The sequence below is a fragment of the Mangifera indica genome, chromosome 6, assembly GCF_011075055.1.
Source record: "Mangifera indica cultivar Alphonso chromosome 6, CATAS_Mindica_2.1, whole genome shotgun sequence".
Classification (NCBI taxonomy): domain Eukaryota; kingdom Viridiplantae; phylum Streptophyta; class Magnoliopsida; order Sapindales; family Anacardiaceae; genus Mangifera; species Mangifera indica.
In genome coordinates, this window is record NC_058142.1 from 11380119 (window position 1) to 11452207 (window position 72089).

Sequence of the window (72089 nt, forward strand, 5' to 3'; positions counted from 1 at the left end):
GTGTTTTCATTTTTACTCTAGAATACTAAGAGGTTATAGCAGTCTTGATGGTCTCTAATGTTTAGCCTTAACTTGCGGACATATTAGACACTTAACAATAAAGTTTGCTATATCTTTCTTTATATCTGACCACTAAAAAAATTTTCTCAGATCTTGGTACCTTTTTTCACTCTTAGGGTAGGTAGTGTAAAAGGAATTATACACTTTAGTAAGAATCATATCCCTCAAACTTTGATCTTGAGGAACACATACATAGTCTTTGAATCTTAAAATGCCCTTTATAACATTAAAATCTAGCTTAGTACCTTAAAAAATTCTCTACCTTAATTGGACATACCAATTATTTGATACTTAGGCCATACAGATCTCATCTAGAAGGGTTGATTAAATCTACAAGCCTTTTTACTACCCTATAATTACTTCTATTTACTCTCTCACTAACTCTTCTTATAACTCTCGATGAGTGGTAATATGAGATAAAATTGTTTTTCTACTCAAAGCATTTGCACTATATTGGCTTTGCCTATGTGGTATTTGATCTCATACTTGCAATCTTTCACCAACTCCAACTATTGTCTTTGTCTCATATTAAGCTCCCTCTAGGTAAAGAATTACTTGAGGCTCTTGTGATCTATGTATATATTAGTTTTGACTCCATATAACTAATGTTGTCATATATTAAAAGCAAACACAACAGTTGTCAACTCAAGGCCATACGTGAGGTACCTAATCTTATAATCTTTTAATTGATAAGAGGCATATGCTATCAACACCACTCTCTAAATATATATCCCTAACTATAATATGACTAAAGAGACGTGTAAAATTAGATTGCTTAATTTAAAATTTCATCATTCAATGCATGATCATGAATTAAACTTAAATACATCATTTATTAAAAATTCATAAATGTATGAAGGGTTTGAAAACTCAATCTAAAGCCATTATGCATAATTAAATCTCAAAAATAACATAATTGTAATGTTCAGAATACATGAATGGATAAAAAATCTCAAAATGACAATTATGCCTTCACCCTTGTGTAGTTGCTCACTGAATTGTTGGCTCCCCCACCTGTCATACTACTCACCGTTACCTACAAAACAACAAAAGGAATATGTGAGTGAAAACATTCAGTAAGTTGGTAATCTCTTGACACCTAGAGTACTTATGATATTGATAAACTAGGTGTTTTATTTGTAAATCTAAATATAGTCATAACTTCCCATTCTTATGCTCTGAATAGGTCATTTACAAAGATTACTAAAACCTAAGCTGAAGTCAACATATCTAATACTCTAGTGAAAGCATAAGACACCTTACATAGAACTATCTATTGTGTCTTGTGCATATGTTATACAATTTATTAGGCTAGCTATCTAAGACACTTTGGTCACACAAGAAAAAATCTTGTAGCAATCTCTTCTCTTACCATATAAGCTAATCAGAACTATTGTCTAAACCATCCCGTTAACCACGTAAGGAAATGTCTGAAAACGACAATCCTTACCATGCATACTTAGATAAGTTGTGTGGCTATAAGCCTTGACACTAAGTGTATGATGCATCTTATAGGAATCCAATCTTACTACTTTCATGAACACACATACAGTTGGTGATTATCTAGATATGAACCATTTTTCTTAACTTTTAGATTCTTGACCCTGATTTAACTTGTCAAGGTCTCTTATCGTCTTCTGCATAGTCAAACAATCTTTCTAATTCTATCTAGCTTTTTTTTTTTTAACTAAAGTCTCTTATTTTTTATTGTTTCTTTAGTTTCCCTTTTATTGAGCTTGAATTAAAGGTAAAATAGTCTTTTAACTAGATATGCAAATGTTTACCCAAAGTGCACCTTATGTGCCTCTTTTTACATACGATGTTCACTTTTAGAAAGTCACTTAAAGACATGTGTCCCATACCACACAATTATGTATGGCTTATTTCATAACAAGTGCACAAAAACTTCAAAATTTCTTATTTTGAACTTATGACATGCAGACGTGTATGAAGCCATACATAGTTGTGTGTCATAATCTGAATATCATAAAACTCACTGGTTCTATACTTTTCCAGTTATCTTCGATAGTCTGATCACCTATAACTGTTTCTAATATACCTTTAAACAATTATACATCAATCTTTCTAACTCTAACTACATATATAACTATAACAATGTAAATCTTATTATCTTCATCTCCAAGCATGGTAAAATCTCAACTAATGTCTCTACAAAGTTTATAAAATGAATATAAACAAGTTCATACAGTGATTCACACAAAATAATCATCATAACCTCAATATCTCATCAAGAAAAATATGCATTTGATCATTGTAATGAAATTAATCATAGAAAACATCTTTAAACAATCAAGGAAGAGGACCAACTTACTTGTCTCCTAACAAACAAACAAGTCTTCATATGGCTACAGTGATTTTAGATGATTAGCGACTTCTTTCAGTGATCAAAACATTTCTCTCTCTTTGCTTTCTCTTTTTAAGGTGTGGCTGGGTGAGAATAATGAGAGAAATTAGGTTAAATGTGCTTTTATTTTTTGTTTTTTGAACACTATACACGACCTGTATAGGCTATACATGAGCGTGTGTCGTATCGTACAACTAAGGCAACACCCGATCTTACCTAATTCTTATCTTATTTGATAAATCCAAATTTATTGATGATATATGGTTGTGTGTATCCCTATACATGGGCATGTATCCCTTTGAAAAAAAATTAATTAGCTCAATTTAAAATAAGAGAAAAGACAAAAGTACCCTTAGGCTTACCTATGATTGTTACATCAATGTTTCTCAATACCTTTAACATGCTAAGGCACTTGTAGATGAACTGGTCATTGCATGGAAAACATTATCTCCATCACAAGTCTCAATCTTCATGAGTTTCTTGTCTCTTTTCATGAATTACATGGGCAACTTCTTGCTCATGAAATTTTACTCAAAAGCACACATAAACCTCTTCTTACAAATTTAGCGATCAAGTAATCTTTAACAAACAACAATCAACCTTCATCAAATAACCTGAACTCTTCCTCAAGTCAATTTCAAAATCCAGGAAATAATGGCAATAATTTTGTCTCTATCTCTTATCTCTTATCTCTTATCTCTTTCTTCTCTCTATTTCTATCGCTTATCTCTCAATCTCTCATATTTTTGGTATCTTTATCCTTATCTATATATATCTTTATCTTCATTTGTAAGCTAGTATAAATAGCACTATACTTTTTGTATCATTCCTTCAATACATAATACATTTTTTCACAAATCATTTTATAGTTCAACACGATCATAACAATTATGATCTAATTTAGCATCATGTAAACACATACAACATTCAATATGCCTCATGACATCATAAAAAATAACTCAAAAATTATGGTTCCAAATTACAAGCCATAAACTCATAAAAAACATGCTTGATTAACCAAGAGAAACACTAACCTACTTGTCCACTGACATTCAAGCAAGAATCTTCACGTGGCTAGGATTTTTGGTGATTAGTAGCTCCCTTTCAACGTCCAAAACTCCTCTCTCTCCGCCTTCTTTTCTGATGTGCAACTAAGGTATGTAAAAATAATCCAAATTAGGTAGTTTCTAATTCTCAAATTCAAATTTTGTTAATGATGCATGGTCATGTATACCAATATACACAAACGTGCACCCTATCAAAAACTCATTATTAAACTCAAATAAATGTAAGACAAAAGACCAAAATACCCTTGGGCTTACCTGTGGATATAACTGTGTTTTAGTAATTGAGTTTTTAATTTCTTGCTAGGTGTAAGGATCCAATACTATACTTGTTTGTAGATTGATGTGTGGTATTGAAAAATACATACACAATTAGTTCATGCCTTTGCTAAACCTAGAATTTTATTTAGAGATAAATAAATTCTTTGTGGGTAAATTAACTATCATACAAATTAATGAGTTTTAATTAATATCATACCATGAAAATAGGTAAATTTTTAATCTTAATACACTTAATTAATCTTGAGAGAAGATTTAAGTAAAATAGGATAATCAACAATTAACAATTCATTTTATCGTTGACCTTAATCGGATTCATTTGTAATTTTTGAGTAATTGATAGTGAAATTGTAAACCCTAGACTTCTTTATATTAGTATTTTGCTTTAAATTTGTTAGGTGTTTATTTCTTTTCATCAAATTTGACTAGTTAGTTTGCATTTTAATTCATTTTACCTTATTTGGCTTTTTATTTTTCTAGCTAATTTTAATTACAAAATAAACTGGTACTCGACAACCAATCCTTGTGTGGCTGACATCTTTCTATAATACTTGATTAACTCATATACTTGCGAGCCATAGGTGACACTAACTGTCTAGTTTAGATGATGATGATCGTGTAAGCATCAAAGATAGTGGGGAGCACTTCTCAATAACGAAGGCAAACTTTGAGCATACAAATGATTGTTTTTGCATCCCTGTTGAATTGCAAGACTTAAAGGACTATTTACCTATCTACCAAAAACATCTTTTTCAGGATGTGTTGCTCTCTTAGAGGAGATTATGCAACGTATGTGTAACACCCATAGGCACATTTCGAGGGCATTATGATCTTTTTACTTAAGTTTAGTAAAGTTGTCTAACGGTTTTTATAAGAAATAATTTATTCAAATGGATATTATCCCACACCTTTTTTAAGGTTGCAATTTCAATTATTTATGCTCTGAACACATGAAAAATTCCACTTGAAGAGTTTGGGTTGGTTATAGCACCAGGGTCTTAAGTTCACTAATGCCTAGTGGTGGGTCTCAGTTGGGAGCTAAGTGGGTCAATGTGTTGATGATGGATTCACTGCTCTTCTTGTGGTTAGTCTTTCTATGTGGTGTCTAACTAGGCTTTTTTATTGTAGTGTATAACAAATTAACAAGCTTTCTTGTTGTTTGAGCAACATAGGGGGCATCAATTTAAGGTCTAGGAGTGGTACCTTGCTTGAGATATGATGTGCTAGCCTTGAATATGAATTGGTCTTGTGAGATAGGTTGTGGATCACTCTTTGAATTGCTTGAAAGTAAGTTGTCTAACACTTTCCAATGCAATTTTTTGTGAGCCATTGTTAAAATTATGAAAAAGTAAGATGCGTCTATGCCCTCCTATGAGAATATTTAAGGAGATGAATTGAAACAAGTTGAAGAAAAAGATGTGACATCAGAGTTTTAATGTGGTTTGACATCTTAAACTTCAAGCTAAAGAGTAACTAGTTGTCTATGATATCTGATTGTGCTTCGAAAATTAACTTCATAATGCTCAATTCGACCGCATAACAATACCATTGTTTGTTAGATGGAGAGTAACGTTATCGACTCACATTTTATATCTTTGAATCCCATTTATTATTAAATTTTCAATGACAATTTTATCGTTTAGTAAAATTAAATAAAAGATAAAGGAGTTATATGTATTTGAACATTTTCAATCGAGATGGCATTTATCTTTTACAGGTTGCTAGACCATTTTTCTCCGTTACAATTCTCCAAAATTTCAAAGTTAGTTTAATGTGTGTAAATTTCTTAATTATTATTCTTAAAATCTTATCTTAGAAATATAAACATATTTCAAAAATATTTAATCTTTGAACATCACATCTAAAATATTTTGTCTCACTTGGAAATAGGATGTTGAAAGATATCACTGTAAAATATCGATGTTGAACTTCAATGATTGTACCAAAATCATCAATAGTTGAAAGTTGAATCCCTTTTCCCTGCTAATTTCTAGACTAGTAATTTTAGCTGTCATTAGTTTCTTGAATGGAAGAAATAGAAGAAATGGGTCTGCCGTCTGTGAGTACATAGTATTTATTGGCTTTCCCTTCTTCTTTGCAAATTGCAATAGAAAATGGGAAAGTGAAATTTTTTAAACTAGATCCCCTTCCAATAGAATTCACAGAAATTGTATCACAAAACGATATATAAAAGGATCTTACATGAAATTACAATTATTTCTCTTAACCCAGCTTGGCAAGTACATCATTAAGAGTAGATACAGTCTCCGCATAATACTTCTCTGCTTCTGGGGTGCTCTTAATCTTTGCTGCATGGTCCAGCTGATACACAAACAATATATTATCAGTTGTGTGTATATATAATGTCTAAAGCAAAATCACGAATGAATAAATGAATACTGAATTTTCTAACATTGCTAATGGTTTGGAAGAGCTTTCCAGTAAGATCCTTCAGGGGTTTCTTCTCTTCTTTAGGCTTAGCAGAAATCACAGTGTTGAGGTCATAGCGTAGATACTCAGCCTTTAGACGGAGATCATTCTGGACATAAGGCCATGCCTTCTTATCTATCAGTCCCTTCACATTAAGAATGTCCTTGGCTGATTCCTTTGCCCTCTGTGCAGCTTCACGTGGAGGAAGTGGTTGCAGGAAAAACCTGTCCTTCAATGGCAGCAAAAGGTCTCTTGGCTCGTCAGAGTTTAGAGTTCCAGCTACACACAAATCAAATAATTATCATTCATCAATATAAATAAATAAAAAACAATTGGGATTTTGGCAAAACTTACGCAATCCGCCGGAAGGTGGAGGAGGAGGGCCAACCTTGATGGGAATAGCATCAGCAAGTACAGCTCGAACAAAGGAGCCGGAAGCTAAACCACCAGCAATCAATCCAATCATAGCCCGGCGGCTTGTTTCGGCTTCGTTTGATCCTTGCTGCTGGGCTCTAACACTGAAACCAGGGCGACCCATTGCAACTTTGGTGGTGCTGCTCAGATTCAAGCGGCTTGAACCACTCAGCTGGAGACTACCTTCAAGGGCAGCTTGAGAGGAGCCACGTAAGCTAGCCATTGAGGCCATTGCTTGTGCCATTTCCTATCAGAATGTTGAAGTTTTTCAATTGGTAAAGTTTTGTGAGGGTATTATATTTTTGGGGGTATCCAGGTGTTGGGGGTTGAGGTGGATGATGTTGTTTATACTTTGCTCCATGTAATTTGTGATGTAGATTGGCTTTGGGCGGCACCCTTATCTGCCAATTTCTACTTGGATAAGTTCAGTATGGCCTAAGCCAATTGGTTCTTGACATGTGTGAATTTTTTGACAAGTTGGATTGGGTACCAGGATGAGCTTCTGAGTTTTTAACACGTGGACTCCAAAAGGAATTGTTATCTTTTCGTGACAAATGCAAATCTTCTGTGCTATTTGTTATTTTGGTTTGGCCAAAACGCCTAACCCAACCTTAACTATAGTGAAGTCTCAAAGTGATTTCTTTTAATTTTTAAAAATTTAAATATTTATTTATAAGATAATTTTTAATTAATGTTAAAGATAAAATTGTTATTTTAATAATATTATTAAAAAATAAAAAATTCATTATATTTTCTCCTTTAAATTTTAAAAATTAACAACTTTATTTTTATATAAAGTTTTCAAACTTTAAAAAATAGTATTTTCCCCTTAAATCTCTAAGTTTCTTTTTTCCCTTTCTAGTGACCATCCAACAACGTCCTTCTTTTTCCTCCGTTCGGCTGGTCATTCCTCACCATCGAAATGTTTGGTCGATGCACAGTGATGCAACGAAGAGTTTATAAATCTCTTCATCTTACCATGCGACAAAGAGATCTATGTCTCTTCATCACATTGTAGTGCATCAACCAACCATTCTAACAGTGAGGAACAACCAGCAAAATGGAGGAAAAAAGAAGGAAGTTGTCAGATGGTTGCCAGAGATAGAGGAAAGAAACCTAGGGATTTGAGGGGGGAATGTTACTTTTCAAAGTTAGAAAACTTTAGACAGTGATAAAGTTATTAGTTTTTAAAACTTAGGAGGGAAAACATAATAAATTTTATGTTTTTTAATAATATTATTAAAATAACAATTTTACTTTTGATACTGACTAAAAATTTTAACAAAAATTATTTCATGGGTGGGTGTTTGAGTTTTTGAAAGTAGAAGGGGGTCATTTTGGGATTTCATTATACATTGGGTGGGAATAAGTCTTTTGGCCTTTTCGTTTTGAAGGTTTGATAGTGAATTATGAATATGTTGTTATTCGATTACTTAGATAATAAATTATTATAGGCCAAACGACTATGTCCCATCCAAAGTTTGATGCAAACTCAACTTCCCACCTATTAATTATCGAAGTAAAACTATCATTTAACAATTTTATTTAAACTCATAATTTAGAATTACCTTCAAATTTTGAAATTTTTATTTTTGCCCCCTACCCCATTATTTCCTGTTTAAAAACTAAACTTCCTCACCCCCCCCCCCCCCCAAAAGTCTAAGGTTGCAAAACTCTCATATTTTTTCATATACAATTGCCCTCCTTGAGTTTTAGAAAATGTCATTTTTACCCCTATTCTCCCTAGGGTTTCCAGATCCTTCTCTATGGTGACTAATCATCATTACCAGCCATCGGCTCTCTCTCTCTCACCTTCCCAATTGCTCTCCTTTCACCCTCAGACCATCTTCGTTAGAGACAAACGCAAAATCATTTCATTTATAACAAAGATGAATTGTCTTCCTTCATGGTTTCAAAATCACTTTGTCATCTGTCATTCATCATCTTCCCTTGTGCATCATCGTCTTCCTTCATGTGTCGTCCTTCACCTTCCTTCATGCATCGTCTGTCATTGTTAGCAACCATTCATTGTCAACTTCTTGATTTGAAACCCACGAGTGGGTTTCAAATCGAACAACGATGGAGCATCGAAAAGGGAGAAAGATTGTTGGGTAGAAGAGATTGATGATGATGGTGACAAAGAAACTCATCGGAAAATCAAGGAAAAAAAAAATAAAACCTTATGGGGGAAATTGTCACTTTTCAAACCTTGAGTGGAGGGCAATTTGTTAGATTTTAAAATCTAGGGGGGAAATGTGATAAATTGTTAGTTTTTTAATATTTTGATAAATGATAATTTTATCCATAATAGTAACAGTAAAATTTAACAGACATGTGGCTATTTGGATTTTATATAGTTAATAGGTGAAAAGTTGGGTTTACATCAAATCTTAGATGGGAAATAGTCATTTGGTCATTATTATATAATTGAGTGATTTTAAATTAAAAATAAAATAATAATTTAATATATAGTATTGCTCATACTAATATTTATTGTATAACATTAGGTTATTATTATGTTATATTACACATATTTAACCTTAAAACACTTTTTTACCCTTAGCCGGTATAAATAAAATTTTATTACCCAAAATCAAGTATAAATAATACATTTTCACTCAAAATTAAATTTTGTTAATAAAATAATAGTATTATAAAATGAAATTACTAGTTTATCTCTATTATTTTATTTTTCAAAATTATTATATGATATTAAATTAAAAAAATTAAAAATAAAATTTTGCATATCTAAATTATATCCAATTAACATTTATCCCTCTTATTTCTCTTTCATTTCATCCTCACCTCTTCTTCCTTTTTTCTTACAAATATGGGTGTCTTTCTAATATAATCATATATTAAGGGCTAAATTATAATTTTTAAGATTATGGGGGGTCTTGTTTGAAAATTTTCAAGGGTTCATTGGAAAATTAGAAAAAAATGTGGGGTCTTTTGAAAATTTTTGAATTATTATTTACCTCCAATAGTTTTAAAAATAACATTCACCCTCAAAGAATTAAATATAATACAATAAATTATGAGTGTAAATATAATATTACAGTTATTAAGGTCACATAGTAGTTTCAAAATGTTGACTTGAGGAGTCATTATGCTCTTATTTTGATGATAACAAACTAATATGTCCCTAAACATATTGACTAATGATTTTACTTGAGTGTGAGCTTAGATTGCAAAGATTTATCTAATGCACTTGAAGGAGTTTCAAGATGGAAATGAAAGAAAAGAGTCAATTGAAGAATTATTGAAGATTTGAAGAAAAACTCAAGTGTTAGGTAGATATATTTGTAATTTAGAGCATTCGTTTTGATTCGAATATTTATTTGCATGGGATAGCTCACTTGAAAACTCATTTTCATATCTTTCACATTTTGGGTTAAAATGTCGTTTTTCAAACTTATTGGTTTAAGCCAATTCTTTCACCAAAGTTTATTAATTCTTTTAAAATGATGAAGTTTTGTGAACTACATTTTCATATCTTAAAGTTGGTTTTGAAAGAATTTTCAAAAATGGGTTAAATTATCACTTTTCAAAGTTTTAGGGGTCAAATTGTAGTTTTTGAAAATCCAGGGGGTAAAATTAATAAAATTCGGTCGACCGAATTTGACCGACCGAATCAGCTTCCGAATTGTCCAGAAGCCATGTATTTTGGCTTCAGAAATTCGGTCAACCGAATTGAATTCGGTCGACCGAATTTTGATTTGAATTTTTCCAACGGCTAGTGCCATGTAAGCTCCACGGAAGTGCCACGTCACATCCGGTTGACCGAATTCCATCCGGTCGACCGAATTGTGCGTTTTCTGAAAAATTAAAACGGCTATCTTTGTGCACAATGGTAACTTTCCTTATTTTCCCCTATATAAACCCAATCAATTTCGTTCGAAAAGAACTTTTGCCACCAAAAACTTTCATATATTTGAGAGTAAATTAGTTTTGAGTTATTTACTTGCAAATTCTTCTCTCTAATCAAAACCCTTGTTCATACACTTTGTAATTTCATTTACTTTGGGTTGTACTAAGCTTTAACTTTCATATATACTATTGAGAGAGGTCATATTTCAATTTCATATTAAAGTTCGTGCTATAAAAGAGTGAGGTTCACTCTTGGAGAGATTAGAAAATTTCTTTTGAGAGAAATTGGGTATCAATATTTGTGAAGGTTAATAGCACCTTGGAAGCTATTTTGATTGTGAAGAAAAGCTTGGTTGAGGTTTTGGTCAACCAAGGATTAGTGGAATACTCCAAGGGAGAAAGCTTGGAGGAGTGGACGTAGGCCGGGTTTAGCCGAACCACTATACATCGCGTGTTTGATTTTCTCTTCCCTTAAACTTATACTTTATGTTATGCTATCTTGATTGTGTTGGTTATTTGAAATATTTTTAGTTATTCTCATACATTGGATTAAAAATAGGTAACATTATTTGATTTGAATAAATTGTTTTAATTCTCAAATTTGGTAAAGATAGTTTTAAAATTGCCTAATTCAACCCCCCTCTTAGGCCATTCGATCCTACACAAAATATATGAATTTTGAAAAACTATTTTTAAATTGATTAATGAGTTTTTGAACTTTTTTTAAAAATTAAATTAACATGTTTAAAACATTTGAATATGATAGAAAACTCTTGTTTTTTTTTAGTCAAAACTAATAGATGGTAAATTTACTATTTTGCACTTATATTATTAGTTTTTTTAAACAAAGTTTGATTTTAGGTAAGAATGTGTTATATATACCAAATAAAGGTGAAAAAGTGTTTTAGGTCAAACCTTGGGTGAAAAATGTTATTTACTCTAGCCAATACAATAATTCGAATATACAATAATTTGTTTATTGATTTTTAGACAAATTTTAGAATAAAAGCATTGATAAGATTAAACCCAAAAAAAAAAAAAACCTTAGTGATTGACTTTTGAAGTTTTAATATTGATGTGATAAATTTAAATTACTATAGTTTATAATGACATAAATACCTTTTTACCTAGCCTATCTCAACTTCACCAATTTCCTCAAAACCTAAAAGCTTTATCATTTTCTTTCTCTTATATTTAAACTATCAATCAAGTAATTGTAAAACCCTATTATTTTCTTATGCTTCCAATCAATTTCCAACCATCAAAGTGAAATTCTAAGGCAAATTTCCACCAAAACACAATCTAGTCGCAACAACCAAGCTCAACAACATTTTGTCACCAAAATTTATTATCAAAATCCCTCCCTTAATTTAATTTCGTAATCAAAGTTTTCAACATCCTTAACTCTCCTTCCCTTCTCTCATCTCAACAATTATAGTTTCATTTCTCAATTCAAATATATCCAACAAATAGAGATTGGGATGAGTTCTCACGATTGAATTGTTTTCCAAGAAAAACCATTGAATTAATTCTAGAGTTTTGGGTGCAAAAATTGTGATTATGTGAACGTTACATGTCAAAACACATAACTAGCAAGGTTCACGCCTTGGTTGTGAAGAATCTGAATGGAGAGGGAAGAGGGGAAGGGGTGGAGGGGGATGGGGGTAGCGGAGTTTGTGTTGTTCATGGTGAAAACAAAGAAAGTCGTTTTACCGAAGAAAACAAAATAAAAAATAGTAAAATAATATAATTATAATAAACTTTTAGAATTAGATAAATCAAAATATCTATATGTCTTTTTTCATGAAGTCCATGAAAAAAATTGAAAAGAAGGTGTCAACATCTTGTTTTAAAGTTGAGTGGAAAATTTCATTATAGCAAAGTAGGTTGGGAATAGCGAGTTCTGCGAATTAATAATCATGAAATCAAATTATTGCTCCAATTTATTTGTATTTTGTAATTAAATTAAAAGAAAAAAAACTGCTCATGCATAATTTGGGCTAGGCAAGTTTTCTGGGCTCAAACCCGATCCAATGAGGCCCAAAACAGCTGGAGCGTCTCAAGCTTTGACAGAGGCCGCCAGATCTGATTTCAAATAAATTCAAAATTCTCTCACTCGCGCTTCTCGTCTCAAACCAAACACCATACTCGATCTTTCACTTCCAAACCCTAGCATTCCAAACATTTTCGAAAAACAAGTTACGCAGATTTGAATGTTTTTATTTTTTATTTCATTATCTACCGTAGATTCATTTAATCAACGGCGTTGATCGAATTACCATTTTCAACAGCCCTCAAAAGCTTTAGATTCTGAGTTTTTGATCGATTTGTTCAGTTATGGCGTCTCGAAACCAGAACAGACCTCCGCGGAGTCCGTATTCTGTAAGAATTTTAACATTTTAATTTTAATTTTTCTAATGAATTGTTTGGTTAATATGATTTGAGTAAAAAATTTACAGTATCCATTAACTTTACATTTAAAGTGGGTTTTTGCTTTTGGTTTGATAGAAGAAAGAGGGAGATATTCCGTTGGATAAGAAAAGGAAGATAGAAGCTGGGAGGATGGCGGCCACGAATACTCGAAGCACTCGTCGGGCGTTTGCAGTTGTTAATAAGCAAGATGTTTCAGCTGCAAGTGATATGGGAAGCACTGAGGGCTCAGAAAGCGGAGATGTAGAGTTTACAAAAGAAGAAGCTGAAGCCCTGTTGAATGAGAAGCCCAAAGCAAAGAAATTTGATCTTAAGGTTCGTTTATAGCCATTTTTTGGAAGGATTGTTTGTGCGTTTAGATTTTTTTTTTTTTAATTTTTGTAGTGGTGAATTGGTAGGCCAAAATGGAGCAAATGATAGAGCACAACAAAAGGCTCAGGCTTTGTGTAAGATGGTTTTTGAAAGTTGATGGAAATCACATTCTCGAGAAGGAAAATATTCGAAAAGAACTTGAATGTGCAGAGAAAAAATGCTATGATACCGGTATTTTTCTATTTAATTTGCGCTAAAAAGGTTTTATTGTAGCTTTTTACTTTGACCAGATACATTTTTAAACGTACGTTTTTCTTTGGATTATCAGAAATGGAGATGAAAAATAGGGAGGCTGAGTTCAATACAACTATTATGGAGTTGAGAGAAGAAAGTGGCTCTCTACAAGAGAAAGTAGCAAAGGAAGAATCTGAGAAGATAGTGAGATTTTTATTCATAGATTTGTTGGTCATGTATTCTTATTTCTATTTCTTATAGGGGTTCTAATCTGATCTGTTATTTTTGCTATATTGGTAATTTAGGATGCAATTGAAAATCATAGAAAGGAAAATAAAGCTAGGATTTCTGTTGAAAAGTTGCAAGCTTCCCTCACGGAACAGCTTGAAAAAGCTCAGCAAGATACTGAAGCTGCCAACCAGAGGGTAATACAAATTTAGGATTACAATATCTCATATTCAGTCCTTTCAATTTGCTGCTATTACTTAGCATGGAAATATGATATATTCTCTAATCTGATTCTGCAGGCTTCCTCCCTTGATGATATGTACAAGCGTTTGCAGGAGTACAACCAGAGTCTACAGCTTTACAATGCTAAACTGCAGAAAGATCTTGAAACAGTGAATGAATCACTCAAAAAGATAGAAAAGGAGAAGTTGACTATTGTGGAAAATCTAAGTGCTTTAAGAGGTCACTATAATTCATTGCAAGATCAACTGACTCTGTCCAGAGTAAGTATTCTACTGTGATAACCCGTTATTTCTGTAGCCTATGAAGTTCCTTGAACTGGTTTATTGCTTTTAATGAATTTCTTATGTTAGTCATGGGGATTTCTTACTGTTCAAAGGGGGCTTTTATTGAATTTCTTATGTTAGTCATGTGGTTCTTACTGTTCAAAGTGGGCCTAGATTTATGCAATGATAAGGGTTAGAGGTAAATGAAGGGTTTTGCTCTGGAATTTTACCATGACGGAATTTTCTTTCTAAACAGGGGGAAATTTATTCGACTGATGTTTTAGTGCACTCAAAGTGTAGCCTGGTTAGGACCAATGTACCTGTTGGAAGTTTTAACTGCATGTTTCAACTTTGATAAATGTTCACAGTGTTGCTTGGCTGTCTATGTGGTTTCTGTGTAGTTATTTTATATCAGCTTGGGTACCGAACTTTCTAGTAGTATGCAATATGTTCAAGCAAGGTTAAGATACGGAGTTTAAATAATTAATATTGATATTGTGTGGTTAAGTAATATGTGAAAAGATAAAAAAAAAATTGGAATTCATCTGGATGGTTGGAACATTGGCAATTTTTTTTTTTTTTTGATTGATATCATATTTTTTTACTGCAATAGACTTCTCAAGCTGAGGCTGTAAATCAGAAAGAATCATTAGTTAATGAAGTCAAATGCCTTCGAGGAGAATTACAACAAGTAAGAGAGGATCGTGATCGCCAGGTAGTGCAGGTGCATGCCTTAACTGCTGAAATAGCAAAGTACCAAGAAAGTACGGGAAAATCTTTAACAGAGTTGGATTGCTTGACAACAAAGTCAAAGACCCTAGAGGTTGGTTAAATTTTTCTTATACCTATCACATAATTTTATATTGTGGCTTTTATGATGTTTTGGTTTTTGGTTGTAGGAGACATGTTCTTACCAAAGGGAACAAATACGAATTTTGGAGCTTCAACTGTCTGCTGCAAATGAAAAACTAAAGGTAACACTAGTAGAAATTTGTGCGGGAAGTACACTGATCTCTCCAAATTTTTTTGGGCAATTTGATTATTTGTTCAACATATATGAAGTTTTTAACTTTATTACCTTGTATGGTTTCATTAGAGGGCTGATTTTTCAGCTTTGGAAACGCAAACACAATTTGAAGATCAAAAGAAAACTGTACACGAACTGCAAGATCGGTTGGTAGATGCTGAACGTCAACTTACTGAAGCAGAGAAATTAAGAAAAAAATTGCACAATACAATTCAGGTAGTACTTTCTTCCACTGTTAATTTCTTATGTATATTGCAAAAATAACAGTAAATTATATATTCTTGTAGGAGCTCAAAGGGAACATTCGAGTGTTTTGCCGAGTTCGTCCTTTGCTGCCAGATGATGGTGTTGGGACAGATGCCTCAGTCATCTCTTATCCTACATCAGTGGAAGGCCTTGGCCGGGGCATTGACTTAATACAAAGTGGTATGGATGCATTATTCCTTTTTTGCCCCTAGGTTCAATTGAGTTTAACTTGAATAGGACTGTTCTTTTAAAGGCTTAATCTTTTCTCTTAATCTATCCTTATTTTACTGGAAAAGGGCAAAAGATTCCGTTCACATTTGACAAAGTATTCAGTCATGACGCTTCCCAACAAGATGTCTTTGTTGAAATATCGCAGTTGGTACAGAGTGCCCTTGATGGCTATAAGGTGATTATGTTATAATTACCTATTTTCTTCGGAAGATAAGTATTGTGGCCTAGGTTTTTGAAGCATCTAACATAAATTTAAACTTTTTTTTCTAAATATAGAATGTTCATCCTAATTGCTGAGGGTCAGTTTTGTTAAGAGTTTCTTTGGTTAAACATTATATATGGCATGTGAATTTACCACGCATTTTGCCGAACAAGAACTTCATATTCATTTTTTCAGACTAATTATGAGGTAGGATATTGGAGGTCCTTTTTTTTTTATGCCGATCACAATAATTATTCCAAATATTGGTGTTGAATTTTGGCAGGTATGCATATTTGCTTACGGTCAGACAGGTTCAGGTAAAACATATACCATGATGGGTAGGCCAGAAGCTCCTGAGCAAAAAGGATTGATTCCACGTTCATTGGAACAGATATTCCAAACTAGTCAATCACTCTCAGCACAAGGTTGGAAATATAGAATGCAGGTAATCACTTTCCTAAATAAAGAGTATTTTGTTTACATGTAGTAATTGAATGCTAATCATATCTTTTACAAATTGTAGGCCTCAATGTTGGAAATCTACAATGAGACTATCCGAGATTTACTGACAGTGAATAAATCTAGTGGTTTAGATTTGGCACGTGTTGAAAATGGTGTTCCTGGAAAGCAATACACCATTAAACATGATGCTAACGGGAATACACATGTCAGTGACCTCACCGTTGTTGATGTTAGCAGTATATCAGAGATTTCTTCTCTTTTACGGCAGGCTGCACAAAGCAGGTATATACTTTTGCAAATGTTTATTCAGTCTTGAACTGTAATGCCATCTTTCATGCTATGATTCCATAATACTAGTGATTTAATTGTCAAATTTTGTTGGCATAAAGTTGTAACAGTTAATTTGTGGCATTACTTAAGTTAAATAGTTAGTTTTTATTTTATTTTTTAATTTTAAGAGTTGTTGAGTACTGAAACTTATCTCGAACAATTATTTCATCCTTCATTGTTTGGATTTTAGGTCTGTGGGTAAGACACAAATGAATGAGTACTCATCAAGAAGTCATTTTGTATTTACATTAAGAATATCTGGGATAAATGAGGTACGTTTCTGATTATGCTATAATATATTGTGTTTCTTATGACATTATATTTTGGGCTGACATTTATTTGTTGTTTCCTTAGACAACTGAACAACAGGTTCAGGGTGTGTTAAACCTCATTGATCTTGCTGGAAGCGAGCGACTATCAAAGAGCGGAGCTACTGGAGACCGGTTGAAGGAAACTCAGGTATCAAAAGTTTTTCTTGTTAAATTTATCATTGTTTAGAAGCTTAACTAAGCATTTGATATGATTTTCATTGGTCTCCAGGCAATAAATAAAAGTTTATCATCTTTGAGTGATGTTATATTTGCATTGGCGAGGAAGGAGGATCATGTTCCATATAGGAACTCCAAGTTGACATACCTTCTTCAGGTAGTACAATCAAACTTTGTTTATATATATATATATCCGGATTAAATTGCTTAGACATTTGAATAAATAAAATAAATTAGCTTACATATATTTAAATTATGAACAGCCTTGTCTAGGTGGGGACTCAAAAACCTTAATGTTTGTTAATATATCACCCGATCCCTCGTCAATGGGTGAATCGCTTTGTTCTCTGCGATTCGCTGCTAGAGTGAATACATGTGAAATTGGGGTCCCTCGGCGCCAAACGTCTCTGCGATCTGCTGCTGATAGTCGCTTGAGTTGCGGTTGAATGTGAATGTTTTCGTTTCATAATTTGTAGGTTAGCAATTGTTATTGACAAGGGAGATTGATGTTTGTGATGCATTGGTTTGATATCATTAATCTCAGCCAATGTGTGTTGTTCTGATGAGAATTGGTAGAGCTTATTAACATGTACACCTGAATGTTGTACGACAAAGTTCATTTGGTGGTGAACCCAATGTAGAAGTAGTTATGTTGGAGACATTCAATTGATTATCTGTCTAACACTGCTTAATTGATCAACAATTGTAATATATTTTATTGACTTGATTAATGGCCAATTAGTTATCATGAGTCTCTCAGTATATGTCATGAATCATGATTGGTTTAGTCTGAAATTTTTAATGTAAAGTGTTATTTCTAGTTGAAGTGATTTAGATGGCATTTTTTAGTATCAGAAATGTTAGAAATTTGACTTAATTGGATTGAAGGCTAGGGTGAACAAAGAAATGAGTAACCTTACCCTATATTTATACACATTTTCAATATATAAAATAGGGAAATTTTAAAAACTAGGCAAAATTAAAAGGGTCTAAGCGAAATTGCCCAAAAAATTCAAGTTTAAGCAAAAATGCCCAGGTTTTGTGAAATGATGAAACTGCCGCCATATATAAACACAGTAAATTTTCACTGTGCAATTCAAAGAAAATTCGAATTTTTTCCACATCCCACGACAATCCCACGGCGAACGTCATTTCCGTTGATTTTTTTGCTTTTCGGCAACCGAAAATGGAAAATAATGTTATCACATCTCTCGTAATCTTGTTTGGATCAAGTTATTGCTCATATTATTGAGATTTGATTGAGATTTTTAGTTTTGAAATTTTAGGGTTTACAGTTTGAACAATGCTTAAAATGTTTTGATTCTTGGTTGTTTTGTTGAATTAATTGAGGGGTTTTGTGTTATACAACGTGTAGATTCGATTTATGTGAAAATCGGAGGCTGAAAATGACTGCCGAAGAGATCGGCAGTTTGACGTGGGAACAATGTTTCCCACGTCAAAATCATGCATCCCATGTTCAGCCAAATTTAGGGGGGTAAATTAGCTTTTTAAAACTATTGGGGAGTCGTGGGAGACTCCTTAGCCCACGTCGGGTTTTTTTGAAATTTGTCACGTCAACGTGAGTTTGGCAAAATTATGAAAATGTCCCTATATATAAACACAGCCAAATTTTTTATTTCCCACGTTAATATTTGCGAATTTACTGTGCATTTCTTTCAAATTTCAAAACTTTTCACGTCACCACGTTCATCCCACGACCGACCAGATTTCCGCCGATTTTCTTGATTTCCGGCATCCGCAAATGGCAAAGAAGGTTAGTATATCTCCCGTAATCTTGTTTGGATCAAGTTATTGCTCATATTATTGAGATTTGATTGAGATTTTTCGGTTTGAAATTTTAGAGTTTACGGTTTGAATAATGCTTAAAATGTTTTGATTCTTGGTTGTTTTTGTTGAATTAATTGAGGGGTTTTGTGTTATACAACGTGTAGATTTGATTTATGTGAAAATCGGAGGCTGAAACGACCAAAATTTGGCCGAAAATGACTGCCGAAGAGATCGACAGTCCAACGTGGGAACAGTGTTTCCCACGTCAAAATCGTGCATCCCACGTTCAGCCAAGATTGGCTGTTTTTAGGGGGGTAAAGTAGCTTTTTTAAAATATTGGGAAGCCGGGGAAATTCCTTAGAACATAGTGGACCTGTTTAGAGTTTGAGTTTTCATGAGGGGGTGAATTGAGAATTTTCTTATCTAGGGTTTTTGATTGTGTAGTTTTCGAATTTTATATCCGTTTTTTCTGTTCTAGGGTTTTTCAACTTTTAGAATTCGAATTTCAATTCCGTTTTTTCGAATTTTACTGTTTTATGAGATATGGACTCGTATTTTTCAGATTTCCGAAGGATTTTTCGATTGTTCCCATTCTAGGGTTTTTCAACTTTTAGAATTCGAATTTCAATTCCGTTTTTCGGATTTCACCGTTTTACGAGATATGGACTCTTATTTTTCAAATTTCCGAAGGATTTTTCGATTGTTGCCATTCTAGGGTATTTCAACTTTTAGAATTCGAATTTCAGTTTATTTTTTTCGAATTTAACCTTTTTACGAGATATGGACTCGTATTTTCCAGATTTCTGAAGGATTTTCGATTGTTGCCATTCTAGGGTTTTTCAACTTTTAGAATTCAAATTTCAGTTCCATTTTTTCAGATTTCACCGTTTTTAGATATATCGACTCGTATTTTTCAGATTTTTGAAGGATTTTTTGATTGTTCCCATTCTAGGGTTTTTCAACTTTTAGAATTCAAATTTCAATTCCGTTATCAAGCAGTTAAATCTTTTTTTTAAGTTTTGTCATTTCCTTTTTGATTATTTGGTATTTTTCATCTTTTTATGTTTTTTCCACGTATACATTTGTTTACATATTTGTTTTTCTCATGTCTAACGAATTTTTTACATTGTCTCAGGATATTTCTCACAAAAGAAGACGGGTTGACAGCGAGCTGCGAATCCCCGACGAGACCAGACACTTCCGGGCAGAGGCGATATGTCATGCACAGCGTGCTACATTATCTCGGATTGCTGCTACATTCACCCCAGATCAGCTACGACTATTTGGGAGGACATGTTTCGGGTATCTTTTTCGTTTACCCAAAACCAAATTCTTCGGGATGTTGGTTCATGCGTTTCTACTCCGACAGCTACATCGACCCTCTGCCAGAGACGAGTTTTGGTTCAGGGTTAGTGGGGTTGATGTGAGATTTAGTCCGTTCGAGTTTGCACTAGTGACAGGTCTATCGTTTAGTCGACGGACTGATGTCTCTTCATATATGCCTCGCTCTTTCGGACATAGGATCAGAGATACTTACTTTCGAGGTTTTTCGATGGTGCAGTATCATGACTTAGAGCGTATTTTCTTGTCGAGGCCATGGGGGGATGACGATATTGACGCTGTCAAGATGGCCTTGTTGTATATTCTTCACATTGTTTTGTTGGGGAATGATCGACGAAAGAAGGTGTCCACGGATTACTTCCAGTTAGTTGATCATTTGGACGGGTTTAATTCCTACCTGTGGGGCGTTGTTGTGTGGCAGATGACATACGATTCTATGTCACAGGCGAGTGAGAGAGTCTGTTCTGGACGGATGTCGAAAATTCGTAAATACGACCTTTACGGATTTTCGTTCGCATTTCAGGTAAGTTTTATATTATCATTTATATATATTAATTGACAAAAATATAAATTGATTTATTTATATAGTAAATGATTATATTACAGTTTTGGATATACGAGACTCTAGAGACGTTACACGATTGGATTAACCTTGTCGATCTCTATTCGTCCCCCCGGATGTTGAGGTTGCGTACGCGAGACGTCCCTAGTTGGACTCATATAGGGCGTATTTTCACTGGTGATCCGGTATGTACTAGTTAATTAATAAGTCGATTAATTCATTATATATTACAATTATTTTGACTTATATATCTTCATCATTAGAAGGATGTCATATTCCCTCTTGAGCCATCATCGATCGAGGAGGGTTTACCGTGGTACGCTGAGATTCGTGAGTACACCAGTTTACCCGATGCTGATTCTTCCCCATCTTCTTCGGTTCCGATCGCTACTAGAGACGGGGTTTCTCTATCCTCAGGCCTTTCAGATGTACCCATTGAGACTTCTGAGACACATGAGGAGCCTATTCAGCATCCTGTTATGGATCAGCCGATATGTTCCCCTGTTGTTCAGAGCCCACGAACATACCATCCTGTAGTGGAGGACCACCCTAGAGTGGAGGACCATCCTGGACTGGAGAACGATTCTACCCATCATGCCACCGAACAGTGTCCCCCATTCGTATCACCCAGTTTTTTTATATTAGATGCTACATTAGCGCATTGAGGTGCTACAATTTTACGTGAGATATCGAGTTTTCGTGATGATATCTCTTCATAGATGACCCGATTACGTGACGATGTCTCTTCCCAGATGACTCGATTAGAGGATCGTATGACTCGTTTGGAGGACATCGTCACGCGTACATATCCAGCCTCTGTCGCTCAGGTTGTAAAACCACTTTTAATTTATTACTTATATAAAATGTCTACAGTGTTATTATTCTGATAACTATTATTACATTCGTACAGGAGAGGGACGAGGATATCCCACCGACATCTCCCGTTGATACCGCAATACCATCCCGTCACCCACACGAGGTCCGTATGATATTTCAAATTTATATTTATTGTTAAATGTCATTATTATATTATAGTATTGTTATATATGAAATGTCATTAATTAAGTTATTATTACTAATATCTTAGGATAGTGGCCCCGAGGATGCACCGGTTAGTCCTTCTGTTGCATCGATCGAGGGTTCTCCCCAAACACCTTCCCCGAAAATTCAGGTTAACTTTATTTTTAAATTGTCATTGATTGATCTGTCTTTTCAATTATATTATTTATTTAATGATATTTTGACTGTTTTTCAGGATGAGCGATTATGGTTACTTGCTGATATCCTGAGCTTGACCAAAAAAATTATGGATATTGGTTCACAGGAGGAGGACTTCCAGGAGGACAATTTTAAGGTCATCCCTATTGAGGTATATCAATCATACTTAGTATATAAATAGTTGTATATATTGGTCATTGAGATGTTCAAAATTTGTATTTTCTAGTCCGCCGAGGGAGCACGCATGGTGGACTTGACTGTGATTCAAGATTCTACAGCTAAACCTCCTCCCGCATACTTGGAAAATGTAAGATAAATCGATTAATGCTAATTGTTACGTAGGATGAATGATGAATTAATTATTTTTTTGGGATCATGCAGATGATTCGTACAGCACGTGGTCGGATCATCTGGAAGGGTCCACTGGTTCACACCCCGTATACAAATCCACTCAAAGGGAGGGCGAAACAGTAACCTACGGCCATTCCATCCTCTGCCTTTGAGCGTGAGGAATCTTTCCTCACGTGGTACACCAGCGCTACGGCTTCCGACTCACATGATGTCTACTTCATCGGGTCGAAGTAGAAGGACAGCTTTTGGAGGCTTGTTGTAGAGTTACGTGAGTGGTTGACCGACGATGTGAGTTGTCTATACTATATAATTTGATAAAAAGCTAGATATATTTATTAATAACTAACACGTGAACTTGTTTATACCATTTTAGCATGTGGATTCCTTTTTGGCTTTATTACGTCGACAGCAGGACGATCACCAGTCGACTATCTCACAGCGTTGGACGACTGCCCACACATTCTTTGGAGGCCATATTGAGATGGCCTGGAAGAGTTGGCAGACCACACCGATTGGAGAGTTTGAGTTTTCGGGGCTCTTCACGAGGATGGTTGATGCAGCGTACATCCCGGGATTGTTGTACAAACCATGGGGGATGGTCGATCAGGTAGAGTTTATATATATTTCTATTATATTCAATTGGTTAACGACAACGATAAGTAACTAAAATGTCTCACTGTTTATAGGTTTTCATCCCTATAAACTTCGAGAACGCATATTGGGTCGTCGGAGTTATAGATTTCCGTGAGTGATTGATTACAGTGTACGATTCAGAGGTTTCATATTCGAAGAATATAGGGACTCTGGAGCAGCGCATGCGACTGTACATGACCTTTATTCCTGCATTATTAGAGGCGACGACTTTTTGGACAACTTCTAGAAGCACTTCACGACGTGATCCCCTCACTTTACATCGAGCGTCGGATGTCCCTCAGTAGGGGTTAGGCTCCGGTGACTGTGGCATCTTTATGTTGCAATTTTTTGAGTGTTTGGCGTTGGCACGGAGCTACGTTTTTCCCCGAGAATCGTCTACCTCTATGCGTCGACGATTAGCGACGAAGGTGTATTTTCACTGTACCGAGTAGCTCACGGATGTATATTTATCGTTATTCCTATGTTTAGATGTATATATTTATTGTATATGCATATGTGTATGATATACTTTATTTGTGGTTATATATATATATTTTATCATATTTGATTTCATTTTTTAAATAATCTTGTCATGAAAAAATAATAAAAACGTATGATTACTCAAACATTTACACACTTGAAACAATTAGAGAAAATAAAGTAATACTGAAATAACTCATACAAAACACTAAATTTATTACATCAAATGACAATATAATTACATGTTTGAAATAATAATAAAAATACATCGGTTATATAAAACTGAAGTACAACAATGAAGAATCATATAACAAACAAAATTGAGTATAAGCATGTCAAGATCTCGTTCCTTTACCTTTTGTATGTGAATGCTGCGAGGCGGAGCTTGGGACCGGTGCTGGGGATTTACATTGGGTTCATGTATGCCTCGGTTCATGGCAACGACTGTAAATCCTCGGTGTAACAATTTCTCCTTGCGATGGACGTCGATTTCTATTGGATGGACGACTTGGACGACGACTATCGAGGACGGGGGGCAATATAACTCTGTCTTCCGGTGAGTGTAACCAATCACATTGATTTCCAAGAGGATTGATCGGTTCCTGATATATTACACAGTAAATATCGGTGCGGAAGAATGGATGAACCCATGCGTGCACATTCGTGAGTCTCATATGTCGTGCAACGGCAATGGCATGCTTGCACGGAATACGTGAAAGCTGAAACTTTCTACACGTGCAAGACATGTCACCAAAGTCCACAATACCCATGAATCCATCAAATCCAACAACCTGATACCGAGTAGGTGTAATCGATCGAACATCCAGACTTACAGATTTTGATAGACGATTACTGATCTTATCTTCCGTCCAAGGGGTGAGAAAGTTTTGACATTCATCTGTAATTTCAAACAAATATTAAGAGCACATTTGGTAATATGATTAACAAAGTGGAAAAAAGTACATGAGACAACTTTTAATTAATATCGATTTGATACTTACTTGCATGAGTTCTCCTCTCGTAAAACCATCGTTGCATGGTACCATGAATAAACTCCAAAAGCATGGTTATAGGTAGGCCCCGTGCATGTCTGACAAGGGCATTAAATGACTCAGCAATATTTGTGGTCATGATGTTGTATCGATGTCCTGGAAAGTATGCTCTACTCCAACGCTCAAATCTGACTTCCCGTAGATAAGCTCCAGCTTGGGGGTTCATTAAGTCGAGGGATTACATCATCGAACCAAATTCAGATTCTGTGTACGATTTTGCGGCTTTCCAATATGCACAAGCAACCTGTAAAATGGTAAAAAATTATGAAAACTCAGTATAAGCAAAATGTATGAAAAGGATAAACTGTTATAAATTTAAATACTTGTTTACACTATACCTTTGAGTCTCGTTTATATTTTGCCTGCATGTTACACAGAAGATGATGACAACAACATCCATGGTGGACATCTGGAAAGACTTCAGCCATTGCCGAATAGATAACATGATGTCGATATGAGATTATTGCAAGCTCAGAGAGGTCAGGGATGCATTCTTTAATTCTCATAAGAAACCAACACCACGTGTCGTGATCTTCTTTTTTGTCGACACCGAAACCAATAGGATATATCTGATTATTACTATCAAGAGCCACCGCAATAAATAAATGCCCCAGATATCGACCTTTAAGGAAAGTAGCGTCAATGCAAATAACAGGGCGAAGATATTCTCTGAATGCACGAATGGAACATCCTAACGCCATGAAAAAATTCGTAAATCGATGTTCATCATCTGTTTCAATAGCAGTAACGGTGCCCGGATTAGTATATTGTAGATTGTAGCAATAATCTGGTAAAAGCATAAATGATTCCTCCGGTGAACCCCTCAATGAATTGATAGCCCAATTTCTCGCCCGCCAAGCCTATGAGTAAGAAATATCAATTTTATATCGATTGGTGATGTGCACTATTATTTCTTTAGGTCGATAAATTCGATCAATCATTACAAACTTTGATCTCATTAATTGACCTAAAGCTCGGGCCCCAGCTTGTCTGTGATGTGGCATAATTTGATCAACTAAAAATGTGTGGGTAGGATTCATAGAGTTGATCCCCCACACATCATCGACAGTGGACTTGGTTGCATGTATATACCACTTACAATTTTTAGCCCTGCACTTAATTTCCCACCGTTTCTTGTCAGACTTTTTGATACCAAATTGAAATCCTTTAAGTAAGGCGAATTGTGTCACGACGTCTTTCAATTGGACTTTATTGTGAAAAATATCACCAATCTTGACACCATTCTCCTCTCGGATTGATCTAGAACCACTTGATGATGCTGATGGCTGTGGAGAAAAATCAAAAAGTCACCTAAATGGATCAGTGGGGACATTGTCAAAAAACGGCCCAGAATAATTTCCACCACCTGAAGTAGGATCTTCAAGCCGCAAGCTATCTATACCTTCGGTAACTGATGCCATATACTCAGGCTCTACATCGTCTGAAGAAATGTTGGACATATCATTTCCATCAAAGTCACCCCAATAGGGAACTATATCTTTTTCTCCATGAGCCCATGAGTTTGCAATATACAACGGGTCATTACTGAAATCAATCAACTTTTCCAAATCGTATTCTTTTTTGACCTAACTACTTTCTTTTTCATCTTCATCTTCATCTTCTTCTTTCTGCCCTTCAATTGGGATACATGTAACAAAAACAGGAATACATTCCTGAAAGTACTGGGACATATCAAGAAAACCTTGCACATCTTCATCATTTTGGATCTGGATGGGGCAGACGAGCTCAATTTTTCTTAGCTTCATTGATACTTGAATGTAGTTTTTCATTGGATCGATACTACAATACTCCGTCAAAAGCTCAATAAATCCCTCGAATGTTGTTCCATAAGAGATTTTAATCAATTGTTTGACTCCTCCAACATATTTCATTGTGTTGTTGCGACCTTGAATCCATTCTCCCTGGTAACGAACCGATGCATAACCATCCATTTTAATTATCAATCTTGCAATGACAAGTTTTTGAAGATAATTATTCAGTTATAATAAAAAAAATCAATAATAACTATGTAAATCAGTCATACAATTATTAATGATTAAAAAAAACTCCTCATATTTTTCTAATATTTTATTTATCCCCCTATAATTATTTAACAATTTATATAACAATTTATATAACACTTTCGTATGTTATCTTATATCAAAATGTATCATTTAAAACGTTTTTATAATATTTATACTTTGAAATACTTTAAAATGTCAATAATAAAAAATTTCTGCAGAAATCTGAAAAATACTAGTGGATATATCCTAAAACGATAAAATTCAAAAAAACTGAGCTTAAATTCGAATTCTAAAAGTTGAAATATCCTAGAATGGTAATAATCGAATAATTCTAAAAAAAATTGAAAAATACGAGTTGATATATACTAAAATGGTGAAATTCAAAAAAATAAAACTGAAATTTGAATCCTACAAGTTCAAATAGCATAGAATGACAACAATCGAAAAATTCTTCAGAAATGTGAAAAATGTGCATTGATATATCCTAAAGCGGTAAAACTCGAAAAAACCTATAATTTCAATTATAATGCGCCTACAATATTTAATATGAAAATGCGCCCTAATTTTAATAACATTTCATTTGATCCCTCAATTATCTTTTTCTTTATTTAACACCCTTGTATGTTGTCTTGTATCAAAGCAAAACCTATCTACTTTTAACATGTTATATAAATCCTGTATATATTGTAAAATATCTAAAACCCCCCATAACAATGTAAAATATCTAAAAACCCTCCATATTTATCCTAAATTACATTTAAACCCCCATACTTGTCAAACATTACATTTAACCCTCATATTACAACATAAAAACTAGACTTAACAAATAAAATGAAGTTTTAGGGTAAGATTGACATAAATACCTTTTTTTGATGAATAGTATTTTTTCGAGTCGAATTCAGAAATATGAACTTTCTTCGTCCGAATGAATCCCTACTAATTGATGTTGAAAAAAAAAATGAAAGTGAGAGTGAGTGTTTGAGTGATATGAGAAGTGTGTGGAAATAAAATGAGTGAGGAGAGTTTATATAGATGAAGGGAAGGGTAATTTTGACATTTTGGAAAAAAATAATGAAATAAATAAATAAATATGAAAATATCTTTACAATGTAAAATATCCAAAAATCCCCCATATTTATCCTAAATTATATTTAACCTCATATACTTGTCAAACATTCATTTAACCCCCATATTATGACATAAAAACTAGACTTAACAAATAAAATGAAGTTTTAGGGTAAGATTGACATAAATATCTTTTTTTGATGAATAGTATTTTTCGAATCGAATTCAGAAATATGAACTTCCTTCGTTCGAACGAATCCCTACTAATTGATGTTGAAAGAAAAATGAAAGTAAGAGTGAGTGTTTGTGTAACCTCTCCTAACCATTGGGTGTGTTACAGAAAAACGGCATGAGTTCCCCTATTTTAGAGCGCTGGGGAATATTTTTCTTTTTTTCATTATGCCCTGTAACACTCCCAATTTATAATTCACACAAACCAGTCCTACCAATCGACTGGATTTTCATCAACTTAATCACAATTAGTAAAATAAATACATAATAATAACAATTATAAAAATTATCACCCACAGAAACTTTATAATCAATTTTCATAACTAGCTGTATATATATACGCATATATTCACATATACATCAAAACATATATATATTAATAAAAAATATGGTGCCTTCCTCCCTTAGCCTCATGTCTCATTAGTGCTCCCCGGGAACCTTTGCTGCATTTCATTACCTGTAAAATATTAAATTAAACGGAGTGAGCGACTATGGCTCAGTAAGAAAATCATACTAAACACTTAAAGTATTTCAGACCAGTATTAATCTCTTTCATACTCAACGTGTCTGGGCTATTCATATATACAATTATTGACACGGACACGCATTAAACACATGTCAGAATTCTCTTCTTTCACCAATTTATTCATTTTCTTACTATACAAATATGATTTATTCGTTATAATTTATGCATGTATGAGTGTCATGACTTTTCTATTTTCTGATCGTACATCTTTCTCAACTTTTTATCAGCCACACAGGCTTGTATGCATAATTCTAATGTAAATGACTTTCATAAAAATATTTACTAATTTGTTTCTCTCTCTTTTTCTTATTGACCGATCTAGAGTACATATGATAGTACTTGCAGTCACCATACAAAGTATAATTCTCTCTTACACGCATAATTTTTTTTTCTTTGCTGTCTACACAGTACAACTAATATTTTTCTTTGCTGTCCACACAGTACAGCTGATATTTTTCTTTGCTGTCTACACAGTACAGCTGATATTTTTCTTTGCTGTCCACACAGTACAACTGATATTTTTCTTTTGCTGTCCACACAGTACAGCTGATATTTTTTCTTTGTTGTCCACACAGTACAGTTGGTTGTCCACACAATACAACCGATTATTTTATTTGCTGTCCACACAGTACAGTTGGCGTGTAAAGATTTTTAGTATGTTTTCTGCTTTCCTGTATCATATGAGTCATTATAAAACCAAAAATACTTGTTTTCCATTTTCTAAAAGCATGCATGACTTAGAAAATATTTTTCCTCTTTCTTTATTTTTTCTAAATCATGCATATGTTATGATTCCTCATGTATGCATATATAACCATAATATGAAATATGCGCATTTGTTATTTTCCCTTATTCTTTTTATTTTTTCTCAAACATCATATTATTTTCTCATGCATTTATATATATATATATCATGCCTCAATTTAATTTCAATTATACAATATAGACTTAATATAAGGGTTATTTCACATAACATGCATATAATTAAGCAACATTAACCTATATTGCATAAAATGACATTTTTGCCCTTATGACCAAAATTTACCTTTTTACCCTTATGTCCAAAAATTACATCATGAATCCTAATGAATTTCTTTATCCTTTTAAGCATAATTCATCTTAATTCTAATACCTTACACACTTATATAAGTAAAGGTTATTTAAATAACCTAACTCAATTTTACTTCAAGTATGTAAAGTATGAAATTCTTACCTTTTATTGGCTAATTTGGTGATTTAAGCTTATTCACCTTCTTTTCTTCTTTCTGGCAACCTTAATCAACCAAAAATATGATCATCCATCAAAACCCTAAACTTGACATATCTTAAAAATTAAATTTCTTACCTTAGAACTGATCAGAATTGATAGATCTACACTTTTTATAATTGGAGCCTCTAGAAATTATGTGGTTTAGCTAGGTTTTTGGACAAATTTTGGTTAAGGGAAAAAACTTAGCTAAAACCATGGAGTTCTCGGCAAAAATGAAAGAGAAAATGAATAACATAAGTTTATAAGCCTTTTGGACCATTTTGCCCTTAACCTTTTCCATAAATTACTATTTTATCCTTAGTCAATTACCAAAAACCCTTAGCACCACCATATAATTTCAAGTGTGCCCTTCAATTTTAATTCTCACTTTGTCCCTTGAATCTTTATAAAATGACCATTTTACCCCCTTTGAAAAATATTGCTCATTTAGTAGTTTTCTCTAATTCTTTTGCAATTTCTTTACACAACAAGTTATAAAATCCATTCTAGGGGTAATTTTGAAAGTGGAGTTTACTGACACACCTGAATTCGGATGTTACAGTTTGAGTGATATGAGAAGTGTGTAGAAATAAAATGAGTGAGGAGGGTTTATATAGATGAGGGGAAGGGTAATTTTGACATTTTAGAAAAAGTAATGAAATAAATAAATAAATGTGAAAATGCCTTTACAATGTAAAATATCCAAAAACCCCTCATATTTATCCTAAATTTATTTAACCCCCATACTTGTCAAACATTACATTTAACCCTCATATTATGACATAAAAACTAGACTTAACAAATAAAATGAAGTTTTAGGGTAAGATTGACATAAATATATTTTTTTGATAAATAGTATTTTTTCGAATCGAATTTAAAAATACGAACTTCCTTCGTCCGAACGAATCCCTACTAATTGATGTTGAAAAAAAATGAATGTGAGAGTGAGTGTTTGAGTGATATGAGAAGTGTGTGGAAATAAAATGAGTGAGGAGAGTTTATATAGATGAGGGGAAGGGTAATTTTGATATTTTAGAAAAAGTAATAAAATAAATAAATAAATAAATTTGAAAATCCTTTTACAATGTAAAATATCCAAAAACCCCTCATATTTATCTAAAATTAATTTAACCCCATAGTGAGTGAAGAGAGTTATATAAATGAAGGGAAGGGTAATTTTGTCATTTTAGAAAAAGTTTTAAATAAATAAATAAATATCAAAATGCTTTTATAGTGTAAAATATCCAAAAACCCCCCATATGTATCTAAAATTATTTTAACCCCTACAGTGAGTGGGAGGGTTATATAAATATGAGGGGAAGGGTAATTTTGGTATTATAAAAGAAGTCATAGGCATTTTTTTTTGAAATAGTGATTTTGGGTATTTTCGCTTGAAAATAGTGATTTTGGGCATTTTTGCTTAATGGGAGGGCATTTTGGCCATTTTTTAAAATTTCCCTATAAAACATAAGTGTTATATATACAAATAATATATATAATTTCATGAACAAATAATTATATATTATTATATAATTAAAAAGTTTTAGATTAAAAATAAAATAAAATAAACAAATAATGATATATTATTATATAATTAAAAAGTTTTAAATTAAAAATAAAATAATATATAATAATATGGTGATATATTATTATTTGTATATATAGTTTTGTTGTATATAATATAAATATATAAAAAGTAATATTATGTGATCTATTTTAAGTATACAAATATGTATATATTTATATGTGTTATTATATGATTAGATGATTTTAAATTTAAAAAATAACTATTCATGTGATGATACATGTAAATATGTATATATTTATTTTGCTTATGAATAATTTAATTTATTAATTATATATATAATGGGGGGTTTAAATTTCATTATTTAAAACTTATTATAACAAATGAAATATTTTTCCTACTTTGTTTAAAATGTTATCCTATTTGCACCTATATATTTTAAAACATATTATACTCCTAATAGTTTGTGAGTAATATTTATATCGTTAATTTGTTATATTTTATTTAATTTTTTAGTGTTATAACTATTAATTTTTTAAATTATTGAGGATATATTAAAATTTTAAAAATATTGAACTTTATTTTTTAAAATTTTAAAAATACTTTAAAATTTATTAACACTTAATATTTTAAAAATTATTATTTATCTCTAAATATATGATTTTACATTAATGATATTTAATATATTTTTTATTATTTTTAATTAAAATTAATAAAAATTAAGATAAAAAACTTTTAATAAATTTGGGAGAACAAAGTATTATTTAGTTAAAGGGGGGATATTTTTAATTTTTTAAGCAATTTTATAAAAAATTTAATTTTGTTAAAAAATTAGAGAAAAATTAGTTTTTTTTTTTTTTTCAATTTTAAAGAGTGACAATGTCTTTTCATCCAACATTGGGCAGAAATTAGTCATTTAGCTTCACTTAAATGAAGTACAAGTGGTGGGTTCATCACATATCCACTCGTTTTCAGTCTATCCCAGGCTACTTCCTGTAGGCTTGAAAGAAACTTTTTGTGTATATTGTATATATCTTTATCCACAACTGCCGAATCCAACGAGAGAAAGAAGAAAGATATGGAAGGACAAGATGAGCAAACCAAGTCTAGAGTTGTGAAAGTTGACTCAGTTGAGTCTTGGGATTTATTTGTTTCCCAAGCCAACAATCAAGGCTGCCCTGTAAGTTTTATTCAGTTTTTGTTTCTGGAATTGTTACTGGAGTCTTTTATTGTAGTTTTTTTTTTTTTTTTTTAAAAAGAATTGAAGATAAAAACCTGTTTTTTGTTTTGTGGGGGTTTGTTGTAGATTGTTGTCCACTTTAGTGCTTCATGGTGCATGCCTTCTGTGGCCATGAATTCGTTTTTCGAAGAAGTCGCAGCAGCTTATCCTGATGTTCTGTTTCTCTGTGTTGATGTTGATGATCTTAAGGTATTAACAAATTATTTTCTATTTCACTTGCCGTGTCTCATATAATTGTCCTTTGAATGTATTGATGTTGATGCAGATCTAACGTATTGACACTCCAAACAAATGATATGCAGAATAATTGTTGTGTGTTGAGTATATGTAGGCTTTTTTATTGCACATGATGCATTATACGATTTAAAATCTTATTATTTGAGTTTAGAGTTTACTTATAGCAGACTTTTCTATACATGGAGATATGGGTTGGCATCTATTGCTTAGTTAAATGCCAGCTTGATGACAACATAAATAGTTTAAGGTAAGGATGACTAACTCACAAAATGAGTTTATCTTATTCTGATAGAAATTTAAGTTCTGCAAACTATTGCAATGAATGCTCTCATTCGATGGCGGTTGCTTAGGTTCATTGGGTTGGGTATTTGGCCAATTAAATAAGGGCGCATAGTAATTATATATAATCAGAATTATGTTGATCTTTCAATTACAATTTTTATATGTTGATATCTAAGAAGATGACAAAGTTATATTACATAACATAAACTAACAATCGAGCCATTGCAAGACCTGGTTAGAACTACAAGTGTCTCTCATAACATTGAGGGGGGATTTTGGTGGAGTAATGTTATGTACACCCAGTTTTGAATATCCAATTGGGTGCGAATCACCCAATCACATGATAATACATCATTTAGGTACTCAATTGGATACTTAAAATTGGGTGTGTATAGTTTTGATTATTTTGGTGTTATGTTTGATATGACTTGGTATATCCATCTGGTATGTTAAAGTGCTGGTATAATTCAATTTTTTTGTATGTGGACAGAATGATATACATTCTGATACTTTTCTTGAGAATGTTGGTGCAAAATAATTGTGATGTTGTTTTTGTTGTTACATCTTCTAACCATTATTCAATTGGGGCTGGAAGTTTTTGACTGTATATGTATGTTGTGTCTATATGTTGTATGCTTCATTTTGAACTGACGACCTGATTGGGTGTAATACTGCAATATGTGCATCACTGTATCTCTCATTATGCAGGTGCTACCATTCTAATATGGTTTTCAGAGAATATTCAACTGATACATTATTTATTATATTTTTAAATTGCACCATGAAAATGAAATATGAAAACAAAAATGATACTTTCAGCACTTGATTTTATAAACATTTTAAGTTAATATCTGGTTAATGAATGGAACAACTAAAGTTCCAAATTTGGGGTCTTGAAGTATGGTAATCGAAACATGTTTTTTTCCTTATAGTCTAGGCCTTTCAGTAGAAAGTGCTTAAGTAGTCAGGTGATTATAACCTCCTTATTGACCGACTTCTCCTGGGTGTTAAGTTTATATTTATAGAGAGTCCATGTTTCATCGATACGGTATAATCATGTATATAATAAAGAGAGCATATGAATTGATCTTTTGCTGTCTTCCCTTAAGAGTTAGATATTATTATGTGATTTTTGTTAACGGTGCTGTCAGGATGTGGCTGCTAAACTGGAGGTAAAGGCGATGCCGACATTTGTGCTGATGAGAGTAGGTAATGTAGTTGACAAGCTGGTGGGTGCGAATCCAGAAGAGATAAAGAAAAGGATTGAGAGCTTTGTTAAGTCCATTCGGGTATCGGTGGCCTAGTTGTTAGTCTTGATATTTGTATAGGTGTACAGTTTCACAGCATTTTGAGTATGTAATTGTCTTTATCTTTGATGGTTGCCTGCAAGTGTTTCTTTTTATTGCTATTGTGAATTATGTAATAAAACAATTCTTGTTCCACTTTTGAATCTTTGATGTTAGTTGCTGTATTTGGTATCTGAATTTTGGTTTTGATCATTTTAGATATTGAGTTTGTAATACTTCTCCAAAAAGAGGACAAGTTATAGGATTTTGCAAAACATTGTGCTTGTTCCTATGTACATATGTTTCAATTTTTATTTTTGGAAAAATGACTATTTCCCACTCAAGTTTTAATAAAATGATAATTTTTATTTTTTAAATTTTAAAAGTCAAAATTCCCGTATGTTATTCATTTGTTTGAGTGGATTATGCTTGATTTTCTTATAAATGATCGATTTCTTCTCTTATTATTGAATTACGAAATTATTATGAACATTTTAAATAATCTATAGATTTTTAATAGTCGGATTAATAAAAAAATAAACATTTTAGCTTACCTTAAAATGTTGGATTTTGTTAAGTTTTATTATCATTTTTTAAACTATTAAAAAGATATTAAATTTTTAAAAATTCTGAAAAAATTTTAAACTTTTTTTTTTTAATTTCTAAAATCTCCTAAAAATTTGCATAAAACCATTAATTTTTTTTAAAGGTTTATATAAATTGAGCTTTCAATTCTTTAATCAATAAGATTCACTAACGAAAATAGATGAGGGGAAAGAAAGGTTTTTTTTGGGAACTTGGTTAGTAAAAATTCGAAATGTAGGATTTTGTAATTTAAGCTAACTTAGGAAAGCAATATTTTTTTTTTAGTAGTATTATATGTATGTACAATTAATATATATAATTTTATATATAAATAATCTATATAAATAACAATATATTAAATTTATATATAAATTTAATAGAACTTCTTATTGCATGTGAAACACAAGCCATTTCCCTTGTGTTCTTTTGGAGTCAAATGTTTACTAGCAGTGGAGGTCTTTGCACCTGATTTCCCCTGTTGGCTGCAATTTTTTTTGGTTTTAAGGTTGGAGTCATTTTCTACAGTGATGCATTTCTAACTTGGTATAGTCGTGCCAATAATATATGTAAATAATGTAGTAGAAATAGGTAGATTGGTAATTGTTCAACAAAGAACTTTTGCCTTTCATCTTTTCAATTAGCTGGCAAACAAAACAGTCGAATTGTTCATTTGGTGAAAGAGATCCAGCTTTTTTTTTTGATAGTCTCGTACATTTCCTATTTATTGCCACTTGGGGAGTTCGTTCAATGGATTGTAAAATTGCCTTTGAGTTCTCCCCATGCTATCTCTTGCCTCTTGTCGTAACACTCTTCAAGTTGAATGAAGCCAACACTACCTTTTGTTGCTTTGGACTTGGAGGGTCATGGATTTGAAAGAATTGCTTTGTTTTATTTTTCCTTTTTAAAGTAAATTGCTTTGTTTTAGATATATAACTTGCAAGATGCACTCAAAGAGCGGAAATTCCAATTTAGCCAATTTCAAGGTATAAAGAATTCTGAAATGGTGTTTTGTTTTCCATTGCTGTGATAGTTTTCTCTTGCTTGATTTAGCCTATTGGAAGCGCTGTAATTTCATTAGTTGTCTTTAGACTTTTTATTGCAATGCATGGATGGAATGGAAATAATTCTAATATTTGTTGTCGGACTTCAGAAAGAGAGTTTCTCGTTCTGATTTTATTGTTGAACTACTCTGTCTTGGGACTCCAAATGTTATATAGGATTCGGCTATGCGTTCCTGGTCCATGGGTAAAATATATTTGGTTTTTTCGGCCCAAAACCCATAAATTTCTGGCGTACCAAAACAAGTGTCGTTTTTGTGCAGCGTTGCTTTCTCATTCTTACTTTTTCTTGTGGTGGGAGTGGAAGATCATGTGCAGTCTCTTACCATATTCTCTATCTTATAACTTTTCAGGTCATCATATGATTGATATCTTAAGGAACCCATTTCACTCGTATCTCTACCATCATCTTTATTCACTTATTCCCCGCTTCACGGCGTCTCACTGTCAGTCATAGTTCACAGCCACACTGATAGACAGGCATGGCTTCACCTGATAATCCAAATAACTGGGTATTTGATTACGCTTTGCTAGAAGACATTCATGGAGAACTTCCCTCTCTTGACCCTCCTCAGGTTCTTTGGCCTTCTTCTGCTCCTGACCATCCACTTCCTCTCAGGTAATGAAAAGAGATTAATGGTTTTAGTTCATCATTTTAGCATATCAGTCTTATAGTCTTTGTATTTTTAATCTTAGTCTTTGTTTGGTTTGGTTATGAGTTTGTTATGTGGCTGCAGTAATGAAAATTTTATTTATAATGTACGTTTTCTTGTTTGCTCTAGTCTTTTCAGAGTTGAATAAAATTTTTGGATAGGTAAGGAAATTTAAGATGATTAAAGACTCGAAATAAGTGAAATTTAACTTTGGTTTATATCTGAATTCCTTATCTTCAATGGGTCATGATGGCAGAGGAAAGAAAGTTGCAAATTTTCTATGATGTATGATATTAGCTGTTTTCATCTATTTTGGTTTTATGTGAAATTCTTTCTTAGAATGAGCAACTTAGCATAGTTTGTCCAGTTTAATAATATTGTTTGCTGTGATTGTCTGTTATATACTAAATATTTCGCAGTAATGGTATGTTTTTCTCATGGTTTCCTTAAGATTTGGGTTTAGTACTAACTAGCAAGAATGGGTTTGGTTCTAAGCTCAACGAGCGCCTAAGAACAAAAAGAAGAAAACATTTCTCAATTTTTTACTTGAAGAAGAATTAAAATTCAAGATATTTGTTCTGTTGCTTGATACTTTTCCGGACAATTTAATCAATAACTTGGTCTTTACAGTTTTGAGCTAGATCAGCTAATATTTTCCTAAGGACTAGAGTATTTTGTTGTTTTCCAGTGTGGACTTTGACGATTCCTTTGGAAATTTAGATGCTGTCCAAGAATCTGGTTCTCGTAAAAGGTAGATACTTATTCTTTAATAAACTCAAGGAAGTATTGTTTTACTGCTTTGTTTTTTTTTTCTTGTGAAACTAAGCAGTTTTCAACACATTTTTGTGTAATTAAATCCTCTTTCCTGTGATAAATTTTTTTGTCGTTCAAGTTAACATTGTTAAACACATGATATGTTGAGAGTTCTTTTTTTTTTTGTTTTCATGTTTTTCTCATGTTACAAAACTTTTGTGCTATGATGGTATAACAGGGTGAGGTCTAGATCTTGCAGTGCTTCTGCTACCAAAGCATGTAGAGAGAAGATGCGAAGAGATAGCTAAATGATAGGCATGCTCTAATATTTGTTACTATCCATTCTCTTTCTCTATCTCTTGTGTGCTGACTTTGTGTCATCTCAAGGTTCCTGGAACTTGGTTCTGTTCTGGATCCTGGAAGACCCCCGAAAATGGACAAGGTTGTTTTATTGTCTGATGCTGTTCGAATGGTGATTCAATTGCGTGACGAAGCTCAGAAGCTGAAAGATGCAAATGAGAGTTTGCTGGAGAAGATCAGTGAATTAAAGGTGACAATCCATTTAAAGCTCAGTTGCATTTGTCATAATATCTGCGTTGACATAACTGCTTGACTTGGTGATGGAATTCGTTTTTGTAGGTTCACTACTTGGAATTTAATTGTTTTAAGCGCATATATAGTGATTGGATTGCACTAGTGCTGTAGACCATTTAACGCAGGGGTTATGGAATTAAGGAATTTAACTGTGTTTCTATATTTGAATTTTGATTTTTTATTTTGTATTTGTGAAATTTTTTTTGGAAAATTTTTTGAGTTTTCATCCAATTTTTGTTGGTTATGATAAATATGATGTTGTTTCGTAGGCTGAGAAGAATGAGCTTCGTGATGAGATACAAAGGCTAAAGACTGAGAAAGAAAATCTTGATCGGCAAGTGAAAGCCTTGAGTACTCAGCCAGGCTTCCTACCACACTCTCCTGCAATACCAGCTCCATTTTGTATCCCAGGGCAAGTTGTTGGTGGCAAATTGATGCCTTTTGTTGGTTGTCCTGGAGTTTCTATGTGGCAGTTCATGCCACCTGCTGCTGTTGATACTTCACAGGATCATAATCTCCGCCCACCAGTTGCTTAATAATCTATCAGTTTATAATTTGAGTAGTGCTATATGTGCATAAACAGTAACATATCATCATGTAATTGGATAGGTTTAAATGAGAGATAAAACAACATCCAATCATATGGTGATATGTCATTACTTATACATAAAGTTGCGCACATAGTTTTATTGTTATAATTTTTGGGTCTTCCTCCTTTAATAGCAGGATACTTTGTTCATAATGAATCTTGATATGGCTCTTGGCAGTGTTTTCATTTATTTTTTATGCTATTTTGTCCAAGGCTGTGACTTGGAATTGTGAGAGTAAAATATATTCATACATGTTGGGGAATTCTGAACTCTCATTGTGTTCATATAAGAAATCTGGCAACTTTATTATGCCAATTTTGACCTCTCAAATTGTATCTCACTTGTTGCATTGTTATTCAACAAATTATTTATCTTATCAATTCCAGCTGCTTTTTATTTTTCATTATACAAGAAAAGCTTCACATGATAGTTTCAGATATAAAAAGCCTGAAGTACAAAATTGTATCTAACAGGGTAGTTTGAACCCCATATATTTCCCAGATGTGTAATCTCTCCAAACATTGAGAGCTCCAAAGCTGGTCATCAAAATTGCACTTAAAGTCAAAACTATACTGACTGAAAATACAATCAAGGAAGCCCTTCCGAATTTCTGTATAGCTCTCTTTATCACCAGCAATCCAACAAGTGATCCAATAAAACAAATGATGGCAAAAATGAGGGCAGTGTATATGTCCTTCATGCCCAGTAGCAAGTACTGGAATGCTGACATTGTAGATGAGAAGAAAACCATGAATGAACAAGTCGTGGCTGTTACCTGATACAAAATGAAACAAGGCTTAGATCAAATTCTGCATAAGAAGGTGAATTGCATTGAAAAGCTACAAGCAGAATACCTCAGGTGGTATCCCAACATGAAGAAGAAGTGGGCTTATAAGCATACCACCTCCAATTCCAAAAAGTCCCCCCATGATCCCAGCCATTAGTGCCATGAACGGGAAAATAAGCTTCTTTGATGGTCCACTGCTAATTATATCTTCTATATCCCTCTCCTTCACAGATAAATTATTAGATAAGCTTTGCCTTAATGTAGGGTGATCAACAACAAACATCTCAGGTTATAGCTAATTAATTGACAACTTCTATTTAGAACCTGATGGTTCGGAGCTTTATTTTGGTTGCACTCTTTTCTGCACAGGATCCATGTTGTAAAAACTATAGCAACAGGAATTTGAAGTGAGGAAATAATCCAATATCCCACTCCACAAGGCTTTATTGTTATAATGCCCTGCACAAATTTTTGACAGTCACATACAGTAATTGCTATGGATTAAGAACAATTTCATAAAATTTTGAGAATTCAAGTACAAATATGGTGTCACACTCTTAAAAAATTGTTCTTATGAAAATATTAACCTGATTGTAAAAGGCATAGATTTCTGATCAACGGCTACTCTGCCCTAATGCTAAATCTTTTTCAGATTGTGTTCATAGAAAGTTCTGACATAACATTTTATATTGGGTTATTTGTTGTCTTATAGAGCATGATTCTAATAAAACAAAAATAGGCCTAGTAGTCTGCTGATCCCCTGTTTGAGAAATCCAAATTGGAGTAGCTTTCCATACATTTTCCTAAAATTTTTTAGGGTTGGTACAAATAAGTAGACTGCGGTTGACTGTGGATTATGAAGAATTAATCTCATAGATCTTTTAAACTTATGAAACAAATAGATTAAAGTTAAAATTCAGTGAAACAGTATCAGACTGGACTTTGGAAAATAATTACTCCTGGCAAGAGTTGAAACCACTTAAGTAATAACACCGATTTCCCTTCTGATATCCTAAATCTGAGAATCCTGAGGATGAATTGGTCATGTGGGCTTAGATAATGGAACAGATAGAAACAAGATTCTCGTGCTAGACCCTCTTGTTTTCTCAATATAAAGTGCTTTAATTGGCTTTAGGTACACTCATAAAAGAAGATGTTGATTCCATTGATGAAGCTTGTCAAGATTCCATGTGCTGGTGTTTCAAAAACATTAAACATCAAAAGATTCGGCCTTTCCAGTACTTAGTTTTAAAAAATATTAACTGGAAAAGTTTTATTAAATTGAAAAAAGAGATCATACCTGTCCATAACGATTGCCGCGAAGAAGATAGAGAACAAAGAAAGAAAGCCAGATCATAACTAAGACACCAAGTTTAATGCGTGGAAACTTCACTTTGTTGTTGATTTCTTCCTTGTTCAACAAAGGTCCTTTGCTGATTTCATCATAACTCTCATCCCTCAATACCCCACATCTATTAACACTTTCTGATTCAGATTTCCAATGGAAGAACCCATTTCTACAAGTCTTGAACGTAGACCACGCAAGGAAAACAGCAAACAAAGTAGTAACCAGCCACTCCGGGAAAACCCGATTGCAAATAACTCCAATATTCACTCCAAGTAACATGCATGGCTGTGATAAAAGTGCTATATCATAATCAGTCACAATCTTACCACCAAATCTCGAACTCGTAACTAAAATATTGTACATAACGTTTGCAGTTGAACCACCAGTGACCATAAAAGCTGAGAAACTTGTGGCAGTTTTAAGTTCTAAACCAGCGACTAAAGTTAATATTGGTATAAAAAGTCCCCCGCCACCAATCCCACCGGCACGTGATATAGAAGCAGCTATGAAACATAGAAGTCCTGCTATCACAGTTGATGCTGTAACTTGATGACTGCTCCATTGTTGAATTTTGTTCAGAAAGTGATTAACGTGAAGGGTATCCTCAAGTTGTGTTTTTTTAGCATAGGATTGGCTTAATCTTACAAAGTTGGCTAGAAAAAGTGTCAGACATGTAAAGAAATTGTGAGTTCTAGTTTTACAGAAATTCATGGCTTAAAAAAAACTGGGTTTGAGTTGCGGTGCTGCTTTGAATCACAAGGCAAGTTCTTTTATAGAAAAATCTGGGAGAAGGCCTACTTCCCAGAGGAATTAGTCCATAACCACAAGTTGCTATCAAGTGAAAAAACTACAATTTTTTTTTTTTTTTAATTTTGCCAACATTAACTGTTAAAAAAGATATTTAATTAATTTACTTATTTAAATTTAAATTATTAATTATAATCTTTAAAAATAAAATTAGAAAAAATATGTGAAATTATAGTGATTCCTCCCTTTTCTTCTCCATAACCTGTTCTATTTTACAATCTTATCAAGCTAATTGGGAGAGAGAAGATAGTCTTCTTCATGCAAAGGAAAAAAAAATACTTGAGGAAGGAACAGAGGCAAGAACAATCATTGAGTGAAGGCCTTAAACTGACACTGAATGTGGGAAAATGAGTTTGATTTGCATCTTAAAAAGTAAAAAATTTGAAATTCCGCTTGTGCTCCGAAGCACACTCTTATGGTTGAAACTCCGCATTACCTGGAAATTGACTAACTTTTATTTTGGACCCTTAATCGAGAGGGAGAGATAATTGGTGTGCAAATTATCCGCTCGGAATTGGAATTGTCAGGTACCTAGCCATCCGTTCGGGTTTCTATCTGAAACCAAAAAAAAAGGGTAGATATCGGATAATAAATTGAAGAAACATGCAGGTTTTGAGACAGACTCTGGTTCTGTCTTTGGTAACTCGAACCGGCCGGACCCAACTATTTAATGTACTGGAAAACCACCCAGAATTGACCCGGTTCTCCCTCTTGAGCTTGGGGCATTTGGCTTCTGAATATATCCATGGACGTGTTATATCTTTGCCTGCAGAGTATTTTTGTTGGAGATTTTGTAAGGCCAAACCCAATCAATAGACCGAAGAAGAGAGATGAAAGAAGTGTGTTGCTTTCAGGGAAAATCAAGTCCATTTTACAATCAGACTACGTAGGGGAGTTGAGGGATTTGATGGATGACATTTGGCGAGCAGTTACAATGGCGAATCTAGCAAAGGAGAGATAGTGGAGAAGCTTTAAATCTGTGATTGTTAGAGCTTATCCAAGCTACTGGTAAAGCAGCTGCAATGAAATAACATCATCACACTTTAATGATTGTAATTAAGCAAGAATATTGAGCGAAGAAATTAAACAGTGAATCTAGCTGGTTGATGGTACGGGTTTAGTTGCTCTGTAGCATATATATATAATTAACAAAGTTATATTGGCGTCTACTTTGCATTGTATGTATTGCTGGATTATTATTAATAAAGCATATAATTGCTAGATTAATATTAATAAAGCATGCACATTAATATAAAACTTGGAAAAACAGATTATGAGTAGGAATTGAAACCTATTCGGAACCTGTAAGGTCAATTCCTTTTCAAAACCAATCTTGCAAGTTTTAGGTTTTGGCTTATATTTCTAGGAACCAATTGGTTTCGGTTCTTAAAATTTTTTTGGGATAACTAGACATACTCACCCCTAATAATTTATGATTGATAACCAGAGACTTTAGAAATAGGGTCAGTGCAAAGCGGAAGATAAATTCATTTATGGAATGTCAAGGAAAAATCATGAACGTTACGTGGGTATGAAGTCTACCTTTGCCACTAATTTCCACCACCATTACCAATCTTTCTTTTTGTTTTTGTTTTTTTCTTTCTGTGTCTTCTTCTTACTGCACTCAAAACTCAAAAGCATCATCACTTCTATTGTTGACGAATACTGGCATTATCACCACCACTACCACCATTATGATCGATGACTATCGATTGGATAGATTACTCTTATGGTTCACTTGATGTAGCCTTAACTAACTAATCACCATCCAAACTAGAACTAACCCAAAATCATCACTCACACTCACTCCATTTTTTCCACCACCTCATTCTCTTTCACATTTCACACATACCTTTAAAAATCTCCAAATCTTCTCCAATAGAAACAATTGTCAAGCTGGACAAGTATAAAGGAAAACTTTTTTTTGGGTAAATGATTAAAATTATCAATCGAAAATCAATGACGTAGGAAAAACCGCCATTAGAAACCACGGTCATCTATTTTTTTTTTATTATGGTTGAGGTGGTTAATAAAAGGGATTAAAATAGAGAGGGAGAGCTTAATGATATTTTTATTTTGGAATTTTTGTATTAGCATACACCCAAATGTTGTTGAAATTGATATGAGATTCATGTTGATCAGTAGCGTGAGTGTGAGTGGTGGTTGGAGAGAGGGACGAGAAAGAGAAATAAAGCAATATTTATGGAACTTTACCTTGAAAAATAAACATTTATTGAAAATTAACAATAACTGATGTTTTCGTCTTTTAAGAGTACATTTGTCTTTTTTTTTTTTTTACTTTAACTCAAAAATATAATCAAATTTATTATTGAAACTTGATAGAAAGTGGGATTTCTCGTTTTTCAAATTAAAAAATAACAATTTATTGTTTTGATATTGTTAGAATAAAAATAATATTTCTTCCGTGAATCTTCCATTTGATTGTGAAAGTTGGTAGAATGTAATATGTGAAAGAGACAAAAGAAGGGACTAAAGGTGTCTCCTTAGCATCGGAGGAATAAAATAGTGATGCGGTTATATCCATCATCGATACAATCCATGTGAATGGAATTTGTTGCATATTTTAAAAAGTTAATAGGACTTAATTTTTGAATTTATTATGTATAATCTTATTCTAGACATATCAAATAGATAGGACTGGTTTGCAGTCTAACCGAAGGTACGAAAATTAAGTTCATCCAAATAGGCTTAGCCTACAACTGTAACACAAAATTTTAGCACTAAATTTTATTTATTTATTAATTCCTAATAAATAATTAAAATAATAAATATAATATAAAAAATATTTTTTAAAATTAATTAATAAATAAAATAATAATTATAATATAAAAAATTATTTTTTTAGGTCTAACCATATATATATAAACGATTAGGCCGTAGGTTTTATATACTGTATATTATAACTAAACATTAAGATTTACTATTGTACATATTTTAAAACCCATCTTACCTCTAGGTCCAGTGGACTGAACTGACGTCAGCCCAATCTGACCTAATAACACCTCTATCTCAAACAAATGAAAAGACTTGTTCACCGATATACAAAATCGGAAGGACCAAATGCGAAATTAAAGTTCTTATACGGGGTTGATCGGAATATGAAAGACAAATTTCTTCATTCATTTCATTGGATTGGTAAATGGCTTTTGTTCGGGAATCTGGGCATTTTTTTTATTATTCTTTTATACTTTATAGAGAACTATCCCTTAAATTGTAAAAAGAGGAATTAAACCTAGAGAAATTAAAATAATTATCCCTTTTTTTTGGGTGATAAAAAATTTATCCTAAATTTGGGGTTTAAAGAAAATACCCTTATATTTAAGGATTTAAATGAAAATACCCTAAATATCCTATAAAATACTAAAATTACCCTTTCTTTATTCCTATTTAAGAAAAATTAATTAAATTACCATTTTTTTAGGGTAATAAAAAATTTACCCCTAATTTTGGGGTTTAAATAAAATACCCTTATTTTAAAGGATTTAAACAAAAATACCCCAAAATAATACCAAAACTACATTTCCTTTATTTTTATATAAACCATATCTCTTCTTTCATTTTAAATATATTTGAGAGAGATTTCTGGAAAGAGAAAAGAAGTTCGTATTCATAATTCAAACAAGAAAAAAAAAGTTTGTGATATCGAGGTATTTATACTTGCTATAACTTCAATCGTTTTTATTTTATTAATAATGCAATTATATATGATGTAAATATTATAGTAGTATAAGGTAAAATGATATTTTATAATCAATGATGTTAGAGGATTAGATTAGATAATATTAGAGGGTAAAATGATATTTTACAATAAAAAGTGTTAGAGATATGTTAGATAATAGTTAGGATAAAATGTTATTTTACAATATAGGGGTAAAATGATATTTTCACAAATTAGTATCACATTAATCAAAGTATATTAATAGTTATAATATATAATTGAATTATGGAATAGATATAATTATGCAATAGAAATCTGTAAATACTATTTTCAGTTATATTATTTATGTTGGTTATATATTTTATTATAGGATTAATCTAAATAGCTGGATATGTTTTAATTAGATATGGGGGAAAATTAATAGAAATGGGTGACAATGTTATAAAATATGTTGGAAATAACAGGATATTGAATAAAATTCCAAAACACATGACATTCGAGGAATTAATCCAAATGATAAGCGTCAAGTGTAATATAGATCGAAAGATATTTAACATTCAATTAAGCATGAAACCAAAGCATCTTGATGACGATATTCCAGTAGAAATTTTGAATAATGAAGATGTTGAGGTTCTTAACGGTCCGTCTAACCTCTTCAAAGAATGTGTTCTGGTTTTTATAACAACTACAGTTAATGATGATAGTTAGGAGGCTTAACAAGTAGATGAGGGTTTGCAAGGTGGTGAGCCGAGTAGTTATCTAGAAAATCGAACTATTGGTTTAGAAGGGATTTAAAATATCAGGATTAATCTGAAACAAGAATTTTTAGAGGAAGATTTTACGTATATAAATGATGTTGATGTTAATACATTGTATCGTGCAGAAGAATTTCTTTATGGCAACGAAAAAAATTTCTTGAGTGGAGTGAATTTGATAGAAAGGTTGTGCATGATATTCCAATTGAGGAGTCGAAGGTCGAAGAGAAGACACATGTTAATGAAGATATCGAAGGTACAAGTAATTTTTCAAAAACAAATCTGGATAGTAGGAAAGTTTGTATTGATGCATTTCATTGGTTATCACATTTTCCTGACCAGCCATCTACATCCAAAAGTCCAAGAATGTCAAGTGATAGCGATTCTTCAAAAGTTGATACATTATTTTCAAGTAAACAATATGTCATTGATACGATAAATCAAGATACTCTTCATAAGGGATATTAGTTTGCAGTGGACACGTCAGACACGCATAGATAGGTGGTTAAATGTAGTAATGAAGAATACGGGCAGTTAAGGTGGGAGAAAGTGATAGTTTTAAATTACATCGTTTGGATAGCCATCACATATGTTCTAGAGGCTAGATATTACCTCATTTTAGGCAAGTAGGTGCCCAAGCTTCAGGACAAATTTTGAGGTTGATTATATTTATCAACCAAAAGAGATCATTGCGGATATCGCTGATCGATATAAAATTGATATATCATACGCACAAGTATGGTGGACGAGAAATTTGACACTTCAATCATTGAGAGGCACACCAGAAGAGTCGTTTATATTGCTGTCAGGGTATTGCCACAATTTAGTATGTTATAGTCCAGGAACTGTGACGCATATACTAACAGATGAGTAGGAACGATTTAAATACTTTTACATGGCATTGAGTTGCAGTATCCATGCATTCCAACAATATATTCAACCAGTCATTTGTATTGACACTGCCTTTTTGAAGGGTAGATATCTAGGTTAATTATTTATCATTGTCATATTGGATAGTAATAATCAGATATACCCATTGGCTTTTGGCATCAGTCCTAAAGAAGACGATGACACATGGTGTTAGTTTTTAATAAAGCTAAATGATTGTTTTGGTGAGGTACCTCATTTAGCCATGATTCAGATCGATATGTTAGTATATTTCCTACAATGGCTGAAGTATTCTTCGATATGCAGTATGGTTATTGTTATCATGACCTCCATTGTAACATGCAATCCAATACAAGAAGAATGCAAAAGTTGCACGGATGTATTGGAAAATAGCTAAAACATACACGAAATATGAATTCCTAGAGATAATGAAGTTATTGGCCTGTATACACCTTGATGCAACAGTATACTTGTGTGAGGTAGGTTTCGATCGATAGACACATACATTTTTTCTAGGACATAGGTACAATATAATGACTTTCAATATCGCTAAGTCATTTAATGCACTTGTCAAACACTTTCGAGGTTTACCCATTATTATGCTAATTGAGTTCATTAGAGGTACATTGCAGCGATGCTTTTATAAAAGAAAAAATCATACAAGTAAGTACATATTCAATATTATAACATGTTATAAATGTGTATATGTAAACTAATACTTAATTACTCACTGTATCTATTTGTATTTATATGATTTACAGATATTGCATCAGCCTAGTCACAACTCAGGTAGAAGAAAAGATTACCACATATGTGCGGTAGTCTTCAAACTTAATAATGTATCCTATAACATTTGAACGATACCAAGTTCTTGGTATTGGCCAATATGATGCTCTGGTTGACCTTACGGAGCGAAAATGTACCTGTAGAAAATTTCAACTATCACAGATTCCTTACATGCATGCCATTGTTGTTGCCAGATATATGAAGCTCACCACCTGCATTTAATAGGTGCATCCATACTATAACACCACTTTTTATCGTATAGTCTATGCGGAGGCTGTCAATTCATTAAGAGATCAATCAGAGTGGATCCATCCAGAAGAGGCAAGTGTTATCCACCCACCGTTCGTACATCATCATCGTGTGGGATGTCTAGCAAATAAAAAGAGACATCCTTCACAAGGAGAGATTGTTAAACAACTTATTTGTAGCCGATGTCATAAACCTGGACATATGAGACAAAATTGCAAAAGTCCTATTCCAATACTTAGTTCTATACCACTAAGTTTAAGAAGAAAAAAGAAAGATAGAAGATAATTGCACTTGTAATTGTATTTGTAAATTTTGATATAAATGTTGTTATCATACTTGTTACTTTAACTATAATGTTTGTGATTGCAATATATTTTGATATAAAAGTTGTAATTATAATTGTTGCTTCATATATTCAATTTCTGATTGTAATATATTATCTTTATAATCTGTAATTGTACTTGTTAATGTATTTATGAAATTTTGGCTAGTAATCGTTATATAAGTCCATGTTGATTTCATATATCCATTTTCAGTTGTTTTTTGTTCATTATACTTATCGCTTATAGTAATTATATAAAAGACAAATGCATATAAATGAACCAATATATGGATATAATAACACATAAAACATATAAATGAATAAACATATATACATATACAAATGAGATGTAATATAATTGTCAATCAATATCTTGAAAAAATAGTTGTGTGCCTAAATGTGTGCATAGGCATAACGAATCCTCCTTCTTGAAAGATAACGATTGGCCAAGTGTTAAACACTCGATGTATTGTAACATGAACACACCACAATCACCTAATAGGGGCGCCTACTGTGGTATATCCACCACCTTATGCAATTTAAATGGATCGTCCCATGCACTCCGACCCGTGTGAGACCAAAATGATGTCGTAACTAGCAAATGTGGTATTATCAACGTATACCCCAACATCCTTCGACAAAATAGCTCTGGGCTAACAATAAAACTCTGTAATAAGTCATGAACTGTAATTTTTCACTCCTTCAAATCTAAGACCCTTACTACTCAATGTGCATTATCGAAGTTTATCAGGATAAAAACCTACACTATTGATAAAATACATAAATTAGACATTAATTAAGTATTCTTTGAAAAGTAATTGAGATTCAAATATTGACCTCATCAATTACACCTTAAGGTTGCAAATGTAAATTAAATGGATAATCCACATTCACCAGTCATGTGAAGAGCAGAGGAAACTAGTAGTTATACTAATCTTTCATCCATGCGGTATACTCATGAGAGATGTCTCCAACAAAGCAAGTCAGAACTGTCGTCCAGTTCTGACAAACACTTATAGTATCATCATACTGTCGTTAATGTAATAATCCCAAAAATGAATCTACATGTTGTAAAAATAGAAAATATAACATTATCACGCACCTGAATGATCTTCTATACTAAAAACAAAATTAATTGACTAAGTGAACTCACCTCGTCAGACAACCATCCAGATGTATCCATGAGTGTACCTATAAGGCAATTTTAGTGCTCTTCCCTATGTCGTACACATGACGTTTCTCAAAATGATTTGCTTTTGCATACCATTTCTTGAAAATTTTCTCACGCTCGATACTCGATAACTACACAATCGATCTTGACTATTGGATTCGTGGTTTCAAAGGATTTGTGTATGGGCTACGAATGTGTGGTCCCTTCTTGACAATTTTGTCATGAGCTGTGCGAAAATACTACACCAAAACAAATAATATGTCATTTAAAATCACATTAACTCGTGAAATTTTCATAAACTTTTTAATACCTTCTGTAAGGCAGAGTTAGATCGACTATATTTACTTTCGAGACCGACTGTATAAGGAGCTCAACCACATCGTTTGTGACCTTGTCATCCTGAGATGCAATATCGATAAACTATTTTCCCTCGCTTGGTATGTTGAGATAGACCAAACGAAAATCCTATTGTAACAATAAATCAAGGGTAAATGACAATTAATATTAATAAAAGTAACAATTTACAGTGGTTAATCTATCAGTTTACCTCAACCTCTATACAAGATGATTATGGGACATCCTCATGGGGTGATCCATCGTCATCAACGATATCCTGTGACAATATTAATGGTTCATATTAGTAAATCTAGCTATTTAACAAAAATTATAAAGTATATAGTTAACAATGTATGTACCTCTAATGTTAAAACAAATGTCATAATGGGATCCCTCCTCGACGTGACCTTTTCGACACTAAGACACTATCACAATGTCGACAATAACGAGTTAACAGAGAATCAATAATCGAATGTGTAAATGAGATATAATATTAACAATCAATGTTATACTTACCAAAATCATCACAAAAGGTGTCGATAGGGAAATTATGTGGAGTGATCTATCATCGTTAACATCCTATAACAATATCAACATTTTATATTGGTTAATTAAAGAGTTATATTTATCAAGATTAGAAGGTGTACAATCGATAGTATATGTACATCTACTTTTGGAGCTGATATCATTAGAGGATCCCCTATTGGTACAACCTTAGAAACATCGGGTTGCTACATAATGTCGATAGTAACGAGTTAATAGAGAATCGTTAATCAAATATGTAAATGAGATATCATATTAACAATCATTATTATACTTAATGGAATCATCATAGAAGGTGTTGATGGAGAAATTGTGTAGGGTAATCTATCATCGTCAACATCCTATGATAGTATTAATATTTTATATTGGTTAATCAAAGAGTTACATATATCGAGATTATAAGGTGTATAGTCGATAGTATATGCACATCTACTTTTGGAGTCGATGTCATCAGGGGATCCTCCATTGGTGTAGGCTCAAAAACATCAGGCCACTATCACAATGTCAACAATAATGAGTTAACAGGTAATCAATCAATGATTGTTAAATTCAGATATAACATTTACAAATAACTTTATAATTACCTGAACCATCATAAAAGGTGTCAACGAAAAAACCTCATGTGATGATATGTCGTTGCCTATATCAAAAGTCAATATAGGATCCTCTCTAGATAGTCCCTCATCAAACAACTAACGCTGTTATAATATCAACATTCATGAGTTAATGGAAGACTAAAAGTATTTATAAAGTTTAATTTCCAATATACTCAGAACGTTTAGCACTCACATTGATAACAGGTGGAGATGGGAATGTCAAACCCCCTCTTGATAATCCGTCACCATCATCACGAGAAGACTGTAATAATATATACAATTATTATAAGGTTTATATAGTTGCGTATATAAATAGATGAAATATCTAGTAAATTATGAACTTTTTTACCTGTTGGACAGTATCTATATGGTGATAAGATCATGTCTCATCTGTATGAGTCATCATATCCTCTATACGACTCAGCTTATCCTCCATACGAGTTATCTTATCCTTGATCTGACTGAATCTATCCTTCATACTAGCTTCCATACTAGTGAATTGATCTAAGATAAAATTTCCTTATCGAACCAATGTAGTATCAAAGTAATGAATGAAAAAATCTGGTCCACTGACAGGAGGATTGTCTGATATGTGCTCAGTGGTATGGGGTAAAATAGAAGGCTTTAGTAATATGTGCTCGCTGATATGGGTCGTAACAAGGTCGCTGACCAGGCAAGGCTAAGTGATAAGATGTTGGAAATGAGCCTTGATAGGAGGATGAGTAATGATTAAAGAAGTAACGTCAAGAAGACCCGATGATGCAGTTTCTGATAACACCAGGAGTGATGTGGACAAAAGAGATTAGCTATTTGACATCCCTGTGAATAAGACGATATCATCATATCAATCTGTACCTTTCTTTACCAGAGATAAAACTAGTGGGAAATTAACGTTATCCTACAAATTTTTTTTTAAGTGCATATTATTATTATACTTTATACATATATTAATCAGTAACAAGTTAATACTTACTGCTTCTCTAGTGAAGATAGTTGAAATATAATCCCATCCCATGATGTCTTTCGTGTGTCATCTTAACATTCAAACAACTCCTAAAACCAATGAGATATCCACCTATCAATGTAGCGAGTCTAGTGTCTCGTATATCCAAAATGTAATTTCAACTTAAATCGGTTACTGTATATATTTACAATCACATTAAATCAATTCTATTTTAATAACAATTTTTTTTTAAAAAAATTATTAATGTCACAATTATCTGAAACGCTTGTGGAAATCCCATGGTACCATACTGTTTAAACTGGTTTTCCTTTTTCTTTTTTGGGTTGGAATCTATAAAAATTTGGGAGATATTATCAAAAATCGAGCAATATGTCATTTGCCACACTCATACTCCCTATAGGTATGCATTGAACCCATCAAAATGATTAGCCAATTGTAATATCTTTTGGGGAATTGTTTTCCTCAAATCATTCTTTAATAACACCATGTGAATATAAAACAATAACGCTAACTTTACTACATTAGTGTTATCCTCCCTTCATGGCTTCTACTGGAAAACATGACTTAAATTAATAGATGTAACTAACTTACACCGATGAAAATATGTCTGGAGGATTCATTCTGTGGCCTTCGATGGAATATATATATCAATATCTACTATATGACTGAATCAAAGGCTTATCATAATGGCAAACTCATACGAACTAAACTTTACATCCACATCATTAACTCGAAATCATAACTCCTCTCTTGAGGTCACCTTATTTATTGGTCTAAAGATGAAAGAGTGTATTAAAACCCCACTAAATCGACTATCCTTCAAGTCTAGGAAGTGTCTGAAACAACATACATCCATGATTCAGCCTCAAGAGATATTGATTGATGAAAAGATTGTATTATATGTAACCATGTAGTTGACAAAGCCTAAAGTTGTTTGTTGAAACTCTATCAGTTGGGTGGCCATGATACCTTACCAGAGACCAATCTTGACATATGTCTAGATTTGACACAAATTTGGACATTATCAATTCAATAGAGAACCTATGGATCATACATATATAAAAGTTGATTTAGACTCTAAGGTGTAGGATTATTTGGTGATAATTTTAATGTATCTAAATTGAGGTGAATCAGTCTAATTTGACTTTTTTCTTGACCATAAACTACCATGAACCATTCATAGTAGGTTGGATCAGGATAAAGTTTTATTCAAATTTATGTCCAATGATTTAGATAAATCCTAAATTATACAGATAAGGATCAAACATAAATAGCTGTTCATTGTCAAATGAATGATCGTTCATGACACTCTATATAAATAAGAACACGTTTCATGATTTCATAATGTCTTTTTGTAAACCTTAGCTAACAAATGCATGTTCCCTTACACAGAAAACCCATTCCCAAGCCCTAACAACCTTTAAATACAGTTTGTACTTTGTATGGATACTAAAGTGCCGCTTCATAATGAGTTAGAAAGCTTTCATAAAGCCATGTAAAGAATGATGAAACCTTCAAATGCAGGTGTAAGATTCTCAAACACCCCATGTGTATTATTTTCCATGTTTCATGAATCTACTCACCTAAAATGTGATCCTTTTGGGTTATCTCTGAATTTTTGAAATCTATATTCCACTACTCAGTAAGTTTTTGATGACTTGAAAAACCTTTCAGTGGTATCAGAACCAATGTTTAGGGTATTTTCATTAATAATCATACTTGCCTTGATTGATTGTATGTGTAGTTTCAAGTATTGTTAATCATTCGTATTAAAAATAGTAAATACGATTTGCAACATGTCATTTCACATTCGTTGAGTTTTATTGCTACGGAATGTCTGTGTTAAATTTATTGAGTTTTTGTTTCTTAAGTATTTGTTTGACATTGTTGAAGTTTGCAAACTATTAAACAAATTTGGTTGATTGTTGTTAGGTTTCATGTTATTGCATAAAATCACCTTTGATATATATTGTTGCGTATTTTAAAGGTTGTTGATGGTGTGAGGATGACATTTATGTTATATTACCTCATTCCGATGGAAGGGTGCCAAATTTGGGGAAGTTTTTTGGTGACTATGTCATTGTAGAACTTGAAAACACGTTGCGAACAAGCATGCACATGACATTACATGGTCATTTGTCAACATATCTTGTTGCTCAAATAAACACAAAATTTTCCTATCACTAAGCTTTCTATAAAGTGACACCTATTCATCTTTGATGAATAATTATTCATTTGTTGATAACTTACTTGTTTTCTCAAAAGTTCGTTTTGTTGTTTGCCTAGTCATTTGTGACTCTGAAATTTTGGAGAATTTCAAATACATAAAGACAGATGATCATCACTGAGGCCTACATACCCATTCAAGGAAAATATTGTAGTTTTAACCAATTTCATTGAATAGGGACCAAATTTCAATTTTCTAATCCTTTAGGGTTAAATTGTAATTATGTAAAATTTAAGGGACTAAAATGGTGTGTATGTATGTTAGTATATGCATATTGTTTTGTGACACTTAGCTTTTACTTTTACAAAAAATACTTTGCTGAATTATTCAGATACGAAATTTTTGCATGCTAATATTGGGTTCATAAATTAATTGTGATTATCCTATTCATGTATAGTAGATTTTAGTATTTTACCTTAAAGGATAGGATATTTAGGGTAGTGTGCTACAGACAGACAAGATATATAAGTTGCAAAAGTCCATTTATTGACTAAAGTAGGCTTTGAGGAGTTTAATAATTCATTTTGATCAAGTTATATGTAAGTTCAAAAGTCCATTTATTGACTGAAGTAGGCTTTAGGGAGTTTAATAATTCGTTTTGATCAATTTATACGTAAGTTCAACTTTATCAAAAATGAAGATAAATTATGTGTATAAGAAGATCATGTAACAACTCTCTCTAGAAACATACCCCTACATAGAATATGACCTAAAGAGATGTGTTTGACTTGACTCTTTATTTAAAATAGTGGAAAACAATATAATAATAACTTAAATCTATAATGCGTGCAAAAATTTGTAAACTTAATAAATACTTTAAATGCAAAAAACTCTCAATTATTACAACCCAAATGTCTGAAAATAATTGAAAGTCTTTATAATGCATAATTTAGAAATCAATGTATGAATAACATAAAAATTCTAAAATGATAGTCTTACTCCTTGCCTTCATGTAACAGTTCAATTGGACCACTAGCTCCCCTACATGCCCGCTACTCATTTCTACATACAAGACCATAAAAAGGAATGTATGAGTGAAAACACTCAGTAAGCTAGTGACACCTCGATACACTACACAAACACAAAACTGAAATCTTAGTATTCTATTGTTAAATATCCTTGTGGCTAAAGCAGATGTCTTAGGCTTACTACCTTGTCTGTCCATTTATTCTTGGCATCCTTATGTGTTGTATACATATGCCATTTCACACAGACTGCTAAGGCCTAAGCTGATCTTGGCATCTCTGATGCCCTAATGAAATTAAAAGACACCTTGCATGTCTACCTAATATCGTGCCCTGCACACACGCTCCATAGTTTATTGGATTAACTAACTAGCTACCCTACATAACATATAAAGCTGATAAACTTGACATTCTATTTGTGAATCGTATTATCATTATATCTCAGCACCTTCGTGCCCTAACATAGGCCATCTACAAAGGTTGATTCGGTCTAAGCTAAAATTGACATATTTGATGCCCTAATGAAAACATAAGACTCCTTGAGTGTCATAACTATCGTGCCTTGCACACATGCCATGTAGCTTATCAAGCTAACTAACTAGGATGCCTCGAATAATATATCAATCTAATGAACCTGACATTCCATTTGTGAATTTGGGTGTGGTCACAACTTGACACTCTTGTGCCCTAACATAGGCCATCCATATGGATATTTACGGCCTCAGCTAAACTCGACATATCTAATGTCTTAGTGAAAACATAAGACACCTTGCATGTCACTAACTATTATGCCTTGTGCACATGTCATAGGACTAATTAGACTAGCTGACTAGAACACCCTGATCATACGGGAAAATCTTTGGTAGCAGCTTTTTTCCTTACCATATAAGATGATTGGAACTGTTGATTAACTATTCGAAGATGACCCTACCTCAGGTACATAAATGGCGTATCCTATTGGTTACGTGAGGAATAACTAAAAGTGACATCCTTACCATTCACACCTAAACTAAACTAGGTGGCTATGCACCTTGACATCGAGTGTATGACACATATTATAGGTATCTGACCTTAATGCTTTCACAAATTATTGTCATCTATGCATATAGTTGATGACTATCTAATTGTGTATCATCATTTTTAGATTTTCTAAATTTCGGTTCGAATTTGACTCGGTCTAGGTTTTTCTTGTCATCCATATAGTTGAACACTTGTTCTATGTCTCTCTTGATTTTCTTTATTCTCTTTTCTTTGTTTCCCCCTTTTTATACACATAGTCTAAAGGTATTATTGTCTTTTTACCTTTACTAAAGAGTTTCCATACATGCTTGTATGCCTCATGGTAAATATACATGGCATATGACACTCAACACATGATCGTGTATAGAACAAGTACACATAGGGAAGTGCTCTTGACACATTCTCATGCACAACTCTTCACATGCACTATGCCACGTGTCTTTTGATACACGTCAACTACTTTTGAATAGTCATACACGAGTGTGGGTCCTATACTACATGACTGTGTATGTTTCCCCTCAGAACAAACACAAGAAACACGAAGATTCCTTATCTTTGAATGATACACGGGTATGTATAAGACCATACACAACTATGTGTCATGATTTAGAAATTACGACCTAGGGTTTTTACATAATTCAGACTATAATTCCATGGTAACAATATATATCAAGGCTAGCATACTATTCTCTAAACCCTTTAAAATGCATTATTAAGGCACCAAACAAGCAAAATATGATTGTGATCACTTTTACCATATCATTACATATCATTAACACTATCTTTATGCCCATTATGTAGATTAGCAACTATTTATAGCATTAGTTGAATTTAACATCATGTAAACATCATAATAACCATGAATCTCACATAAACATACCAAAGGGTCACCATACTAAGCTTTTATCCAAAGCTTGCAAGTTTTTGGTGTTGCTGCAAGGATTCTAGCGATCGTGGGCTCTTTTTCGATGACTATGCCCCTTTTCTCTCTCTTTTCCCTTTTTTCTACCTGGGTTGGATGGCTGCTAGGGTAAAAATTCTTACAAAATGATCAAACTTCACATTTAAATAAAAACCCGCCTAGACACAATACACGGGCGTGTGCCATAAAGTACACAGACGAGTGCCCTTTTTAATTAACAACTTTCATGCACTCGCATGAAATGAATTTCTTGCCTTTTTCAGGTATGAATAGATGTCACTCTTGCAATGCATGATTGTTCCCATTATAAATCCATTTGAATGACACTCTAGACATAATTCTAAATATAAAGAAAAGACTAAATACTATTGGGCTTACTTGTAAGTGTTACAGATTAGTAGGAATATTTTAGCATTTCTAATATTGTATGTTGATGACATATTAATTTCTAGAAATGATATACTGAACTTAATATCAGTAAAGACTTAGTTATCCAAGTACTTTTCTATGAAAGATGTAGGAGAAACAATCTACATCCTTGACATTAAGATTTACTGTGATAGATCACATAGACTATTTGGCCTAAGTTAAAATATATAACTAGGCAAGGTGCTGACTAGATTCAACATGGAAGAATCCAAGAAAAATTCTTACCTATGTCCCATAGTGAATATCTCTCGAAAGAGATATGTCCTCAAATACAATTTAAGAGGGATAAGATAAGTTGGATGTCATATGCCTCCACGATAAGATCTATCAACTATGCCATACAATGTATAAGGGTTCATATCTTATACTTCTCTAACGTTTGCAGTAGATATCAATATGATCTGGGTGAAAAAAATTGTACAAGTATCGAGAATATCCTAAAGCACTTATGAAGAATTAAAGATACATTCTTGGTTTATGAATGAGAGTTTGAGCTGATTATACAAGGATACAATGATGCTAGTTTTTAGATTGATCGAGATGACTTTAAATCCTAATCAAGATTTGTATTTTGTTTGAATGGTGGTGTAGTTAGCTAGAAAAAGTCTAGGCAAGGTACAAGTGTTGATTTTACACTAGAGTCCAAAAACTTTACCCTCTTCAAAGTTATTTGTAATAAAAAGTTCATCACATAACTTAGAGCAATTTCTAGCATTACTAAGCCAATCAAGTTCCATTTTGACAATAATTGATCCATTGCCTAACCAAAGGAACTAAGGTCTCACCAATAGTCCAAACATATACTCAAATAATATCACCTGATTCAAAAAATTGTTTAGTGTGGAGATGTATAGATTGTGACCATTGACATAGATGACAATTTGGTAGACCTACTGACCAAACCTCTGTTATAGTAGAAACATGATATATATGTAGAGTGAGAAATTGTTAAGGTAATGACATTAGACATATGAAAGAATGACTATTGTGCAAGTGAGAAATTGTTAAGGTAATGTCTTAGAGCTTATCAATTTATACTTTTATAACATTGTAATTTACTTATTTATTAATAAATGTATTTTATTTTCATTCATTATAATGTTTACATATTATGATCGTATGAATAATTTGCCCTTATAATAGTAGAATCATGATGAGAGGATTAGATGACTGATCATTAGAACTTTATGAATATATTAAATAACCATTCTAAAATGTTCGTAATTTGGATATTATTTTAACCAAAGACACAAGTAATAGTATGAGATTACCATAGTATTGAATGACTTCACTGAAAATTGGTAATAGTTCTCATGTGTCAAAGCTAAACATGACAAACAGATCGGGCTGGCTCGTGACCTAACCTGAAACACAACAAAATGGCCTAGTCCAGAAGGGCATAACTTGTTACTATAATAGGTTGTGCTAGGCTTGTGGGTTTTTAAGGTCAAGCCTTGGGCCTGGGCATCAAGCCCGCGACCAACCTGACTTGACTTGGCTTACGCATTATTCACTGTATTGAAAAAATAAAAATATTTTACAAATAGATCTAGGGTCAAATGATTTCAATCAATTTGAATATTATCATGTTGTCGCTAATGATATTATTGATGATCAATGTAGAATAGGTGGAGCACTAACGGGTGAAAGTAGGACAACCACATACTCGATGAGGACAAAAAGAAAGCAAAAATCTATGATGTGGAATCACTTCAATCAAATACAAGAAACGATCTAAGAAAAAGTAATTTACTGAGTAGTGTGCAAACATTGCGGTTCATGTTTAACATGTAGAAGTTTAAGTGGCATAGGACATCTTCGTCAATATATAGCTACTTATTGTAAAAAAATTCAACTCGAGCTTAGAAAGCAAAAACAAATTGCTTTCACTCGATCATGATCCGTTAGTCTTGGTGCCAGTGGAAATGAGTTCTAAATGGTTTTGAACACATGGGAGAAATGTCCATTTCACATACAATCAAATGAAAATGCAAGACTAGATAGCTAGGTATGTTGTTGCTTCTGACCAATCATTTTCTTATGCTAAAGATGAAATTTTAGAATGGATGATGTAGAATAGTGTTCAACTCCTATTTAAAAGAATTCTTAGATAAACTCTTAGGTAAGATATTCTTAGAAATTATAAATTAATGAAATTAAAAGTTATTGGAGAACTTAGTAATTCTTATGGTACAATTTCAATTACTTCAAATTTATAGATAACTACAAATCAAGACATAGAGCGCCTATGCACAACTGCCCATTACATTAATTTTGATTGTCAGTTATTCAAAAAAGTTATTGAATTTAGAAATGTAGAATATCTGTATAGTGGTCTTACAATTCATCAAACATTAACAAATATTTTTAATGAAAAAAAATTAATAATTCTAATTTTACAATGACTTTTGATAATGCAAAAAATAATGATAGCATTATTGAATTAACCTATTCCATTTAATCGCTCAATAGTGTTCAACTCGTATTTAAAAGAATTCTTATATCAACTCTTAGGTCAAATATTCTTAGAAATGATAAATTAATGAAATTAAAAGTTATTGAAAAACTTAGTAATTTTTATGGTACAATTTCAATTACTTCAAATTTATGGATAACTACAAATTAAGACATAGAGTGCCTATGCACAGTTGCCCATTACATTAATTTTGATTGACAGTTATGCAAAAAAGTTATTGAATTTAGAAATTTAGAATATCTGTATAGTGATCTTACAATTCATTGAGCATTAACAAATATTTTTAATGAAAATAAAATTAATAATTCTAATTTTACAATGACTTTTGATAATGCAAAAAATAATGATAGCATTATTGAATTAATGTTTAATCATATACCTATTCCATTTAATGGAAAATTATTTTATATTAGATATGTATGCCATATTATTAATTTAATCACTCAAGATGGATTGAACATAGCTAAGAATGAGATATCAACAATTAGACATGCCATTACTTTTTAATATACCTCATGCTAACAAAATGTGAAAGGTAAAAGTACCTATAACACAGTTTTTTAATACCCAACCAAAAGATTTAGAATATCCTATTTTCTTGATAGATCATGATTGAGAAATTGCTATGACACTAATGAACATGTTAGAGCCATTGAAGACAACTACATATCAATGCTCAAGTATGTATTATCCAACTGTGGATTTAATTTTGTGTATTAGTGATATTTTTAAAGAATATAGGTATCATAATACTTTTTAAAATATATCTAGACAAATAAAACAAAAATTTAAAAATATTGGAAAAAAATTTGTTTACTTTATGTTGCTGCTACTATCTTAGACCTTAGGGCAAAAATATTAGGAGTAAAAGTTTTATTTGATGTCGTTAATGATAATTTGTTAATTACCAATACTGTTAATTGCTAGAAAATGCTAAAGAATTTTTATTGGAAATTCATAACAAGAGGTAAGTTTTGGTAGTTCACATAGAAAAAAGTTGCACACATGACCCCTTCTGCGCAATGGTAAGTAGACCATTGGTTATGGTATAAATTATGATGAGTTTTATAATTATATTAGTATTGAGCATTATCTAGAAATTGTTCAACGATATGGTGTTGAGAAATTAGATGTTTTGGTATGGTGGAAAAAGAAGGCAGAAAGTTTTCTTGTGGTTACAGCCATAGCCTGAGATTTATTAACCCCTCTGGTGTTGACTATAGCATTAGAATCTGTTTTTAGTGTAGGTGGATGTATTTTGGAAGATAAACGATCTAATTTACAGTCAAACATGGTCAAGACAACTATATGTATGAAAAATTGAGTCAAAACTGATTTTACATTATAGAATCAGGTAACAGAAGATAATTTCCAAAAATTCAAGAATCTAGACATTAATGATGAGTAAATAGCTGGTATATATATTATATTTATATCTGTAATTGTATTTATTTACACTATGTTATAATATTTTTCATTATATAACCACGGTAGTTCTCCACTGTAAGTAAAAAATTATCAATAAAATATTCAGAATACTATCCTTAGTTTTAATAATTAAAAAATGATTTGTGTTCAAATTTTTTAATTAAAAAATTAGTAAATTTGTTTAAATGGGCAAGCCCGAGTGCTAGCCTGTTTAAGGCTTGGCTTGGCCCAAACCACTGATGCCTCAAGTTAAAGCTACTAGTTAATAACTTGGTGCAACATTTGGATACACATTGTAGACATGTTCATATGGATGGTTCTAATTCATAATTGCAAGTGATTTTTAGACTTGAGGTCACTAGACCATCTTATATAAGCATTGGTATGGTTTGATGTCATCCAACGTGCCACCATAATTTAGATAACCATAAAAGAGGTAATTGTCCATATCAAGATCTATATGGATTCTATGGTAGATCATTAGAGAATTTCTTACTCTCGAGTACGAGAGGTGATATCTCGTATAAGAATACTAAAAGACATCAATAGCTACTAGAATCCGTGGTTACAATATGATTTTGTTGAAACTCGATCCAAATTGATTGGTTATCAATGTGTATTAGTTTATATTGAGGAGTTGTTAAGATAGACACGTATCTGTGTCTCAACTTTGAGAGATATCAATTTACAAAGGGATCGTATTATGCATAGCCATGTAGTTGGCAACCCCTAGAGTTGTTTACTTACACTTTGTCAGTCGGGTGGCCATGAGACCTTGCTAAAGACCAATCTTGGTATATGTCTAGATTTGACTTGAATTTAAACACTACTAGTTTGATAAAAAGCTTATGGTCACACACATATAAAAGTTGATTCAAACTCTAAAACATAAGGTTATTTGGTGATAATCTTGGTGTATTTGGATTAAAGTGAAATCAAGAATAGATTGGGCATGTCCAGTATGATTGAATCAACTTAGTTTGACTTGTTTTTTAACCATGAATGACCGTTCATGGATCATGAAAACTCGTTCATTGTGAGTCAGATTAGGATAAAGTTTTATCCAACAAATCCATGTTTGAGGATCCAAATAAATCCTAGATTGTATGCATAAGGATCAAACATGAATGACTGCTCATTGTTGTATGAGCAACCATTCATGGTGTACTCTATAAATAAGGACATGATTCATGATTAGAACATCTTTTCGCAAGCCCTTATCAATGCACACACATTCTTTTACACATATAACTTATTCACAAATCCTAAGTAGTCTTTAGTGAACATTCTAATTGTAGGATTTTGGCAAGAAAATTAAAATTTTTAATTTATGTTCACATCATATGTAACAATGGTAATATGATATTTTCATGTTGTTTTAAGAAATAAAACATAAAAACAGGTAAACTACCTTGTACCTTGTAAATTGATTTGAAGTTTGGAAGCTTGAATCACTAAAATAAGTGATCTCTTGACTTGCACCCTTCAAAGAAGAAAAATGGAAGAAAGGAGAAGCTTTTCCCGGCAAAGAAGAAGAAGAAAAGAAAAAATGTATATTTTTCTTTATTTTCTCTCACATTTATTGCATTAAAACTTGATAATTATCAAGTTAAAACATATGTTTAATTCTCATTGGTTGATAAATAAGAGAAATGAGAATTTGACATATGTTAATTCATTTGTGCCCAAAATTAATCATTTTAACTTTCTAAACAATTTAAAAGGTGTAAAATGACAATTTTACCCCTTTTCCGAATCTTATTCGAAAAACACAATTTTTTATCCTCGAAAAGTGCTAGCCAACCATGGATAAATATCTTCAGCTTCATAACACCATTTTCTTCCTTGAAATATAGGTGTGACCTTCAAGGTTCATAGTGACGTAGCCGTAGGCTCTATATCGGATGATACGTTTTATTATATCATTATATAACCTAAAACTGTCGTTAACCGATATACTTCATTTTCTGCTACAAAATGAAGCTCCCACTGATCATGTGGTATCATCTAGCAATGTCCCATGATCTCTACATCACAATGGAATACAAGCTTCACATAATATCAAATAAACCTTTCTTACTCACACTTACCATGTAGTTCAATCCCTTCGTCATTACATCCCAATTAAACTTGGATTCATGGAATGTCAAAATCCAATATTTAATCTTTTCAAATATCAAGTAATACATCATAACGTGCCACATCGAAACTCTCTTCATGTGGTCTTTTATCTACACTAGCTAGTGTATTAGATTTTTATGTTTCTTGATATTCGTATAAGAACTCGAGAGCAGTCAAGCTGACAGATCCCTGTATGATCATCACTTGTCCTCTCGCTCAAGCAACATATGATCAAAGCGACTTCTGAACGAGACATGATTAGTCTCATGGTATACACCGTATGAATCATACGTTCCGGAACGAAGCACAACTATGATATCTCAAGTCAAAGGATCTATACACTAGTATGACTCACGATATATCATTGACTACATATTAATGCCCATGTGATCATCGTTCAGCGGTCACGTTCGATAAACAATATAATAGAATAACCTTTGATCAGTTCTCTAACCATCAAATGGTTCCATTGTTTACCCATGTGTATATCCATCATGTCTAATATCATCCATTGATATACTGTGGTGATATAGCACACACCCACTATGCAATACTATTGCCCAAACAGATTGCCTATGCAGGGAACGATTTGATGACGTTTATTAAAACTCATCAGGACCTTTCACATGTCGTATGCATGTAGCTAATATGGATGTAATAAACAACTACAACATAGATATAAAAGTGACATAGAAAACATGTGAAGTATGACAAAACTCTTCTTTTATTAATAATGTATATGCAAGATATACAACCCTTAAAATCAATTAAAGCGATTGGTTTTTATGGCCTATTCTAACACTAATAGGTGTTTTGCATGGAAACCAAAGTGCTACCTCGTAATGAGTTGAAAAGTGCTCATGTGGCTACGTAAAGACTAAACAAGCCTTTAAACACATGTATAAGATTCTCAAACACTTAATGTGTGTTATTTACCAAGTTTCATGAATTTATTCACCTAAAATCTATTCATGACACAGTTCAATAGTTTAGTTCTTAAAGGATAAACTGGTAAGCTGTGCAAGTTGCAAAAAGTCCATTTATGAATTGAAGTAAACTTCAAGAAGCTAAAATATTCATTTTGACAAAGTTGTAATAGATTTTAGTTTCATAAAAAATGAAAATGATCTTTGTATGTACAAAAAGGTTAATGGGAATGCAATGACATAACCGGTTTTTTATTTCAACAATATATTGATTATCAAAATTGATATACAAACTTATAGTTGATGAAATCTTGGTTATCCAAGTTCTTATTCATGAAGGACTTAGGAGAAATAGCTTACATCTTCATAATAAAGATCTATCATGATAGATTATGTAAGTTACTTGGCCAAAGTTAGAGTGCACTTATATATAAAGTTACTTTTGTATATGTAACTAAACACATATGTATCAATTGTGATTGCTAGTCACTTTAATTATTTATTATGAAGTTACTTTTGTATATGTGTTTACTTGGCCAAAGTGCACTCAGAAATAGACTCTGAGTGCACTTCAAAGTTACTTTTGTAATCTTATCCAAATAATGTATAATATATATTTTATTAATAATAAATTTGAAAATTCTTCATTTGTGATTACATATGTATGCACTTATATATGTATTGTGATATCCTCTTATTGGAAAAATCTTGACAAGGGGATCAATGTGTAACTTGATCATAAATATTATCATAACCAATGGTTCACACAATGTGTTAAGACCATCATCACATTGAATGACTCCACCAAAAAGTAGCAACAAATCTTATGCGTCGAGGTTTTTAGTGTTAACTTGGTGCAACATATAGGTGCATATTGACTACATATTCATTAGACTAACTTGTCAAAAGGACCTCATATAGATGGTAATCCCACTCTTTGTAGAATAAATCTTCTAATGAACGATGGTATATGTGATTCTTAAACTTGAGTAAGCGGTTTGTGTTGTCCACTAATTGACCTAGTTTGACATTAACCTAACAAGCCTTTTTCTTAGTGTTATCAATACAATAGTTTTTGGTTCTGTCAGGAACTATAACAAGACTATGATGGATTGACAAATGATTCATCATTCTAGAGAATATATCTTGTGATGCTATTTAATAGATGACTATAATTGATTAAATTTGTGACAATAGCCTTTTATGTTTTGTTATGTATTCATGTTTTAAATTGAAATCAAATACCTTTAAAGATTTTCCATATTATTTTTATATAGTTATTGTGCCACATTCAATCTATGAAGCACATTGAGGACATAGGCATCCCAATTATCAGGTTGAATCATGTAAAAACTCTAATGCCATAGCTATTTCTCTAATCAATCTTAATTTATCTCCTTAGCTATTCTCACACAACCATAGCAAATTTATCTGAATCTTTTTAAATTATAATCATTGTTGTCATAACATATCATGTGTAAGGGTCAAAATTACATACATCAGTTAGCGACGAGAAATTGCATTAACACAAACCTTTCAAGTGTCTTGTGTTTATTTCCTTTATTTTTCTAGTAAGGATTATCTTTATGAATTTCCTTATTTTTATTTTTCATGTACAATAATGACTCAGGTTTTCGCTTATTAAGTTTAACTTACCAAAAAATAAAAGAATGAGGCAGGTTTTTTCTAGTGTTTCTTTTGAGGTAGATGTCATGTATCTCTATTAAATGATATCATGTCACGGACATATTCATTTTAAGAAAAAATGAAACATGCTTATCTACTAGTAAATTGATGAAGAATAAAATCAATTTTTATTGGATACGACTTGTGTAAAAAATGTTTCACAATTCTTTACATTGATTAAATTTATAAATCTATCCCAACATTTATAGTATTAAGTCTATCCGATAACAAAATAAATCTTATTCATATCATGAATGTCAAAAAGGGGAAAGAGTTCTAAAAAAAATCTTTTTCCTAAAATTACTACTTAAGACTTTTTTATTCTATTTATATCATACCCCGGCAATAATGTTTATATACCAGAAAATATTTGAAAGTTCAATATATATAAAAAAAAAAATCCCTTGAAAGCATTTATAGACCTAAAAAAGAGAGAGTAATATTATGTGTATCTATTTTAAATATATATTTATGTGTGTCATCACGTGTTTGAATATTATTTTATTTTTAATTTAAAATCATTTAATCACATAATGATAAATATCAAAAGTATATTTATTTGTGTATTTAAAATGGATAATCATAATTTTATTGAAAATAACAGTTTGAGATTGTAATGAAAGGAAAAAATGTAATTAGTAAGCATTATAAGATATGATAGTTCAGAAATCTGAGAAAAAAGAATATGAAAGCCCTGGGAAATTTCGCATATATTGCAAAAAGTGGGCTTGTGAACTGTCTTGTGAATATCTATTGAACTTGAAAGTATTAATAGAAAACGAGGAGGGAATAGTGTTAAGATTCATGTGAAAGGGTAGATAAACGTATACTTATTGTCATGCTGATGCATTTCCATATATTGGTATATAGCTAGATCAAAACATAAAATAATGTTGATGGATCTTCTTGAAGATGCACTTGGCTCATAATAATTAGAGAAATGGGCAGCAGGTTAGTTGTAGAAAGCTGGTTGGCGCGGTGAAGATGATAATGATACCACATTTATAATGGATTGCGCGGTGGAAATTCAAGCTTTAATTTCTGAAAGCGAAATTTGAACTCTTCTTCAATTTTCATATCTATCGACTAATCTAATAATATTGTATCTGCATGCTTGTACGTATTTAGCTTTCAGTATCATCTTTATTTATCTTTTTACCGATGATTTGTAAATAATAAATGTCAATTGGGTTAATTGTGCAAGTCCCTTAAAAAATACATCACAATTTGATTGTATAAAATAAAATGAATTAACTTAGAAATTCAATAAGGTGTAATCAATGCAGAAGTGTTCTGAGTAATTTGGGGTGCACATATAGAAATTAAATAAGCTTTAGCTTAAAACACTCCCACCCCGCCAGAAGACATAACGGTAACAATTTATTTACATTCAATATTTTACAATGTATTCAGTAATTTTTTTTTGGAATAGTATCTCGAAAATAAAAGTAACACGTAGACGTAATGAAAACACATTCAACAGAGTCAATTTCATGATTAATGGTAAGTTTTATATTTAATATGTGCAAAGTAAATAAAGTTGATTGTTCTCATTTTGCAAATTAAAATATAAATTAGATAAAAAAATATCAATCTTAAACTTGAGCTTATTAAATTTAAATAATGAGAAAAGTTTAATAAAAATATCATCAAATAAATGAAAAATTAAAAAAAAAAAAACTATAAATAGCATTTCTTTATGAAATCTCCTTTACTGATTTCAAATTACACTAAAATACATACCCATGTTTATATGCATACTTACTGTACATGATAATACTCAAAAGAATTGGGGGAAAAAAAAAAAAGAAAGAGAAAGACAAAGGGTGCAACATAGTAAGAAAGATTTAAAAAAAATAGATAAAGATTGAGACGCGGGCTTAGGTGTGATTACAGTTGGTAAAGTTGAAAAATCAATAACACTTGTAGCAAGTTTTAGTTTTGTAATATTAAGGATTTCATTTATTTAATTGTGTTAAGGATTTGATTTACTTCCAAGCAAAGGGTAGATATGTTGACTGCCAATATTTTCAATTTTGGGTGCTTGATAAAGATGAGATTATCAACAGTGCAATCATCAAATGGTTTATTGGATGGAACGAGGATTTCTAAAATGCCAGAAAGGTTAAACAAGGGATTCAACAATTACGTAGCTTAAGAAGAAATTGAAGAAGCAAGCTATGTTAGATAAGATGCACTGTGGTGTTATTTTTTCCTAGTTAACATGCATTAATTACATGACAATGTAATGGAAATGAAGTTATGCAATTGAACTTTTTTATTTTCTTACTAATAAACAAGATGTTGGTGCAACCACCATACTAAACAAAACAATAGTATTAAAATAAATAAAAATTCAGAGTAAAGTATTACTGAATGTATAAAAGTCGCATGATATTATAGTATGAAACGTTATTGCAACTTTTTAATATTGGTATCTTATCATTACATTCTAATCTATGTAATTCATGTTCTGAATACATAGATTATAATATATGTTTACATCCAAAGCATGATATCAATGCCTAAAGGACTACAATTCCTTTATAAAAAGAGTAATTATACTCAAGAAGTATGGACCATATGTTGCTTACTACATATAACCAAAAAAAGGAATGCTAGTTGTCATACAAATCATTCTTGATTGCATTTCTCATTCATCACATACCTAAAAGTGAAATGGATATAAATGATATTGTAGGGATTGTAAGAACGCCAACAAAATTGGTGTTCAACTTAGGAGATGATGAATAACCACCATTCTGATTGTTCATTCTTGCAGCCAATGGAAACTTAAGATAAATTAGTGTACAAGAAAAGTTACAATATATCAGTATAATATATAAATTCAAACTACAACTTACATAGTTCTTTTGTCTCAATTTTAATAGCTTGCATGATCGTTTGTTGTGTAAATAATTCCTGCAAAGTTCACACCTTAAACTAAATTTCTTGGTTTTGCTTTTTCTAGTCTCACTCACCTTGTTCCTTTCTTATTCTGGTTGATGGTCTAACTTTTTTGGTTTTCATTAGTGCTGTTTGTATCTAAAGGGTTAATATTTGAGAGTGAACAAGCATAAGCAATGTATGCATGGCTAGGATTTACTCCTAGTAATTCAAGATCTTCTAGCATGAGTCATGACTGGAATATGTGAAGAAATATTACCACACAAGAAAGTTATGTTCGAAGCTTCTTGGATGAAATAGGTAGACATTTTCACTTCCGAAACATTTCCTTTAGCTTGTGTGCGTGTAATCTTCACAAATTTGTGTCTTTGAAACACAAAAAAGCAAGAAATTGGAGAATGATGTGCTCAACTAAAGCCAGAGATAAAGTCACAATTAAAAAAAAAAAAAAGAAAAAACATTTGAATTGCTGAACTTGCGCGTAAAAGTGACAAAATTGACTTTATATATTTTGTAGAATTTGAACATTCTCAGTTTGGTCCAAAATTTAACAATACAATCATGCATATCCTTTTCCACTATTTCATGGGTTGGCACAACTCTTGGATTTTACGGACTTTTACACCTTAGTTAGTTCATTAATACATTAAACTATTTAAAATTTATTTCATATTTATGAATATCCTCCTTAATTTGTCTAATTCCATTTGTGAACCAATCTAAACGGTTCAAATTAAATCAAAATATATTTTATAGGCATCACATACCATCCAGAAAAAAAATTATCTACTATCTAAGGGACCGAAATACAAATTCCTAATAGCAAGCTTTATCATAATCATTTTTTTGTACCTTTTTATATCATAAATGTAAGATATTGAATTTTGACATTGTCCGACTCCACTATGAGGACAACCCGGTACTTTTGAATTAATTAAACATTATGTTTATCAAAAATTTTAATTATATAATTTGATTAAACTATCTTATTAAAGTTTAGCAGTCAATATATATATATATATATATATATATATATATATATATATATATATATATATATATATATATATATTTATTTATTTATTTATTTAAGTAATGTGATGCATGTGAAGTGTTGAAAATTCAGATTATTTGAGTTTGCAGGAAGAACTCGATAGAACAACCATTCCAACATAAGGATATTGTTCCTACAGAAGGAAGGCTTGTTTTAGAATCAAGAACATAATTATTAGTATTTTGTGATACGTGATAAGTATTGCATATCGTATAATACGTTACAATACAGATAAAAAATGATACGTATTTTAGAATATATTGAAATTTGATATGATATGGTGTGCATATCTTATGATACGATACATATCGATAAAATTAACAATATGAACTGTACATTTTTTAAAACTAAATTAGATATCTAATTAGAGGTTAATACAAACCAGATCGAGCTGGAATATCATTTGACTTGAGTTTGATTTAAATATAATATGATTTGATTTGATTTGACTCGAATTGATGATTTGATTTGATTTGATTTAGCTTAAATCGATAGCTTGTAGCTCGGTTTGGATTAGATTTATGGTTTGAATCAATAGTTTGAATTTGTGATTTAGATTTGTGGCTTCAGTTCATAGCTCATTAACGAAATGATATTATTTTATAAAAATAATAGGCAACAAAATCGTCAATTCGAATTGAACATGAGCTCAATTGAACCAAACACCTTATAGCTCAAGTTCAGCTTGGTTCCAAAAACAAACAAAATCTTTTGATTTGAATTCAAATTAAACAAATTTGAATTAAACCGAATCGAACTCATTTCTGATAGCCAACTTAATTTGGATGTGACTCAAAACCAGTTCACCCAACTGAATTTATTTTCTTTTGTAAAAACAAAATTGATTTTCTTATTGTAATTGGATATTTAATATATAATTACACATTATTTTTTTTTTATTGTACTACTTATTTTGGATGATGAAGTTTAATTATAATTTTTAGTCCATATTCTTTTTTGACCAAACTAGTAACAATTTGATAAGATAATTTTAGTCTTTTATTTATGTTTTAAGAATATTGGTGATATTAAATTGAATAGAAAACATAAATCAAAATATAACCAAAAAAGACTTTAATTTAATTTTTAAATTTTTTATTACTTTATTTTAAAAAAGTCTATCATATAATACGAGATAATAAAAAATACATAATATGAAAAATTAGATTACTACGGTCAAGAATGTTTATCTCAATTGGAACACCAATTCTATATAATGGTACAACCATTCTTAAGGTTACCAGGACCAAATTCTATATAAAGGAACTCAAACATTGAATTTTATATTATTTTCCCTTAGCTGACTTTGAGATCCAAAACCCTAGATGATAAATTCAGTCCCTAATTGCTCAAGATTTGTTGCTACAAGGCTTCCAATTAGCTAGGTTTTTCTTTTCTATGAATTTAAGTTTAGTTGGAACCCTCCATACGTCCACCGTTTTGATTATTTGTATGATAATCTTAATGAGATGTTAGAAGCAATCTTTTTCAGTATTGTTGTGTTTTAAGTTTTTTTATCGTACTAATTAAGATATGTTGATGGTTGTGTTTGTGATGTATTGTGTGAAATGTGATGAGTTGATTTTATGGTATATGTTGAGTGTTGAGTATGACATAAGAATTTGGAAAATTGATAAGTGGAATAGGGAAGGTTAATCAGTCACTAGGCAGATTGTAGTTAAGGATTCGTGATTGTGATCATAGAGAGATTTGATAGAACAATAGATCTTTCGGACAATTATGATGGAACACTTATTCCAAAGACATCAATAGTCATTCAAAATGTTATTTGGTTTGGAGATGGTACAATAAAATGCTTGTTCCAAGATTAAGGATAGTCATTATAGATAAACCCCTATTCTGAAGATAGTTATGAGCATTTGATATGAACTCTGCCAATTATGGATCTAGTAGGAGGAATAGTTTTTCTAAGACATAATGCTCATTCTATGTAAGTTGTTTTGCAATAGAAATACATGTTCTAGTTAAGAAGAGAAACAATCATTCCAAAACATGAATGCCTGTCTAGTAAGTATAAAAGAATGCCAAGAACATGTCGAATAAAGAAGAGTGCCTAAACGTCTAGGTGATTTGAAGGCATGAGAAAAGAGTATGTGCGCCATATGAAGTAAGAACGATGGCTTGAGTTAGTTTTAAGAATGATATGAAAGCATAGCACATGCTTAAAGATGCTAG

At 32.1% G+C, this 72089-nt stretch overlaps 4 protein-coding genes and 1 pseudogene across 5 annotated transcripts; 3 read left to right on the forward strand and 2 right to left on the reverse strand.

Annotated features, from left to right (window-relative positions):
* Positions 1 to 5826: 5826 nt before the first annotated feature.
* Positions 5827 to 6987, reverse strand: LOC123218085 (oxygen-evolving enhancer protein 3-2, chloroplastic-like). The gene is made up of 3 exons (XM_044639299.1): positions 6553 to 6987; positions 6182 to 6477; positions 5827 to 6090 (listed from the first exon to the last, which is right to left on the reverse strand). The coding sequence occupies exons 1-3, from the start codon at positions 6854 to 6856 to the stop codon at positions 5992 to 5994; spliced, it is 699 nt and encodes a 232-aa protein (XP_044495234.1). The 5' UTR covers positions 6857 to 6987; the 3' UTR covers positions 5827 to 5991.
* Positions 6988 to 12615: 5628 nt separating this feature from the next.
* LOC123218410 (kinesin-like protein KIN-14C) lies at positions 12616 to 17929 on the forward strand. The gene is made up of 17 exons (XM_044639866.1): positions 12616 to 12864; positions 12991 to 13227; positions 13311 to 13455; positions 13553 to 13662; positions 13764 to 13883; positions 13986 to 14189; positions 14806 to 15015; positions 15092 to 15166; positions 15289 to 15435; positions 15507 to 15645; positions 15762 to 15871; positions 16182 to 16343; positions 16422 to 16642; positions 16881 to 16962; positions 17045 to 17149; positions 17231 to 17335; positions 17442 to 17929. The coding sequence occupies exons 1-17, from the start codon at positions 12820 to 12822 to the stop codon at positions 17622 to 17624; spliced, it is 2400 nt and encodes a 799-aa protein (XP_044495801.1). The 5' UTR covers positions 12616 to 12819; the 3' UTR covers positions 17625 to 17929.
* A 14250-nt stretch (positions 17930 to 32179) lies between these two features.
* On the forward strand, positions 32180 to 34466 carry LOC123218308 (thioredoxin-like protein CXXS1). The gene is made up of 3 exons (XM_044639686.1): positions 32180 to 32403; positions 32530 to 32652; positions 34134 to 34466. Exons 1-3 carry the CDS (start codon positions 32302 to 32304, stop codon positions 34284 to 34286), a joined length of 378 nt encoding a protein of 125 aa, XP_044495621.1. The 5' UTR covers positions 32180 to 32301; the 3' UTR covers positions 34287 to 34466.
* Positions 34467 to 36174: 1708 nt separating this feature from the next.
* Positions 36175 to 38759, forward strand: LOC123218007 (annotated as a pseudogene).
* Positions 38760 to 38785: 26 nt separating this feature from the next.
* On the reverse strand, positions 38786 to 41505 carry LOC123218006 (sulfite exporter TauE/SafE family protein 5-like). Of its 2 annotated transcripts, XM_044639154.1 has the most exons (4): positions 40589 to 41501; positions 39613 to 39747; positions 39356 to 39511; positions 38786 to 39276 (listed from the first exon to the last, which is right to left on the reverse strand). In XM_044639154.1, the coding sequence occupies exons 1-4, from the start codon at positions 41345 to 41347 to the stop codon at positions 38968 to 38970; spliced, it is 1359 nt and encodes a 452-aa protein (XP_044495089.1). In that variant the 5' UTR covers positions 41348 to 41501; the 3' UTR covers positions 38786 to 38967. The 2 variants fall into 2 exon arrangements, with proteins under 2 accessions (XP_044495089.1, XP_044495090.1); XM_044639155.1 differs by lacking the exon at positions 39613 to 39747 and having other exon boundaries at positions 40589 to 41505.
* Between the last annotated feature and the right edge of the window lie 30584 nt (positions 41506 to 72089).

Coding starts and splice junctions, on each gene's coding strand:
- LOC123218085 (XM_044639299.1), bottom strand. CDS start 6,856: ATGGCACAAGCAATGGCCTCAATGGCTAGCTTACGTGGCTCCTCTCAA. Junction 6,478..6,552: donor TCCACCTTCCGGCGGATTGC/GTAAGTTTTGCC, acceptor ATTTGTGTGTAG/CTGGAACTCTAAACTCTGAC. Junction 6,091..6,181: donor TCTTCCAAACCATTAGCAAT/GTTAGAAAATTC, acceptor TTTGTGTATCAG/CTGGACCATGCAGCAAAGAT.
- LOC123218410 (XM_044639866.1), top strand. CDS start 12,820: ATGGCGTCTCGAAACCAGAACAGACCTCCGCGGAGTCCGTATTCT. Junction 12,865..12,990: donor CTCCGCGGAGTCCGTATTCT/GTAAGAATTTTA, acceptor TTGGTTTGATAG/AAGAAAGAGGGAGATATTCC. Junction 15,016..15,091: donor CAAAGTCAAAGACCCTAGAG/GTTGGTTAAATT, acceptor TTTTGGTTGTAG/GAGACATGTTCTTACCAAAG.
- LOC123218308 (XM_044639686.1), top strand. CDS start 32,302: ATGGAAGGACAAGATGAGCAAACCAAGTCTAGAGTTGTGAAAGTTGAC. Junction 32,404..32,529: donor CCAACAATCAAGGCTGCCCT/GTAAGTTTTATT, acceptor GGTTTGTTGTAG/ATTGTTGTCCACTTTAGTGC. Junction 32,653..34,133: donor TTGATGTTGATGATCTTAAG/GTATTAACAAAT, acceptor CGGTGCTGTCAG/GATGTGGCTGCTAAACTGGA.
- LOC123218006 (XM_044639154.1), bottom strand. CDS start 41,347: ATGAATTTCTGTAAAACTAGAACTCACAATTTCTTTACATGTCTGACA. Junction 39,748..40,588: donor GCGGCAATCGTTATGGACAG/GTATGATCTCTT, acceptor AAATTTGTGCAG/GGCATTATAACAATAAAGCC. Junction 39,277..39,355: donor ATGTTGGGATACCACCTGAG/GTATTCTGCTTG, acceptor ATTTTGTATCAG/GTAACAGCCACGACTTGTTC.